At 44.7% G+C, this 72,089-nt stretch overlaps 1 protein-coding gene and 1 long non-coding RNA gene across 7 annotated transcripts; one reads left to right on the forward strand and one right to left on the reverse strand.

Moving 5' to 3' along the window:
* The first annotated feature begins 13,274 nt into the window (after positions 1 to 13,274).
* LOC123061379 (uncharacterized) lies at positions 13,275 to 19,103 on the forward strand. 4 transcript variants are annotated; one of them, XR_006428964.1, is made up of 9 exons: positions 13,275 to 13,692; positions 13,873 to 13,933; positions 14,483 to 14,534; positions 15,013 to 15,120; positions 15,264 to 15,421; positions 15,497 to 15,556; positions 15,746 to 15,866; positions 16,404 to 16,486; positions 16,644 to 19,103. It is a non-coding gene; the product is annotated as an uncharacterized lncRNA (long non-coding RNA). The 4 variants fall into 4 exon arrangements; XR_006428965.1 differs by having other exon boundaries at positions 15,013 to 15,190; positions 16,404 to 19,103; XR_006428963.1 differs by having other exon boundaries at positions 16,404 to 19,103.
* Positions 19,104 to 23,278: 4,175 nt separating this feature from the next.
* LOC123061380 (uncharacterized) lies at positions 23,279 to 25,726 on the reverse strand. 3 transcript variants are annotated; one of them, XM_044484464.1, is made up of 3 exons: positions 25,667 to 25,726; positions 24,313 to 24,942; positions 23,353 to 23,743 (listed from the first exon to the last, which is right to left on the reverse strand). In XM_044484464.1, exons 2-3 carry the CDS (start codon positions 24,858 to 24,860, stop codon positions 23,674 to 23,676), a joined length of 618 nt encoding a protein of 205 aa, XP_044340399.1. In that variant the 5' UTR covers positions 24,861 to 24,942; positions 25,667 to 25,726; the 3' UTR covers positions 23,353 to 23,673. The 3 variants fall into 3 exon arrangements, with proteins under 3 accessions (XP_044340400.1, XP_044340399.1, XP_044340398.1); XM_044484463.1 differs by having other exon boundaries at positions 25,552 to 25,699; XM_044484465.1 differs by lacking the exon at positions 25,667 to 25,726 and having other exon boundaries at positions 23,279 to 23,743; positions 24,313 to 24,866.
* Positions 25,727 to 72,089: the final 46,363 nt, after the last annotated feature.

Genomic DNA, 72,089 nt, shown 5'->3' on the forward strand with positions numbered 1-72,089 from the left:
GTTAAGCGAGCATGGTGGGTAAGTTGGTGCAGCCCTGCAGGGAAGAAAACATCTATCGATAGCCTGTCCTACAGTAATGGACACTTGGAGTTGTATCCCGATCGATACAACTAGAACTGGATACTGGATGCTGAGGCATGTAATGGATATGATGGCTCCGGGATTTTTTCCTCGCAGGGAGTCGAGGAAGTGATCTCTGGGCAATGTTACAACATACTTACTAATATTATAGTATGCCACTCTTATCTCTTCTGATGTTGCAAGATGCTTGGAGCTGCTTGAAGATGCTAGACTTTGATAGGCTAGGATTTCCCCTTCTCTTCTGGCATTCTGCAGTTTAGTCCACAAATACAACCCATTCCTTTGATACATATGCATATTTAGTTTAGATCTGATGTAAGTCTTGCGAGTACTTTGGATGAGTACTCACGGTTGCTTTGCTACCTCTTTTTCCCCCATACCCGATTGTTGCGACCAGATGACGGATCCCAGGAGCCATATGACACCACTGGTGACTACTACTACCTCGGGGGTGCCTACTACTACGTGACGGCCGCTGACGACCTGGAGTAGTTAGGAGGCTCCCAGGTAGGAGGCCTTGACTTTTCGATCAATGTTGCTTTTATGCTTGCCATCTTAAGGCAAACTTGTTCAACTTATGTTTGTGCTCAGATATTGTTGCTTCCGCTGACTCTTGTGTATTCGAGCTTATGTATTCGAGTCCTCCAGGCCCCTGGCTTGTAATATAAAGCTTGTATTATTTTAATTTGTGTCTAGAGTTGTGTTGTGATATCTTCTCGTGAGTCCTTGATCTTGATCGTACACATTTGCATGTATGATTAGTGTACGATTGAATCAGGGGCGTCACAACACCATATTTTACTCTAGAGGTTTCCTTGTCGGGATGGACTTGGCATACAGGCGCACGTACAAGCGCGAGCGCTCGCAGGCTACATCGCCATTCGTTCTGTGAAGTGCTCCTCTGTGGCCGAAGGCTTATATGACCACCGGTACAAGTGTGGTTGCTCGCATGATAGGGCATCTTTCACTCTGAAGTGTTTGTTGCTCGCGTCCATGAGCTCATACGAGTGCGCGTACGACCATGGCGGTCATATACTATGATGTCTTTTCTCTTGGAGCTACAGAACTGCATGATTTTTTTATGCTTCCTCCTCACGTTAGGCACATAACATATTTGCAATAAAAATAGAAGGAGTTATGCAACAAAATACAGGCTACCGACATGCTATAGTTGTTACTAATGAGAAGTATTGAAACCAACTCAAATAGCAACTATGCAAAATGAAAATAAAAAGTACCAATGCAATGTGGATGCAACTAGACTCAAGACACAAATTAAGAAGACACCTACAAACTATCGGATTACCTCCCTGGCAGTGCTTTCTTTATAGCTATATAGCTAGGTCTCGGTGCCCCATAAGGTCATCCACTCGTATCCCAAGGAATATCAACCCCGAGTTGGATACCTACCTCTGACTAGGGTTTGGAGCACCACATAGTAGAGCTCAATCGGAGGCGCACTCGCTTATGGTGCATCGGCATCATGTATGTAAACTCGTACTCGCTCTTGGGCGAGTACTGATGCACCGAGCTAAGTGGATATTCCTAAAATGTTAGTGACCGCAACTTCATAGTAATATGATAATCAAAAGGATGAGGAGCTACAGGTAGATCATAACCTTCATCATTTTCATCAAGTAGCACATTAATTATGTCAAAACTATTACCATTGGTGGGAGTTTCCGGACAGTGGCCATTCCATCCTTCATCTATGTGTTCCTCTGGCTCATCATTTTTAGAACTTTATTCTTCTTGTGGCTCGATGATATTCTCTTCATACTCCTGCATAGGGTTATGTTCCTGTGAAATATTGGATTGGGAGATGGTAGCCATCCGCTTCTCATAGTTCATGACCAAAGGATTCTTATCAGAATTATTTTCTAAACAAAAGTCATAAACTTTCTCCAACAATCCTTCATGCTTAGTCATCAAAGTATATTCTTTGGGAAACCCGTCGATCCACCTTAAAAGCTCATAAGACCTAAGCATTAAAAATCATCTCCTCGATGACTTCAACATCATCATAAGGGTATTCCTCATGGTTATATGATCTCACAACTAGATGTGGGTGGTCACTGCAATAAAATCTCATGTGGTGAAGGGATTTGCACTATGTGCAACCATTAGGGGTTAAATCATATACAATATCCAACACCATAAATTGCTCACCCATCTCAATAGCTTTCTTGGAGCGTTGGTATTCTTCGTATGCCCTTCCTCTTCCATGGTCTTGTTCAATCGCATTAGCTTTCATTCTTGACATCTCAAACAAAGACACTTTTTTTTATTTTTGGGCTAAGGGGAAAACAGTAAGATAAATAGAAATAAACAAAATGTGCAAGCGGGTAAGTAATAACCAAGCACTATGCTCCCCAGCAATAGTGCAGGAAAATTCTTGATGTCCTGCAAGTGCAGAGGGCTGTTGTAGCACTTTCGTGATAAGTAAAGTGTCGAACCCACAGGGAGCTGATAGGAAGGCACCACAAACCGCACAACCACGTTGTCACTTAACGTAGTCACGTACGCACTCAAACCGGAGTTTGGAAATAGTGTACTCTATAAGTTGCTAGGGAAACTGAATAAAGGGTCTTACTACACTACAAACAAGAAGGTAAAAACAGGAATAAAAAGAGACTAAGTTAGTAGGACGGTGCTTGAGCAGTAAAGTGTTATCTAGGACTCCTAAGTCATCACTACAAATATGACATGCGCAACAAATGTGGAGCAAACGCCTCTCTATCGTATCCTCTATCCACTCTTCATATGCATAAGTGGCGACTCCCAATATAGAACATGTTCTACTTCAACGTAGACTTCATGCCACATACACCACCAACCGTAGCCTCCCCATGCCGATTATCACATATAGTCAATTAAGGGTTTCCCCGTGGACACAACTAGGTATGGGTTTACCTGAACTCCCCTATCAGTTTGCAAAGACTGGGAATTGGCTTTTATTGTCACCTCGAATTACCTCAACATTCTAACCCATACAACAACAACAACACTTCGACCATGGCCAATCACAGAAATAGTGCGAGTGAGGCCTCTTCTCAACAGTCATGAGAATACTAACTCGAACATGAACAAGAGCATATTGGATCACATGGAAATAATTATTCTAATCATAAAAGAGTTCATCTGTATCCTTGAGCACAAATACAACTACTCAAACATAAAGGAGAGGGTTAAGTTACAAGCCGACATAGAGTCGGTGAAGGGAGAAGGCATGGCAGCGCCGGTGATGATGATGATGGTGGTGGTAGCGCCCATGGTGGTGATGACAGGGGCAACGATGGTGGAGGTGGAGGTGTCAACGCGGTGGAGATGGGGTTGGTGCTCGCAGTGGTGGAGCCCTCCCTTCTTCCCTTGGGCTTGTCCCTCTTCTATGGTGGATGGAGCAGTAATGGAGATGGAGATGGGTGTGTTGTTGATGAATGAGGATGATGTAGGCGGCGGACAGGGTTGAAGATGATATATAGGGTGCCTCCCTAGCCTCCTCCATTGATGGGTTGCATCCAAGGGCTCTAGATGAGCCAAGTCCTCTCCCAATCTCTTCTTTACGAGCCAAGGATCTCATGCGATCGTACGGTGACGAAATCGGTGAAGAATCCCGTCTAGAGAGGCAACTTTCAGGCCTGATTTCATTCCATAGAACTATAGCCATAATCGCATGGTACGTCAACATTTTCTCTGGCCCTTTTCGGTAAATTGGCCGCCATTTCTTCATACGAACTCGAAATTTGACATTCTTGGGCTCGTTTGAATCTCATGAATGACGCCGATCGATTTCCGATGTTAGATATTGGTTTTGAGCACTTTGAGAGAAAATTGAATATTTTTCACTCTTTGAAATGGCTAAGTCTGGTACTTTAGGTCCTCCGTATTGTGCCCATCCTTGGTACTTTCATCATGCTTTGTCCTAGGTCACTCCAAAATACTTGTAGACACAAGAAAACAAAGGAAACTAATAAAAACCAAATAAAATGCTGAATGTGCAATGCTCACAAGGAAAAGTGTAAACACCGGTAATCATGCATAATGAACAACTATTTTGTACAATGGGACATGATATATGAAGAGGACATGTAACAATTTAGCTCTAAAAATGCATAAAATATAGAGCCACCAATTGGTAGAGGGAAAAAATTCTCGAGCAATGGGGAGGGGGAAGCAACGCAAAGAGGGCTTGATCCACGAGTAAAACACTAAATCCATGGACCAGAAGCCTCCAAATCTCACTAGAACTAATAAACTACATGGAATTGGATGAACCTATTTTTGGTGGCTATTTAAAAATTTGAAAGAAGAAAACAAAACAAGATTATAAAGAGAGGGGCTCCAAATTGTGGCAACCTTGCTCATGCTACCTAATGGGGGCAAACTGTCGGCTGACCAGCTCTTCATGATTTGGAGATGGGTTTGAGGTGAAACACGATGAATATGAAGAATAAAGAGAAGGGAACATTTACATCGATGCCCCTAATTTGCGCCCACTCTTAGATTTACCCTTAATTTCAAAGCCTGCTCAAATTTGCCCCTTCGCCGTTAGGTGCACTTACAGAAATACCCTTCTGTGCCGTTATCGTCCGGTCAAAGCAGGTCAAAGCCGGTCAAAGGGCTTTGACCGTCCTGAAAAAAATAGCAAAAAAATTCTAAAAAATCTGAAAATTTGTGGGATCAAAGATACTCAGGTTCGCAAGGTGCATGCAAATTTCCGTGCTGTTTATACATTCCAGGAGCTCATGTCAGAGGAAAAACAATAAATATGTAAGCCTGTGAATAGTAAATTAAAAAAATAGCAAGAAAATTCAAAAAAAATATGAATTTTTTTGGCATCAAAGAGGCTCGGGTCTGCAAGCTGCGTGCAAATTTTTGTTGTGTTTGGACATTGGAGGGGCTTGTGGAGAAAAAAACAAAATTTGGCTCGGGAAAAAACTTTGGAAAAATGACTATTTTGTTTTTTCTTGCTAGAGCTCCTCGCATGTCATTTGATCACAAAAACTTGCAAGCACCTTGTGCACCCAAGCCATTTTGATGCCAAAACAATTCATATTTTTTAAAATTTTCTTGCTATTTTTTTTTCAAATTTATTGTTCACAAGCGTGCAGATTAACTGTTTTTCCTTGCCACGAGCTCCTGGAATGTCCAAATAGCATGAAAATTTGCACACACCTTGAGAACATGAGTATCTTTGATCTCACAAAATTTTAGATTTTTTAGATTTTTTTGCTATTTTTTTAGGACGGTCAAATCTGTTTGACCGGACGGTAACGACGCAGAAGGGCATTTCTATAAGGGCACCTAACGGCGGAGGGGCAAATTTGAGCAGGCTTTCGAATTAGGGGTATATCTGATTAGGTGGTTCGAGTTAGGGACAAAAATGCAAATGGCCCTAAAGAGAAACACTAAAGAGGAAAACACACACAAGAACAAGGTTCAACCCCAAGCTTGCCTAAATCAGAAGCCAAAGTAAGATACGTGAGATCCAACAAATATGGCTGCTCCTCCTCCTCTTCGTCTGACATTCCATCGTCTTTGTTTCATGTGTGCTCTGTGAGGATGAGCTCCAGCTGCTCCTATTGTTGTGTCCACTGATGCCAAGCACAAGGCACCAGGATGCGGTGCGATCCTCTGGTTGCTCCTCTAGGCGATGGCTCAGGGATGGGTCGGTGGCTTAGTCAGCAGCAGCAATGGCGCGGCGGGAACAAGGGCGACCAGTTGAAAAAGTGCGGCTATGGAGTGGGATGGTGCTATACGTCTTGCCCCATCTTGCCATCGTCGTCATTGTCACATCAATGGCTTGCAACCTATGGGCGACGACTTGACGCAAAGGACATGGTTGTGCGGCGACGGCGGTGCAATTCCTAGCCTAGCGCATGTAGCTGCTCGGGTCGTGAAAAAGTGGTGGCGATAACACATGATTGACTTTGATTTGGTGGTGTTTCTTGAGTACCCGGTCTCGAGCTAGCTATAGGGTGAAAACCCTAGGTCTGGCTCGAGTGGGTTATACCTGGCAATGTTGATGTTTTTGCATCGTTACATTGTTGAAGGCATTGCTCGGATATGTTCGGACTTGTTCTTGAGGGTGAAAACCAAGAATCTAGCCTTTGATGGTTGGATCCTGTGACGATGGCACTTGAGCGTCGATCCCTTCCCGAAGGTGTTGCTGTTGAGGAACATCATTATCGTTGTGGTGTCAAGAGATAGTCCATGCGGAGATGGTCGTTGCTGTAGTTTGTTGATCGTTGTCTTAGTCACTTTGGCGACTTTTCCTTTTCCTCGCTTAGGCATGGCTTTGGTCTTGTATGACTTTGTTTTTTGTCGATGCATCTCTCTCTCTCTCTCTCTCTCTCTCTCTCTCTCTCTCTGTGTGTGTGTGTGCGCGCGCGCGCACGCGTGCATCCTAACTATGCAAAGGCCGGGTGTGTGCTCATGATGTTTGTATTCACTTGATGCTTCATTTGAGTAAATAAAATCCACCATTTGTAGAGAAAGGAAAATTGATTGTTGGGGGTAGTTTTTGCTCAAATCCATAAGTAGAGAGGTGGCCTTGAGAGGATAATTCTTCCCTGGTCCACAAAAAGGAGGTCTTAAATTGAGAAGTCTTCTCCCAAAAGAGGTCTTGATCTCTAAGGGAAATGTAAGCAAAGTTATCTAAAGGTATTTGTCTCAACTTTGCTAACCTTAGATATGAGAAGGAGTATAGTGTATATATATAGTCTAGGAATGAAAGGGTACATGGGAGGAGAGATACATGGGCACTTGCCTAAAAACTGTGCGCGTACTAGCGGACATGGGGCAGACAGTCCGGTGGTGCAAACTTCCAGGGCGCCCAGGTGTCTGGTTGTTGGCGACAGCGCCCGACCGGACAGTCTGGTTCAGACAATATAATAGTGGATTTTGTGATGGTCTTGCATATGAAATGACCGGACAGTCTATTGGTCTGTCTAGTTGGAATATATACATTTAGAGTTTCATCCAGTGTTTTCTGGATTTTCTAGTGGGGTTCATTCGGTGGCATTTCTGCAGTGTCGGATTGTTCATTATAGGGGACGGACTGCCCGGTAGTTAATTTGGTGCCGCACTTTCGGACAAAACCACCAAACTATCAGCTCTTCTGTCAGGCCATAATAAAAATATTTTAGGGTCGGCTAATATTCATCGGACTGTCCGGTCAGCCGGTGGGACTGTTTGGTAGTGCAGTTTTTGCACATCTCTTCTTCCTTGATTTTTTCTCCGAGTCTCAACTCCTTGCTTGGGAGTTGAGCTTCCTTCGCTGCCTCTTTCCGGTATCCAAGCATGCATCGAGTGTCTGCTTGAGATAGAACCTATATCTCATTCAAATATAAGGATAGATCAAACATGAGTGAAGTTAGCATGGTTCGTATAGCTTATTCATAAGCTCTTATCAAGGTTCAGTTGGTCTTAGCGGCGAATCCATGGCGAAGTCGGTGGGATGCTCCACATCAATAGGTCAATGATATGTAAAGGAGGGAAAAAAATTGTGTGTCGTAATTTTTTTTCAAGAGTATGCCAATGGCATACCATATTTTTTATAGAAGAGAGAACACGATAATTACAAGAATCATGCGACGGATGCGAACATCGGTCGTCGGTATCACCCACACCTTACAAAACCTAAGGTCAACTCACAAATCTATCTAATCCTCCAACACCTACACATGCACGTTTCAACTCTCCCAACTCCTCGATAATCCAACTAGCTAACTCTCCTGGTCCCTTGGTTTGCTCCGGTCGGCGGAAAACTCTAGCGTTTCTCTGTTTCCAAAGTGACCAAGCCGCTTCGATGACGAACGTGTCAAAGCCCCTCCTGTCCTTGCCTTGAAAAGTGATTCTAACTATCAACCACCATTCAGCAAATGTGTCGCTCACGGACGGTGCGACCACATTCAGATGTAGCGTGTCAAAGCACGTATGCCAAACCTCTCGCACGTAGACGCACTAGACCAAAATGTGCTCCGCATTATCCTCTTCCCGCAGGCACATGTAACAAGGTGAAGGCGTGTCCTGCATGCCGTGCCACGCCCTCCTGTCCGAAGTCCACAATCTGTGTTGCACTGCCAACCAAGCGAATATTTTGCATTTTAGCGGTGCCCAGCTGCGCCAGATCCCATTGGCCATGGGGGAACGGATCTCACCCTGACAAAGCTGGGTGTAGGTGGATTTTGCCATATATGCACCCGAGCGATCATGTGGCCAAGTGAAGCGATCCTCAGCATGCTCATCTCTCGGCACCGAAGCTATCACATGCCTCAGGTGCATGATTTGAATTAGTGCTCCGAACGAGAACTGGAGCTGCACATCATGCGTCCAACTCTCCTCCTGTAGGGCCTGATCCACCGTCCTTGTGTTCCTTACTTTAGCGCTCACTCCTTGGTTCAGCGTGGGCGCGATGTCCTTAACTGCGAACCCGTGTATCCACCTATCTCTCCAGAACAAGACTTTGTCCCCTTTGCCAACCGTGATGCTCACCAAACTGTCAAACACCCGCCTCGCATCATCATCCACCAGCATGTGCAATCCTTGCCAGGGCCGGAGCTGATCCGTACGTCTTAGCAATTCCCATCTCACTCTGAGTGCGATTGCCTGAAGCTGAAGATTCTTCACACCGAGTCCACCATAAGACATGGGTCTGCAGATTGTGTTCCATGCTACTAAGCATTGACCCCCATGGACTCGATCTTTCCCTGCCCAGAAAAATGCTCTCATCCAGCTATCAATGTCCTCAAGGACCCAAGTCGGTGCCTTCATGACCAGTAGATGATGTACTGGCCTAGCCGCCACCACGGACTTCACAAGTACTAGCCTTCCCGAGCGTTGCATGAGGCCTCTCTGCCATGCAGGAATGAAATTCCTCACCTAATCTAACAACGGTTGCCATTGCACCTTTGTAAGTTTCTTCACCGCCAACTGCAAGCCGAGGTATTTGCAAGGGAATTCACCCATGGCACATTGCAGCAGGCTCTCCACTCTGACTCTGTCATCAGGGTCTTCGGTAATGAGGATAGCCTAAGATTTCCTGTAGTTAACCTTGAGTCCCGATGCTTCTCCAAAGATATCCAACGTTCTCCTAACAAACTCGAGCTCAAGTCTATATGGCCTCACGAAGAGGGCGACATCATCCGCATAAATAGACAATCTTTGCATCGCCGAAATGCCTGTATAGCTGCTCAACACACCCTCCTGCATGGCCTTAGCAACGACCGCCGTAAGCGCCTCCATAGCAATCACAAACAGTAGTGGGGAGACCGGATCCCCTTGCCTGAGCCCTTTGGCATGCCATATACTCCTCCCTGGAACTCCGTTAACCAGCACACGCGTGCTCGCGGTCATCAGGAGGGCTGCCACTCTCGAAAGACAAGGGGGGCCGAATCCTTTTGCCCAAAGCACTTCAAACAAGAACGTCCAGGAGAGGGAATCAAATGCTCGCATGATATCCAACTTGAGGAAAACTCCGTGATTCTTCCTGGAATGAATTTTCATCGCCACTTGCCTCACGAACAAGTAGTTATCGTGAAGGCTTCTTCCTCTAATGAACGCCGACTGGTTCACTCCCACCAGGTCGGGCATGCGCCGGCGAACTCTATTTGCCAGCAGCTTGAAAAAAAGCTTGGAGAAGCTGTGCGGCAAGCTGATCGGCCGGAAGTCCCCAACCTCCATCGCATTTGGTTTCTTAGGAATTAACACAATAAGCGCTCGGTTCAGTTTGGCAAAACCCCTACTATCACCCACTGCGAGCTTGATCAGAGCTGCCATGATGTCGTTCTTGATAATAGGCCATGCTTTCTGGTAAAACAATGCGCTGAAGCCGTCCGGGCCAGGTGCTCGATCCGGGTGCATCTCTTTGATGATGTTCCAAACTTCCTCTTCCGAGAAGATGCCTTCGAAATCAGACAAGTCTAATTCTTCCATCCCTAAAAACCTCAAGTCCAAAGTGTGCCTTCCCGCTTGATCTGTACCCAAGAGGTTTTGGAAGGCATCCGCAAATATTTCCTCATTGCGGCCCTGCTCTGTTGCTACCTCGCTGCCCACGCGCACTTGAGGAATAAAGTTCTTCGCACGCCTACCATTTTCCACCGCTTGGAAGAATTTGGTGTTCGCATCACCCTCTCGTATCCATGTATGCCTTGATCTCTGTCATTCGATGGTTCTCTCCAATGAGGCAAGCCCGAGCAGGGACATCTTGAGAGTGCGCCTCAGCCAGGTTTCTAGCTCTGTGAGCCCTCTTGACTCCATTGCTTGGTCCATCCAAAGGATGACCAGCGTCGCCACCGCCATCAGAAGTTTGACGTTACCCACTTTCTTCTGACCCCAGGCCTGAAGCGCTGCTCCCGCATTTCTGAATAGTGCGTCAAGCCTCTTGAAAGGGTCCACTATCGCTGGGTCACAAACCCAGGCATCCTTGACTGCTTGTTCGAAACCCTCAGTTTGGGCCAAAAAGCCTCAAAACGGAAGCGTTTCTTGGGCCAAAAAGCTACACTGGTGGTGATGTGCAAGGCCGCGTGGTCGGGGACACTCGTAGAAAGGGCTTGGAGTAAGCAATATGGCCATGCCAGCTCCCAATCAACCGAAACCAAGACCCTGTCTATTCTACTGAGAGTTGGGTTTTCTCTTTCACTCGACCAGGTGAACCGACGCCCATGCATGTAAAGCTCCTTCAACTCGGTACAATCGACAAAGCTCTGAAATTTGTTCATCATCGTGCGGTTTTGTTAATGTTGCTCTTCTCGTTTGCACGCAAGATCATGTTAAAGTCACCGAGCACCATCCATGGTCTAGGGCAGAAAGCGTGCCTGGCCGCCAAGTCCTCCAGGATCTGTGTTTTTGCCACGTTCCCTTGGGGGCCATAAACCACCGAAATCCACCGGTCCTCTCCTGTTCTATGGTGTACCAATCCCGTGAGGAAGTTAGTATCCCTCTGGATACGATCTACCTGCAGTACCGTGGTATCCCAAGCAAGTAGACCCCCCCCCCTCTCGTGTCATCTGACGGCAAGTAAGCAAAGCCGTCTAAGGACGGGCCACAACATTGCATTAGAAGAAGCTTGTCTACAACCTCCAATTTTGTTTCCTGTAGACACACAAGATTAGGCTTCACCGAAGCCAAGAACTCTTTCATCGCTTTCCTCTTTGCCGGATTGTTCAAGCCTCGAACGTTCTAGCAAGTTACCACTGGGTTGACATCCATGGAAACCGAAGTCTCTCCCTTCTCCTAACACTCACAACTAGTGTGCACCAATCCTCGAGACCCCTCCCGCTCCAGGCATCTGCCCTGGCATGGCCTTGCCAAACAGCGCCGCTATGACGCGCACATGCTGCTCTCGGAGTGGCGGGTCGAATAAGGTCTTAAGCTCTTGCACCGCCGAGTCGTCCACCTGGAGATCCTCCGGGACCAGGCCGAGCGTCCTGAGCAGCACGTTTTCTGTCGATGTGGCTGTCGAAGAGCCCAGCGTCACAGTTCTCTTGGTTGCCCTCGTCGTGCGCTTGGGTGTGAAAGGCTCCGCCTCCGGCCTTAGTGAGGAAGCCTGGATCTCCTTGAGTATCGGTGGCGCAAGTTTCTTCATGATGTGTGAACAAAAGGCCTTGAGTCTACCATAAGCCACTGCTTCCTGTGGCGTCATCCCCGAAGCCGTCAGCACGGCCACCACCACACTTCCATTGCTTTGCACGACAGCATCCTGCACAACAGCCATCTCCCTTGGATCGGCCGCCCCGGCCCTTGCCTCTCCTGAACCCGCCGGGTCCTGGATAGGCAGCTCCACGAGTGCAAGGTTGCATGGCACCGTTGCATGATTCCCATCAACGTGTGACCCACTAGTCACTGCTGCATGCACGGTTGCATGACTCCCATCGACGCGGGGCCCTCCACCAACCATTGCATGCCCCTCCTGGAATGCGGGCGGTTCCACTGCCAGCGTTGTCTCCTTTTCCTTAAACAATTCCTCCACGGGTACAGTCTGTTCCTGGGTCCCAGCTGTCTCCTTCTCGGGTTGAGCACGGTCCCGAGCCACGGCCTCGTCCACGCCACGGGGGATGGCAGCCTCGCTTGATTGGTCGGGAGCGCTGATCACCAATGCGGTCAGCGGAGGGGGCACAGCCCGGGTGACCGACCGCGGTGGCCCCTCCAAAAGTGACCCCCTGGCTGTATCTCCAACTTTCTCACTCCTTCGCGTATCACGGTCTCAACTATATTAATTACTGCCACAGTCGCACTGTTCTTTCTATTACGACACAGGACTATTCTTTCTATTACGACACACAGCACACAATCAATCCCAATCCCCACTTACAACACAGGAGAAGGCCCGACCCCCTTCCAAAAGTGGCCCGCGTCAGCTTGTCCTCACAGACGCACTTTTGTCATTTAATTGTGTGCATTTAGTTATACATAGGTCAAATGTTGCTCTTGTTGTTTTGTATCCCTTAATACTACACCCTCCGTCTCATAATATAAGAGCATTTTTGACACTGGTATAGTGTCAAAATCTATTGTGGAGCGGATTAGTACATTTTAAGTAACAGTTTTGCTAAAGCACATCTAGATATGCCATAAGTATTGCACATCTAAGTCCTATGTCATTGATCTTACGTTGAAATTCGTGTGGATATTTTTCCTTTTTCTTTTCCTCTTTATACTTGATTCACTCATTTAGATGTGCAATAACTAGAGCACATCTAAATATGCCCTAAACACACCCACTTAAATAAAATCGTCCACTTAAAAGAAGCGCCATTTGTATGGGGAAAAAGGACGCGCTCTTGTCCGGGTAGGATTACTATAAATAGGGATACAACGGATTAATGATCCGAGTCGGAGTTGCTCTCCTTGTAATTACAGTATATGTAGCGCTCCAGCAGTACTATTAACGCCAAGAATCTAAAACAATAAGGTGTACATCAGGCTGGTCACAGTGGGGTGGAACTTAGGAGTAACATCACACACTCCAATACAACTTTGCTTATGTGGCACGTATTTAATGAAGAGAGAGGTGCTTGTGGTAACTAGCTAAGTTACCGGAACATCACACACTCCAAGAAACAATGAGTCTATAACCTAATAAATACATCGTTGCATGACACTACATGGATGTTCCTACCCACTATGGAGGTAGTAACATAGTCTAGGGAAGTGTGAAGTTACTAGCTTATGTTCTTGCCCATTGTGACCAGCCTCAAGGGCAATCTCTCGCGTGGTCCACGTCAGATTTACTACGAGACAAAACGTTTGCTTCGTTGAGAAGAAAAGAGAAAATAACAGAGAAAGGGATTGACCAGTGGCCCAGCGGCCCAGCTCCCAATCAGCCAGTCCCCATCGCCGGATTCCTCTCCCTTTTCCCTCATCTGCCGCCGCCACTGGCGACCTCGCCGCGGCCGCCGCGACCACCCACGCCCTCCCCAACGCCCACCCCTTCTCTCCTCCCCTTACCTTCTCCTTACCATCAGCGAGCTCCTCCCCTCTCCCTCGCACCAGATCGAGCAGCAGGCCGAATCCGAAGCAGCCTCAGATCCGGCACACCCAAAGCGATGGTTTCCGTTGAGAACGCCATGGACAAGTTGCTCTGGCCCTGTTGCTGCAGCCATGGACAAGGTGCCCTCCCCATCTCTCTCTTCTCTCTTTGTTGGATTCGTATTGGAAGCAGGGTACTCCATGTGGTTCTTTACCCCATGTATGCTTTATTGATCTATATTTATTGAGTACATGTTCTTCTTTTTTGACCGATGGTCAGTGATATTAAGGATTTCTCTTATTTGAGTTTTTTTGAACAAGATGTGTGCGGATCGGATGAAGAAGAGAAGAGGAAGGATCTTGAGGAAGAGTGAAGAACAAGGTGATCTCTCTCTGTCTCTCTGATTTGCCTAGGTTATTTTCATGTGTTGCACTGGTCATCTCTCCATGGGATTGAGCTGACATGGTCATGGCACTGATGCAATTACTCGGTGCAAACCTCTTCTGGTTGCTTGCAAAGGCAGATCTCACGACCTCACAGAAGTTATTAGTCCTCACCTGCATTTTCTTTTGGCTTAAAAACATCATTCAACTTCTGCATTCCTTGTTCATGATTGCACAGATCATGTGAATATTCTGTCCACGTGGGGATAGTTGTGAGCTACAGCTCAACCTTGTAGTATTCTGTGAATACTATGCCCAGTTGTTTCTAATTTTAGCATTCACTTGTTGAATCTGGGACACCATCTAATATAGTTATTTTTTAGGAAGGAGCTTGAAACAAGTCTACAATATATATTATTGTTATAATCATGCCATGTGAAATTATAGTTATTCTTTTTTGGTCTTATTGTTGATCCCTGTTTACGCTGGAGCTGCTCCATATTCATTTTTCATAGATGCTAATCACTAATTAGCTATCAAATGGCAGGTCTTCCAGGAGAAATTTGGCGCCTCAAATCTTGAAGATTAGTTCTGATTAGGTACATTGTCCAACTTTTTGTCTACTACATACGTGCTAATTTTAGAAATTGCAAATTAAACCATATCAATGGTAGATTGAAAAATGGATTTCCTCTTAGATTGGTGAGCTATTATGAACTTTAGAAGTCAAATGTTGTAGATGTTTCTAACAGGAAGATGCTTGGACTAACTTAGTGTCACAACCTATTCAGTATTGGGTTCTACCATCGATTATAATAAGAGGTTCTTTATTCATGAAATCTTCTTGAAGCCATATATTTTTATTTCGGCTGTTATTCTCAATGAACCTACTAGACAAAGGTGTGTCTCACAAGCACATGACAACAAAAGAATTACTATTTGTTAGCACCTTAACTGTATGTGATAAGCAAGCTAGCACAAGATTGTATGGTTTTATTTTCTGGATGAAAAGTTTGATTTATGTAGTACATCCTTTAATTCTCGATACATCCATACGAAATAGTCATTTTCCTTCAGATTCAATTGACCAGGCATACGTCGGCCTGCCCCTTGTGCCTCATCTCCATCCCCATCTTCGGCACTCCTACCACTGCTCAAGTCCGCGTCCGTGATGCAGCTGGCGAAGTATTATTTTTTCTGTGTTTTCTCCATGTGGATTTAACCTTACATCTCCAGCGACAAACCTTTTGATGGAGTAAACATCTACAACACTGTTGTGCCTTTTGATTTTCTTATCTGGCTCTTTTCATTGTTTGTTCTTTTTACAGGCCGCATAATGCAGAGTTGTGCCTGACTGACTAGGCCAGTTCCCAACAAATTCAAGCAGCTAAGCTTGCAGGCATGTGTACTATAAAGGGAACCAAGTTCTGTATATATTGTATTTGCAGAAAGCGTTTTTGGCATGTACGGTTCTAACAAATTTGAGGTAATCATGTACTTTTTGTGCTGATTCAGTAGGACTGTTTTACTTGAACTAATGCCTTAGTATCTAAATTGGCAGATCTTCTTTCTGATTCTCGAAGAAATAAAGTTACTATCCGTTAGTACAATGAGGAAAAAAGTACGCCCATTACCTAATCAGCATACTTTGTTTGTTCATATGCTATCAGGAATGCTTAATGCTTGGCCAGATAAAAACATGTTAGAAATGCTTATGCTGTAAAAACTGTTTTCTTCTATGAATATTTGTCAGTATTGCTTGTCTGAACGTCTCTTACCTGTTACACATCTCACATGAGTGGACCTATAGATGATATGGTGTTGAAGCTATGATGATGGAAGCTCTAGAGAAAGTTGAAGATGTTTCTAAGGAGTGACAAGACAGAGTATAGCTCTCCTTTGGCCAGTTTGAGAAGATAGACAAAAATCTTGTAAGTATTTGTTATATGCGAGGCTGGCTCTTCAAACATAAATGTTTGGCTCTTTGTGTGTGCATCTATATTTATTCCATAAAGTATCGTTTGAACCAGTGTAATTAAATAAACACCGAAGAGCTTTGTTTTTTGTCTTTCTGATGCCTCTTGCAAAGAACAGATGATTGATAGTGACAACATTATTACATATGATTAAGCTGTAGCACTAAGGTGTCCCTATGATTTGTATATCTGCAATCTGGTGAATGAGTCCTCACATTATTTTTGTACCCAGTCGAGATTAATCATTGTAGTAGTTACCATGGCATCATCACATTCAGCAGCGTGAGCAAAATCTTGCATTATCTTGCTCATATTTTTCTTATTGAGCTGGACAAGACCAAATAGACAGTAGTCAGTTCAGTTTCTTATTTTCCGAAACTTAATTCTATTTGGTAGATATCTATAGCTCATCACAGGTTGATATTAATACATGGAAATTTTTGAAAAGAACACAATGTCATGATCTTTGACAGAATATAATTTTGCCGACAGGGAGTTTGAGGCTATCATTGATGAGGTATCCTGGAGAGTTGCAAGCTGCTTGTCTTGTTCCGAATCATGTTCTCCGAGGCTATGTATAGACTTGCAGCACTGTCTTCCTTGTATTTTAATGAAGTTTGGCGCCAGGCTCTTTGAGATAACTTATTAGTTGCTACTGATTGTTCGGGCGGCGGCGGCGGCTGCGGTTGGCGGCGGCCGGCTCGGCTGCGGTGGCGTGCATGCTGTCTTCAGATCGGCGACGGCGGCGTGGAGGGCCTGGTGGTCTCGTAGGTGGCACCTCCGATCAGATCTGTTCTGACCAGTGCAGCCGGCGGTGGTGGTCATCTCTTCCGTCAGAGGTGGTCGGCCTGAGGCTGGGTGTTCGGATCTCGGGATCCGTCATCTGGCACCAGTTGCGAGTCGGGGAGACGTAGTTGCCGGTGAAAACCGAGCCGACGGCGGGCGATGGCGGCGTTCCACGTCGTTACCTTGATGAAGGCATCGTCATGTGACTTCCGTCGACCCACTCGTATTGCTCCGGGGGAAACCCTAGGATCTGGTGTTCCAGACCGGACGATGGCGGCACTGCGGTGTCGTTTCTCTCTTGGAAGTCAGAGGCAGGAGGTGGAGCGGCTTCGTCTTGCACGGAGCTTCGGTGGAGATGTCAAGTCATGTCTGACCGACAGGTGCTACGCTTGGTCATGCCTGGTCGGCAGGTGCTACGCACGACAGATCCTCCAAGGGCTTCAAGCTGTGTCGGCTGGTAGTACGTGGCAGCATGGCGCTGAGGTGTGTCAGTGGCGATCGTGACGTGTACAGCTGTTTGCGCGCAGGGAGGAGGTGCTGTTGGGCGCCGTGGTGGCGTCGACGATAGCTGGACCGAGCAAGGTTGATGCATCAATACAGTTCTGAAGATAGAGCGGTGGCAGTTGGCGGCGGCGGCCTCTGAGAGCACGCCGGACCAGTGTGAGTCCCAGACCCGGCAAGTGGCTAGGTTGGGGTCTCAGGTCTTAGATGTTAAGCTTGGCTGTGATGTCTGTTTGGTATTAGGCCCAGGCTATCTGCGCCCCTTCATCAACTGGATAGGTGTAGCGACAGTTTGTTGCTTAGACGGTGGCTTTAGTCTTACTGTTGTATGACTTTGTAAGGTCTTGTGAGAACAATTAATAAAGTGGCCGTATGCATCGCCTAGATGCAGAGGCCGGGGGTCATCCTCCTTTTCTAAAAAAAACTAAAAAAGAAACTAAAATGGGTGCCACCTACCTGGCACCGCAAAGCTTCCGCTCAGGAGGCGCACCAAGGGTATTATCATCAAACTGGTGTTTATGCCCTCAACTATTAGGATGAATATTTGTTATATGTCCAAAAGCCCTCACTCTTGGTATGTGGCAATGCAACATGTCTGCAACAGGATCAGAGACGAGGATCGAGAGAAATATTATACTCGGTCATCCTTTTGTATCAACTGTAAAGGTGAGATCCCACTTTCACGGAAAGCTTTCTCTTATCCTTTTGTATAAACCTATTCCCAGGTTGCCAAATCCTTATTTTAATTGTAGATATTACAGTCGTCTAACTATTTTCGGCTCATCTAATATGTTGTCTTCAGACTGTAGCATTTATGGGCGAGCAATAGCGGTGACAAGCACAATCACTGATAGGTAAAAACATAAGGTCGCCGGCCACATGGAACTCCCTGTTTCATGTTGTTTCTTATGTGATAAGTAGATAACCCGCAATGAAGGATTATGAGAATAATTTGCTTGCTATACTAAAAATCATCTTTGTAATTATCTTTTAGCGTAAAATTATGTCTGGTTGGTCTAACCAGATGGTGAAAGTGCATGCAATCTCTTTCACTACCTATATCTATATAGAAATTCTGCTCCGAGGCTCAATAATGGTGCTTCTGTGCTTAATTTGTTGCCACCTATTGCATAACGAAATTGTTAGGTGTTTCACATGTGTTCTTGAGCATAAAGTAAGATGCATTACCAACATTATTTCAAATGCAAATATATCATCTTCTACTCTGTACATGTTTGTTGGAATTCATGAGGGTGCAAGATTTAAGAAATTTACAAGACCAATTCTTTTGTACTAATGGTGCGCTTATGCTACTATGCTACTATGCAGGTATATGCTCATGTTTTAGTTGCATGGATATGGTCTTCTTAAGTAAGTTTTGCCTTTCAAGTTAGATACATACCTCCATGTTGTCAAGGCAGACAAAATGTTAATGGTCTGAGATTAAGACATGTTTTATATTGAATAATTTAATCAATTGCTGCTAAACCCTGACTGCCAACTATGTAGCATTTTCTGCTTGCACAAATTAAGAAAGACTCGGGTTATTTTCCCTAATTTATTGTTCAGTTTAAATGCACAGATCTAGGAGTCTTCCTTTTGCCCTTTTGGTATAGACTATGGGTGCTTAAGTCACTCCTAAGTTTTGTTGCTACATTTCAGTGCTTTCTACTATCTGCTTCGAGTTACAGGGTAAATCCAGATGTTTCCACTCATGCATGTGTACTGTGGAGAGGGAGATGCAGTTCATACACAAATGTAGTTTTATATGCACTTAACCTGTTTAGCTACGAGTATGGAGATTTTGTCTAAATCCACGAATACTTATATGTTGCATCTATTGATGAACAAATATGTAAAAACTTTTGTTTGCATCTCTCGATGAACAAGGGGCTTACTCTTGAATCACCTGAACTATCTGTGATCATATAGGTTATCAATCTACTATGCGTTTATATGGGCTTATTACTGCGGTTACATCTTTCCTTCTACTGTCACTTCCGTTATACTTAGGCCTACTACACACGCGTGATATAACAGCCGACTCGGCAGAAGCACCCAGCTGGACTGGATAACCACGGCGTGCGCGTGCTGGAGGCCTAGCAGAAGGAGCTGCACACGCGGTGTCTGCATCTTCGGCCTCGCTGCACCCCAGAATCGAGTCACATCGTTGTGGGTTGCGCTTTCTTAACACTATTTGTCTCAGGGTGTATTCCATGGTTCAGAATACATGTACTTTATAATTTACAATGCCTGGTTTGGATAAAAACTGTTCCTTAAGCCTGTCAGAGGTTATTTGATAGCACTATCCCCAGCTGCTAATTTATGCCTACATACCTGTATCCATTACCATTATTGAATTCTGCACAAAAACTGGTTTGTTGGCTTGTTCACTGTTGTCATAATGCTTCTGATGTTTTATGTTCAGTTAAATAAAACATACTCCCTCTGTAAACAAATACAAGACGTTTAGTGACCTAAAATGTTTTACATTTATTTACAGAGATAGTATACATTGCTTATTCATTCCCTTTAAATTTGGATTACTTATTACCCTCAACTAATGAATTGGTTCACTGAATTATGCTCTAGATTATATGTACTACTACATATAACGCATCTGAGGTCCTATAATGTACTCTGGCTGTTTCTTTCGTTATCAATTGTAAATTCTATTGCAAGTTCCTTACCTATATGTACATGTTTGCAAGCAATTAGAGAAGAAAGAGGGTGGAAGGGTCGCATGTCAATCTAGCACCGCACAAACTTCCTCTCAAGTGGCGCCCCAACCCCTAGTCAGTCAATCAACCAGCAGCAGAAACGCAGGCGAAGAAATTGCCCGAGGTAGATAGTGTCTCTCTCGCCTGTACGAAACCATGGCCGCGCTGCTCACCTCCTTTTCACCGGCGTTTTCCTGCCCCGCATCCTCGAGCAAGAGGCCAGTTATCACCACCTCGTCCTTCATCTTGCCGGTCGGTCGTGAGCACAACTTCCCGGCCCTGAAGACGGCTGCTGCCCGCCCGCGCCTTGCGCTCGCCCGGGCTCAGAACGGCGACGCGCGGCCGCGGGCCAGACAGCCACCGCTCGCCGGCGACCACTTCCACGACGAGATGGAGCGAATCACGCAGCACTACCTCGACATCATCTCCAGCGACAGCGACTTCCTCTACGCCGAGGCTACGGCGAAGTCGGCGCGGGTCTGCCTCTCTGCCAACAAGGCCCTCATCATGGCGTCCCGCGTGGTGGACAGCGCGCGACTCAACCTCAGCGCGCCCAGCGAGATCTCCGCCGAGACCATCCACGGGACCGTCCGCACGTATGCGGCCGTCTTCTCCGCCGCCGCTGACGACTCTTACAAGAAGACGGTCAACAGGAACACGGTGGCCTCGTTCCTCGGCGCCCTGAGAGGTCTGGCCGCCGTGAGCCACATCCTGCTCCAGGGCGCCCTCGAGTCCCTCTGCCACGGGCACCCGAGGGTCGCCGTGTCCGAGTACGCTTTCAACTCCGACGTGGAGAACATGTACCGCGAGTTCGTGCAGGGGATGCGCGATGTGGAGGATGAGATACGGAGCGCTAGCGCTGTGAAGACGTGCAGGCTGGTGGTGCCGGTGATCCTTGCCAGCACGGAGCTCACGGGGTCCTTCGTGGGACTTATGCTGGATCGGCGTAGGAGGGCGCTGGAGAAGGCGCGTAGCGAATCGGCGGTAGTATGACTTTTGTGAGTCGTTTCGCTCTAATGTACTAGTAGCTGTAGGCTGTAGCCGTTCCAAGAGAAAAAAAGTGTTGTTTTTTATTAAGCACCTTGTCGAAATAGGTTCCTAAGAATTAAAACCATTTCACTATTCAGTGTTGCCTAGCAATAGAGTGACACTTGCATAGCAATCCTATTCAAATTGCAGAAGGTAACACCTGGTTTTTCTTTTCATATTTGGTGGGGAACAAAGATCAAATTCAGATGCAATATAATTCCAACGAAAGACAGTTTTTGCCCGGGTTTCCGCTAACTAAACGGAGCCCTATGAAACACGACTTAAAAAAATCGATCATTCTTTTCAGTTTCTTTTAATAAAGGAAGCTTTTATTGAAATCAGATCATTATCAAGATGATACAATATCATGTTGAGATCACTCCCGGACTCTATATAATTAGGATGCACATGACCCACCCACACACACACACCAGAGTTTTATAACAAGTGGAATAACATGAAAATGCTATGGATCGTCAATCCTTAGACTAGGCCGCCACCCATGCTTCTGGGTAAAACACGACTACCCGCTCCAAATGTTTGACAAGCTGCTGCAAACCTGCAACCAACTCTTGAGAACCCGAATTCTGAAGAATAGTCCGGGTACCGAGTGAGCGAGTAACTGAATAAATAACCTGTAGAGGAGATAAAAAATTCTTGTCAAAAAATCACATCATTTATGCATAACCAAAGCGACCAACAAGTAGCAGTCGCCACTAACAAGACCTCTCGTTTTAGGTCCTTCCTAGTGCCCCATAGCAAACCACTAAACACATGTGACATACTTTGAGATGGGAACTACCCTGCAGCCGCTTGTATAATAGACCATACGGCCTGTGCAAAGCGACGTCCAAAAAGAAGGTGCTGAATAGTCTCATCTTTGTGACAAAAGCAACAATTTTTATCGCCTCGCCAGTTTCGTTTAGCCAAGTTATCCCTGTTAGAACAACTCTGCGTCGTAAGTACCAAAGGGATATCTTAACTTTGTGGCACCCTAATTTTCCATAGTCCTTTGTTGATACGGGAACATCACAATGCACAAGAGCAAGATAATGAGACTTCACTGAGCCCCCCCCCCCCCCCCCCCCCCCCCCCCCCAAAATCAGGAGTTAAGTTCCAGCGAAAAGCATCTTATCATGTGTGAGGACAATATTGGCAAGTCTAGGAAGTAAATATTCCATGCTACTACCAATTTTGGCCCACAAGATCTCTCCTCCATTGTAGTTTGTTTAGAGGAAGTCTAGGACAATATTGGCAAGTCTAGGAAGTCTAGGGGAGTTTGGAGGATGTCTGCCACAGTAGTTTGTGTGTGCCTTACAATGTAGTAAAGATTTGGATACAGTTCCCACAACGGTATATTACCCAACCACTTGTCATTCCAAAACCTGATTTGGGTGCCATCCTTTATCGTGAAAGTACCAAAGCAGAAAAAATCTCGCTTCACTTTCACCAGGCTGTCCTAAAAGTGTGAATCTCCAGCCCTCCACTGGACTTGGACAATGGCTTACTACATAAGTACTTGCTTATTTGCATATCAACTATTGCCACACTCCATCAGTTGTCAATAGCTTAAATAGCCACTTGCTAGGTAAGGCAGCAGTCTTCATGACCAAATCATGAATTCCTAGACCCCCTTGCTCTCTAGGGCAGCACAAAATGCTCCATTTAACCACTCTGCTAGTAAGATCTAGAGCGAAGATAATCAATTTTTTTAAGGATAACCCTTGGTATAGTGATAAAGGACACCATATACTCCCTCTGTAAACTAATATAAAAGCATTTAGATTACTAAAGTAGTAATCTAAACACTCTTATATTAGTTTACGGAGGGAGTACAAGGGAAGGCTGCTAAGCACCGAGTTAATCAGTCTAAGGCGACCTCCTGAAGAAAGATGTTTTCCTTTCTAACTACAAAGTCTTTTCTCGGACCGTTCTAACACCCTTTTCCATTCAGCATTTGTAAGTTTTGAAAAGGAATACCAAAATCGTAAATAGAAATTCATCAGTGGCACAACCAAAAATCTCGGTGTATTGATTCTCCATAGCTTGGGCATGTCCAAAACAGAATAACTCTCATGCAAATTAATCTTATCGTCAGCATACTTTGGCTTTAGCAATTAGAACGGCCAACATGTCATATATGATGTTGAAGAGCCTAATGAATAGGGGATCGTCCTGTCGAAGACCCTTCTTCGTTTGAACATAAGGTCTTACATCATCGTTTGCCTTTATAGCTACACTTCCTCCTCGGACAAAAGACTTCATCCAAGATATCCACTTGGGCGAGAAACCTTTCATACGAAGAGTTAACAATAATAGCCATCATCAACAAATGATAATAGCATCTTGACAGGAAAAGAGTTAACAGGGCATCACTTAACATGTGAGGAGCAAAGCAAAGCAAAGATGGCAGGAATCAACATCCCTGGAACTGAAAACACTTACTAGCAGCCTTATATGTTACAACCTGGAGCATGTGAACACAGAGGAAGGAAAAGAAGGCGAAAATAAATAAATGGGTCAAATCTTGATATGATACAGCGGGCATCAAAACTGCAACCCTACCGTGCAAGCTAGCCAACAGGAAAGCAGACATATAGGATCATCCTTTGCTTGTTTAACTTCAAGCCACAGGTATCACCCAGATTGTTGAGAAGTTGCCAGTATAAGCATATCCTAGCAGAAAAGCTGCAGCTATCCATCGTTTCAATTGGCAGATGAAAAATCTACTGAATCACACACTCACATTTCCTGAAACCCTCATTTTCCAGTTCATCATCTGACAAACTTCCATCACTGTTGAAAGAAACATAATCATTCAGTACTTACAAAATATTATGGCTATAACAAGTAACAACCAGTGGGTACAAGACTTGTAAGGCAACAAAACAATAAAGCACGTGTCTGGACTCATGCTCAATACAGATTGCAGTTAGAGAATCAATAAACTTGAAAAGGTTGCAATTAACAATTAAAGTAGTAAACTGACCTTCACATTAATTCAAACAAACACACATAAATACCTATCAGCTCTATCAACATGGAGGAGGTGCATCATATGAATAAATGAGTGTAAATCAGAACAAAGGTGGAAGCACTTTTGAGATAGTTGATGTACGATACTTGATACTCCCTCCGATCCATATTTTTGACACAACTTTAAAGTTGTACTAAAGCTGCGCCAATTAATATGGATCAGAGGGAGTAGCAAAGTTCAACTCCACCAAAGCAGACAACTTATAGCACTAATAGTGAACTGCTTCTAGAAATGTGCTAAAATTTATAATCTACAAATAGACGAACGACAATATACTATTTCTGTGCTGGTAATGATGAAAGAAGGGAATATAATTTTCAGATTGTACCTGGCTTCGAATTCCCTTATCTCAAAAAGCTCCTTTCCACATGTATCAGTCCATTGAACTTTTCTCCGTTCCATACCAGATTTCAAGGTTTGCACCTCTTCCAGTGACTCACGTGGTTCTTCACCTTCACTCACCACTATACAGTGCTCTGACGAATCCCTTTTTGAGTTGCTCTTAAGACAACCTTTTCTCTCATCTCCAGTTATGGAACCATTAGTGGTAACCTTCTTCTTTGTTGAACGGGATGGCTCCTCCAAAGAGTCCAAAGTGTTGCTTGAACTCAGTTTCGGAGGAGACGCCCCTTCGAGCTCCAAAGCAGTGCTACCGAAGCAGATGAAGGGAGCACATTTACGGGGAGCTTGGTTTTTCGTGGAAGCCAGATGACAAACATGCTCAGCTTCCCCATCGACTAGTCGGTACTGACTCCATGGTGATACCTTGACAGGCTTCTCTTCTTCTTTCCGTCCAAGCAGCAAAAGAGCGAGGCCATGACTGTATCCTGAAGCTGACGATGAGAAAAAACCTCCTCCTTCCACAGCCAGTAGCATTTCCACTTCTCATCCAGGAACCATTAACTATATTCTTCTGCTCTGCTTAATAAACCTCCCCTTCATTGACTAGTCTATTGTTCTGCAAGGGAAAGCAAAATCAGATTCAATGCTCACTATACTTGCAATGGAGATATACACTGCCGTCTCATGAATGTAAATCAGTAGCAGAATATGAGCCGCACATCGCTTTGTCTAGTAGTCAATGACATAAATTCTACCATGTCAGTCAACAGGGCATGGATATCTCTACTGCCGCAGGCATTCTTGTCTTGGCCCTTCGTTGGTTACTATGCAATCAAGAAACAGATAAGGTTCCCAATTATATCCAACCGCTCCAGTTTTAGCTGAGCAAATAATTGAAGAGTTCACCTAAACATGATCACATGCCTAATGTACTCCCAAACTGCATCGAAGCCTAAAGGGCTCTTGATTCACTCGTACCACACATATGCCATACCTAATCCGCCAATCCCATGCGAAAAATGCAGTGAACCGGAGCGCACACTCTAACATACTTCTAAAGAGATTAAAAAAAACATAAAGAAAAACATAAAGAAACTGCAAATACAGATTGACAACAAGTTCATAATGAGCTAATCCCAACAAGATATGTTCCCGCTTCCTGACTGAGTTTGTCCTCATAGAATACAAAAGAAAGAAAATCCGCAGCACCGAGCTAAGATCCCACCTAACGCATACACTGAAGAACCAAACTAAGGACCGGCACGACTCGGATCCAAAAAAGAAGTCTGGAAAGTTTAAATCAGTGGGCGAATAAAATGCTCCGGCTGAACGGATCGGACCTGGGGAAGAGCTATTGGCGCAGCGGGGTTTGGGGGGGGGGGGGGGGGGGGGGGGGGGGTATCGGATCTGAGCCTGATTGTAGGGAAAAAATTAAGAGGGGAGGAGGTTGGAGTAGGAAAAGAGACGGGACCTCAGCGGCAGTTGGTGCTGTCCTAGTTGAGACTTGCGCTGGAGACGATCGTTTTAGGTTCGGGCCCTCGTCCAAAGTTTTTTTTTTTCAAAAAACTTCCAATCTATTCATCTTCAGTCATAGCAGTACAACGAACATCAGAAATAAAAATTACATCCAGATCCATAAACAATCTAGCGACGACTACAAGCACTAAAGCAAGTCGAAGGCGCTCTGCCGTCATCACCCCTCCATCATCGGAGTCGGGCACAACTTGTTGTAGTAGACAGTCGAGAAGTCGTCGTGCTAAGGCCCCATAGGACTAGCGCACCAGAACAGCAACCGCCGCCGATGAAGAATAACGCAGGTTGGAAGGATTCAACACAAAGACACACGAACATAGACGAACGACGACGAGATCCGAGCAAATCCACCAAAGATAGATCCGCCGGAGACACACCTCCACACGCCCACCAACGATGCTAGATGCACCGCCGGAACGGGGGCTATGCGGGGAGACCTTTATTCCATCTTCAGAAAGCCGCTGCCATCTCACCTTCCTGAGTATGACACAAACCCTAACAAGACAGAAAAAAACGACCGAAAACGAAGCCCTTCCGCCGACCCTTGGCAGGATCCACCACGTCCCCATGGACTTAGGGCCACCAGAGACGAGGCGGACCTGCGGCGGCGCCGGCGAGTGGCAGAAACTCTAGCTTTCTTTTTTGGAGAAGAAGGAGCGACTTGGCAGTTGTGGGGGGCGGGGGGGGTGCTATCGGATCTGAGCCTGATTGGAGGATGCGAGGTGAGGAGAGAAGTGGAAACTGATTGTAGGGAAAAAATTAAGAGGGGAGGAGGTTGGAGTAGGAAAAGAGACGGGACCTCAGCAGAATTTGGTGCTGTTCTGTCCTAGTGAGACTTGCACTGGAGACGATCGTTTAGGTTCGGGCCCTCGTCCAAAGTTTTTTCTTTCAAAAAACTTTCAATCTATTCATCTTCAATCATGGCAGTACAACGAACACCAGAAATAAAAATTACATTCAGATCCGTAGACCATCTAGCGACGACTACAAGCACTAAAGCAAGCCGAAGGCGCTCTGCCGTCATCACCCCTCCATCACCGGAGTCGGGCACAACTTGTTGTAGTAGACAATCGAGAAGTCGTCGTACTAAGGCCCCATAGGACCAGCGCACCAGAACAGCAACCGCCGTCAATGAAGAATAACGCAGGTTAGAAGGATTCAACACGAAGACACACGAACATAAACGAACAATGACGAGATCCGAGCAAATCCACCAAAGATAGATCCGCCGAAGACACACCTCCACACGCCCACCAACGATGCTAGATGCACCGCCGGAACGGGGGCTAGGCGGGGAGACCTTTATTCCATCTTCAGAAAGCCGCCGCCGTCTCGCCTTCCTGAGCATGACACAAACCCTAACAAGACAGGAAAAAACGACTGAAAACGGAGCCCTCCCGCCGACCCTTGGCAGGATCCACCACGTCCCCATGGCCCTAGGGCCACCGGAGACGAGGCGGACCTGCGGCGGCGCCGGCGAGAGGCAGAAACTCTAGCTTTCTTTTTTGGAGAAGGAGGAGCAACTTGGCGGCTATGGAGGGGCGGGGGGGCTATCGGATCTGAGCCTGATTGGAGGATGCGAGGTGACGAGAGAAGTGGAAACCGATTGTAGGGAAAAAAATAAGAGGGGAGGAGGTTGGAGTAGGAAAAGAGACGGGACCTCAGCGGCACTTGGTGCTGTTTTGTCCTAGTGAGACTTGCACTGGAGACGATCGTTTAGGTTCGGGCCCTCGTCCAAAGTTTTTTCTTTCGAAAAACTTCCAATCTATTCATCTTCAATCATGGCAGTACAACGAACACCAGAAATAAAAATTACATCCAGATCCGTAGACCATCTAGCGACGACTACAAGCACTAAAGCAAGTCGAAGGCGCTCTGCCGTCATCACCCCTCCATCACCGGAGTCGGGCACAACTTGTTGTAGTAGACAGTCGAGAAGTCGTCGTGCTAAGGCCCCATAGGACCAGCGCACCAGAACAACAACCGCCGCCGATGAAGAATAACGCAGGTTGGAAGGATTCAACACGAAGACACACGAACATAGACGAACAACGACGAGATCCGAGCAAATCCACCAAAAATAGATCCGCCGGAGACACACCTCCACACGCCCACCAACGATGCTAGATGCACCGCAGGAACGGGGGCTAGGCGGGGAGACCTTTATTCCATCTTCAGAAAGCCGCCGCCGTCTCGCCTTCCTGAGCATGACACAAACCCTAACAAGACAGGAAAAAAACGACTGAAAACGGAGCCCTCCCGCCGACCCTTGGCAGGATCCACTGCGTCCCCATGGCCCTAGGGCCACCGAACACGAGTGTAACGCCCCGTGACCGATGTGCCAGGTGTCGTGCAGTTATTCGATGTTGTTGCGTTGTCATTGCTTGCGTGTCATGCATTTCATATCATGTCATCATGTGCATTTCATTTGCATACATGTTCGTCTCTTGCATTCGAGCATTTTTCCCGTTGTCCGTTTTGCATTCCGGCGCTTCGTTCTCCTCCGGTGGTCATTTCTAGATTTCTTTCGTGTGTGGGGATTAAACATTTCCTGATTGGACCGAGACTTGCCAAGCGGCCTTGGTTTACTACCAGTAGACCGTCTGTCAAGTTTCGTACCATTTGGACTTCGTTTGATACTCCAACGGTTAACCGAGGGACCGAGAAGGCCTCGTGTGTGTTGCAGCCCAACACCCTTTCAATTTGGCCCAAAACCCACCAAAACCCTCTCCATCACCTTGGTCATTCGATCACGATCGCGTGGCCGAAAATCGCACCTCATTTGGACTTCCCTAGCTCCCTCTACCTATAAATATGTGGTCATCCCCGAAATTTTCGCGGATGAACCCTAAAACTCCTCCTCTCGCGCCGCCAGACGCGTCCACGCCACGCCGGACGTGTCCACCGCGCCCCTCCACGTCGCTCCGACCTATGGCGTCGCGCCACGTCGGCCTCAGACGCCTCCGCAGCCAACCACCACTCGCCATGTGGCGCCGTCTCTCTCTCTCTCTCCTCGCCCGCGTGCCACCGAGGCCCGCCGCGGCCCGCGCTCGGCCCTCCCGGCCCGGCGCCCCATGCCGCCGTCCGCGCCTGCCTCGCGCGTCCGAGACCGCACGCCTCCCGCCGGCCGCCTGCGCCGCCGCCCCGCCGATGCACCGCCGCCGCCGCCTTGCGCCTCCCCGCGCCGCCGCACTTGCTTCGCCGCCGCCGCACTTGCTCCGCCGCCGCCGCGCCCGGCTCTCCTCCGGCACCACCGCCGTTCGCCGAGCCACGACCCCGTCGCCTCGACCGGCCTCGCCCCGCCGCCTCTCCGTCCGTCTCCCCCGTCTCCGGCGAACTTCTTCGGCGAGATCCGTGAAGCGGGATCAGATCCACCTGCGTGTCCATCCAAACACCGCGCCCGTTCCGTACCGCTCCGTCCCGCTCCACTTCGTCCTGGTTTGACTTTTTCCGGAGGTATATTTTCACTAAGTCCCGAGATTCCCAAATCCATGTGCTCATGTTCGTGGCCCCGTAACTTTGCATCGGTAGCTCCGATTCATGCATATAGCATATCAAAATGTTCATCTCAGAGAATACATCATTTCATTCCATTGCATCATTTTCATTTGAGTTCATCTTGATGCCCGAAATGCTGTTAGAATATGGCTACTTGAGATAATTGTCAGATCTGCTAATCCGTTTAGGTTTTTGTCATTTTTGCCATCATTAATGTGTGCATGCTATGCCCATGAGTTCTACATATGTTTTGTTAAGGGTTTTGTCATCTTTCCAGAGGTGCAACCCACGTATTTTTGTGATGTGTGTGGTGACTTGTGCAAGCTTGCAAAGTGGTGCACTTGCTAATTCTGTTTTCAGGGACTTAGTAATTCCATTAAGTCCTTGAGCTGTTTATCTCATGATGCCATATGTTCATGTTGTTTCCTAGTGATCCGTGTCTCTTTTGAGGATGATCAGTAAGGATGTTTTGTTAATCTTGTAGTGCTCTATCCATCTATTTCCTTGTTTGCAATTATGGAGCACCCTAGCTTGAGTCAATCAAGCTCTATTTTTGCTACTTCGTGAATCTGTCAACTTGTTTGCAATTTTGCCGATGATGTTGTAGTTGATCCGTGCATGCTATGCTATTGTTCTTGCCATGTATAGCTTGAATTTTGTGCCTTCTTGATGGATGTATGCTTGTCTTGCCATGACTTGCACCATAGTGAGTGCATCGAGCTTGTAAACATGCCTACTTGAGTATATTTCAGCATGTGTCAGTTTTTCACTAAGTCTGAAAACTGATTATGTTTTTGCTATGTTCACATGCTTGCAATTGTATTTTCTGATCCCTTTTGGCTCAAAGTCACTAAGGGACTTTTGTTAAGCTCTTTGAGTAGCTCCATGCCATGCTTTACTTTGCCATGTTCAGGTCCTGTAGCATGTAGTTTTGTGCTCCGAAGAGTGCTACCTGATCTGAAATTCCAGACAGTGTTAATTTCACTAAGTCTGAGATCTGTTTGTCATATGCATTTTTGCCATGCTTGTTTGAACCTGTTAATGGATGAATTGGCCGTAGCTCAGTGCTAGACTTTTGTTAAGCATCTTGAATGCATCCCTGCCATGTATTTTGTTGTCATGTTTGGGTGCTGTAGCATGTTCATCTCATTGCATTTAGATGGCTACTTGCTGTAAATCGCAAAACGTGGCCATATTTGCATCGCTTGCCATTTCCAAACCGTAACTCCGATTCCGGCGTTCTTTATATCGTTTTCAAGCGATTTCATCTCATCTTTCCAGTGGCACACTTGGATTTCCAAGTTGAGGCCAGGTTCCTTCATCTCTTGTCAAATCATGCATATGCATCGCATACCGCATCTCGCATATCATACCATGTTCATGTGTTGGTTGTTTACTATGTTGTGTGATTCTTTTCCGGTGTTTGCTTCTTCGGGTTGGTTCTGTTAACGTCGTGTTTGTGAGGACCCATTCGTCTACGTCCGTTTGTCTTCTTCATGGACTCGTTCTTCTTCCTTGCGGGATTTCAGGCAAGATGATCATACCCTCGAAATCACTTCTATCTTTGCTTGCTTAGTTGCTCGCTCTTTTGCTATGCCTATGCTGCGATACCTACCACTTGCTTATCATGCCTCCTATATTGTTGAACCAAGCATCTAACCCACCTTGTCCTAGCAAACCGTTGATTGGCTATGTTACCGCTTTGCTCAGCCCCTCTTATAGCGTTGTTAGTTGCAGGTGAAGATTGAAGTTTGTTCCTTGTTGGAACATGGAGTTGTTGTTCCTTGTTGGAACATGTTTACTTGTTGGGATATCACAATATCTCTTATTTAATTAATGCATCTATATACTTGGTAAAGGGTGGAAGGCTCGGCCTTATGCCTGGTGTTTTGTTCCACTCTTGCCGCCCTAGTTTCCGTCATATCGGTGTTATGTTCCCGGATTTTGCGTTCCTTACGTGGTTGGGTGATAATGGGAACCCCTTGACAGTTCGCCTTGAATAAAACTCCTCCAGCAATGCCCAACCTTGGTTTTACCATTTGCACTAACAACCTACCACCTTCCCTTGGGTTCTGCAGACTCAAGGGTCATCTTATTTTAACCCCCCCGGGCCAGTGCTTGTCTAAGTGTTGGTCCGAAATGGGCAGCCTGCGGGGCCACCTCGGGGAAACTTGAGGGCTGGTTTTACTCGTAGCTTGACCTATCTGGTGTTGCCCTGAGAACGAGATATGTGCAGCTCCCATCAGGATGTCGGCGCATCGGGCGGTGTTGCTGGTTTAGTTTTACCCTGTCGAAATGTCTTGTTGTACCGGGATACCGAGTCTGATCGGAATGTCTCGGGAGGAGGTCTATTCCTTCGTTGACCGTGAGAGCTTGTGATGGGCTAAGTTGGAACACCCTGCAGGGATTTGAACTTTCGAAAGTCGTGCCCGCAGTCATGGGTAGATGGGAATTTGTTAACGTTCGGTTGTAGAAAACCTGAACTTGACCTTAATTAAAATGAATCAACAGCGTGTGTAACCGTGATGGTCTCTTTCCGGCAGAGTCCGGGAAGTGAACACGGTTGTTGGAGTTATGCTTGACGTAGGTTGGTTTAGGATCACTTCTTGATCATACTTTTATCGACCGTGCTTTGCCTTCTCTTCTCGCTCTCTTCTGCGTATGTTAGCCACCATATATGCTAGTCGCTTGCTGCAGCTCCACCTCATACTTTTACCTTACCCATAAGCTTAAATAGTCTTGATCGCGAGGGTGCGAGATTGCTGAGTCTCCGTGACTCACAGATACTTCCAAAACCAGTTTGCAGGTGCCGATGAGTCCGTGCAGATGACGCAACTGAGCTCAGGAGGAGCTCGATGAAGATCTTGTCTTTTGTGTTGTTTTCATTCTAGTTGATCAGTAGTGGAGCCCAGTTGGGGTCGATCGGGGACCTTTGTCGCATTTGGGGTTCTTCTTTTATTTTGGTTCCGTAGTCGGACCTTGATTGTATTTGGATGATGTAATGCTTTATTCATGAATTGTGTGAAGTGGCGATTGTAAGCCAACTATGTATCTTTTTCCCCTATTGTATTACTTGGGTTGTGTGAAGATTACCTCACTTGCGACACTGCTTTCAATGCGGTTATGCCTCTAAGTCGTGCTTTGACACGTGGGAGATATAGCCGCATCGAGGGCGTTACAAGTTGGTAATCAGAGCCTTCCCCGACCTTAGGAGCCCCATTGCTTGATCGTTTTTAGCGGCCGAGTTGTGTCTAGAAAAATGTATTGAGTCTTTTAGGAATTATATATCAGAGAGTTTAGAAATTCTTTTTACTTCCCAGTCTCCTCATCGCTCTGGTAAGGCATCCTGACATAGAGTTTTGACTCTTCTCTTCTCAAATTTCACTAAAAAAAATTTAGGATCACGCGGGTATCTTGGAATCGTCCCGATGGTTTTATGATGAGAACATTGTCTTGGTGCCTCCTGTCAGGGGTTTAGTGGAAGTGTCCCGGGGAGTTGAGCTCTGAGGTGTTGTCATCATAATTTTATCGTTGCAATTCTGGAATACCTGAGTTTAGTACGCCGACATCGAAAATCTCTTTTATGTAGTTCGTTGGTGAGATAACCTCGACGCCACCCAGTACTGGGGCGGGAGTTCGGGAGTATCGCCATAACTTGTATAACAGATGCTTTTCGAAGGTTGAGGTAGACGATTTTCCGAAGGTTTCTCGGTTATGTGTTGAAGGATGGATACAGCTGGATGTAGGTTTTGCTAGAATTGGGTGAGATATTATGCTTCCCCTGTATCCCCAACACCTGATTGCATAACCGGAAAGGTTCAGGAGTTTCATAGGTGGGAATTCAAGTAGCTCATAGGATATCTTTCCGACAGATGTATGATATGAAATTGGGGTTCGACGTCTAGTGGTCCGCCTGTTCACGGTTGGTTTTACAGTGGTCTCGTTGTGTCTTAAAGAGTCCTTGGCTATGCCGACTCGGGGACGCTTCGTATGTCATGTGCACTGCCTTGTACATGATGGTGCTGTACGATCGAGCCCGTGTAGGCCCCACCACGAAAACTTCGGACGAAATCTCTATCATATGTTTGTTCCGGCTTATTCTGCAAGCCAATCCTTTGTTTTTGTTTTGAGTTGTGGTATTCGAGTTGCTTCGAAGTCAAATGTTGATTCTATACCTTTTCCAAGTGGTGTTCTCATATTCCTATGTGAATACTAATCCTTCTCGATCATTGAGTTTGTCATGTCAATTCTTTTCAACCGGTGTGTTCCTCTTCTAGTGGATCCGAACATTTCAACATCCGCAAGATCCAATCTCAGCTTTCTCAACGGGGTCGTTTTCTTCCATCCCAAGTTGCCTTTGTTTTCCCACCCACCCACCCTTTTTCTTCGAGGACTCGGATTTCTTTATCAAATATCCATTTTATTATGGAAGTCTCTCCATTCTTCTCCCTTCATGTTCTTATCCGGTGATTCTCATGAAGATTCTAATGGAGCTTCAAGCTCATCATTCTCTGTTTTTTTTCTTTCTTCTCCGGTGGAACCAATTCAAGCTTTTGGTGTTGATCATACCCTTTTTCCTCGTTTCAATGTTTTCTCATGCCGGTGCAATTCTTAATCGTTCACCTCTCGCTATTCTATTGTTCCGGAGTGCTAAAGATATCTCAGAAGATTCATGTTCCCACTCTTAATCCGTTCAAACTATTTTGAGGATGTTATCTCATTCAAGCCTTTTAATTCAACCGGTGCAATCTCTCTTTTAACCATTTCTACGGTGTTTCTTTTGAGTGGGCCCTAACCCACAGGTCTTTTCCTAGGATCTTACCTGACTCTTCTTATTTTCCCGGAGCTATCCTAAATTCTTTTCGAAGTTTGACGTAAGAATGAGTTATCATCAGTCAAATGTTTTCTCCAGGATCTGTCAAATTCCTTTCATCGTTAATTCAACCTTTCCATTCTTCATTCTGGAGTGTCTAAATAATTCTTGGTGGTGTTTCTCGTCGTCATTCTCGGATTTTGAAGACTGAAGAAGAGTTTCTCTTTAATCTTGCTCCATTCTCTTCAAGATCCATGATTCTAGTATTTGTTTTGATCGTGAGAATTCTTTTCACCTATCCAGAGTAATTCAAGAGTCTTCTCAGTTTGTTATCCGGAGTCCATCAATTCAGGTTTATTCATTCTCAGCTTTCAGTTATCATTCTCCAATCTTACCGGTGGTTCATTCAAGATTTCTTTTCCTCATCAATTTATTTGATATTTCTATCCTACCAGTGGTTCGTTGAAGACCTTCTCAAGTAGGCGCCATATCTTTCTTCATCCTTTCCATGAGAATAAGTAGTATGCCAAATCCGTTGTTTGTCATCAATTTAAATTGGTGAAGGATACGCATAACGTAATTCTTACTCTTGTTTTCACTCAAATGATTAATTCTTTATTCCGGAGGCTCATCAAATTATCGGTTCGAGATGTTTTATCTATTCTTTTCCCGGAGTTCCAACCTTTACAATTATTTCACCACGGAGATTCATCTAAATCGGTACAAGGATTCACCTTGTGTTTTCAACTTCTCTTTCTTTCCGTTTGATCATTCTTTTGTTTTACCGGAGTTCTTTATGGAGGTTCTACATGATGGTTCATAAAGGATTTAATTCCTTCTCGAAGTTTTCATCCAGATTCTTTTCTAAGAAGCTCAAGCTTTCTTCATATTGTAATCCGGAGTGCAATTCTGTCATCTGTATCATTGGAGGTGGTATTATGTCATTCTTGATAATTTGAGTTCATGTTTTCATGATTCACATGTTGTCAAGATTGGGATATTTTAAATCCATCAATCTCGTCATTAGAGCTATCTTGGGTTATATTTCACCTAAAGCCTTCCCTAAGGATTGTTGTTAATTATGGTGCTTATAAATGATCCAAGTTCTTCTTTATCCTCCCGGTGAAATAGTTTCTCCTCTCTTTGTTCTTATCCAATCTTGTTCCCGTTAGTGGCGAGTTGTCACCTCATAATTTTGAGATGTCTTCTATATGTCCATGTCAAGCTTTTCCTTTCATTGTTGGTTTTCCAACAACTCCGCTCGACCCTTCTCCTAAAGATGCCTTTTCAAGCTCTTTTGTGGTAGAAGTTGGCATTTTCTTCTCCATTCTCCTATTTCAATTATCTATCTTCTATTTCTTTCATTCCGGAAGCTTGGTGATGTTTCTCTTCTCAACCCATCATCCCATTCGCCAAAGATCATGCTTTTTTTCATGCCTATCCATTTAACCGAAGTATCGTGTCCTCTGATCAAGTTCTTTTCACCGTATCAAGTCTTGCATAACTTCTTAACAGGAGTGCTTTCAATATATATCTTGCCCTTCAACCTCGAGGTTTTTTGCAATGTTCTTTGTCCCTCCTTGCTAACGGAGTGTTTTCGACTTTGTTCACCTTCGTTGTATTCTTTTCTTGAATTTGTTCAACCTCGCAAGGTTCTTTGGTTTCACTCGTTTGTCAAAGGAGCAACTTAGTTTTACCTCTTCTCTTTCTCTTCCGTTTTTCCCTCCGGTGCCATTCTAGATCTCGGGACGAGATCCTCTCGTAGTGGTGGAGTGTTGTAACGCCCCGTGACCGATGTGCCAGGTGTCGTGCAGTTATTCGATGTTGTTGCGTTGTCATTGCTTGCGTGTCATGCATTGCATATCATGTCATCATGTGCATTTCATTTGCATACATGTTCGTCTCTTGCATTCGAGCATTTTCCCCGTTGTCCGTTTTGCATTCCGGCGCTTCGTTCTCCTCCGGTGGTCATTTCGAGCTTTCTTTCGTGTGTGGGGATTAAACATTTCCAGATTGGACACCGAGACTTGCCAAGCGGCCTTGGTTTACTACCAGTAGACCGCCTGTCAAGTTTCCTAACATTTGGACTTCGTTTGATACTCCAACAGTTAACCGAGGGACCAAAAAGGCCTCGTGTGTGTTGCAGCCCAACACCCTTCCAATTTGGCCCAAAACCCTCTCCATCACCTCGGTCGTTCGATCACGATCGCGTGGCCGAAAACCGCACCTCATTTGGACTCCCCTAGTTCCCTCTACCTATAAATATGTGGCCATCCCCGAAATTTTCGCGGATGAACCCTAAAACTCCTCCTCTCGCGCCACCGGACGCGTCCACGCCGCACCGGACGTGTCCACCGCGCCCCTCCACGTCGCTCCGACCTATGGCGTCGCGCCACGTCGGCCTCAGCCGCCTCCGCAGCCAACCACCGCTCGCCATGTGGCGCCGTCTCTCTCTCTCTCTCTCCTCGCCCGCGTGCCACCGAGGCCCGCCGCGGCCCGCGCTCGGCCCTCCCGGCCCGGCGCCCCGCGCCGCCGTCCACGCGCCTGCCTCGCGCGCCCGAGACCGCGCGCCTCCCGCCGGCCGCCTGCGCCGCCGCCCGCCGATGCGCCGCCGCCGCCGCGCATCCCGCTGCCGCCTTGCGCCTTCCCGCGCTGCCGCACTTGCTTCGCCGCCGCCGCGCCCGGCTCTCCTCCGGCACCGCCGCCGTTCGCCGAGCCGCGACCCCGCCGCCTCGACCGGCCTCGCCCCGCCGCCTCTCCGGCCATCTCCCCCGTCTCCGGCGAACTTCTTCGGCGAGATCCGTGAAGCGGGATCAAATCCACCCGCGCGTCCATCCAAACACCGCGCCCGTTCCGTACCGCTCCGTCCCGCTCCACTTCGTCCCGGTTTGACTTTTTCTGGAGGTATATTTTCACTAAGTCCCGAGATTCCCAGATCCATGTGCTCATGTTCGCGGCCCCGTAACTTTGCATCCGTAGCTCCGATTCATGCATATAGCATATCAAAATGTTCATCTCAGAGAGTACATCATTTCATCCCATTGCATAATTTTCATTTGAGTTCATCTTGATGCCCGAAATGCTGTTAGAATAGGGCTACTTGAGATAATTGTCAGATCTGCTAATCCGTTTAGGTTTTTGTCATTTTTGCCATGATTAATGTGTGCATGCTATGCCCATGAGTTCTACATATGTTTTGTTAAGGGTTTTGTCATCTTTCCAGAGGTGCAACCCATGTATTTTTGTGATGTGTGTGGTGACTTGTGCAAGCTTGCAAAGTGGTGCACTTGCTAATTCTGTTTTCAGGGACTTAGTAATTCCACTAAGTCCTTGAGCTGTTTATCTCATGATGCCATATGTTCATGTTGTTTCCTAGTGATCCGTGCCTCTTTTGAGGATGATCAGTAAGGATGTTTTGTTAATCTTGTAGTGCTCTATCCATCCATGTCCTTGTTTGCAATTATGGAGCACCCTAGCTTGAGTCAATCGAGCTCTACTTTTGCTACTTTGTGAATCTGGGCAGATTGTCAACTTGTTTGCAATTTTGCCGATGATGTTGTAGTTGATCCGTGCATGCTATGCTATTGTTCTTGCCATGTCTAGCTTGAATTTTGTGCCTTCTTGATGGATGTATGCTTGTCTTGCCATGACTTGCACCGTAGTGAGTGCATCGAGCTCGTAAACATGCCTACTTGAGTTATATTTCAGCATGTGTCCAGTTTTCACTAAGTCTGAAACTGATTATGTTTTTGCTATGTTCACATGCTTGCAATTGTATTTTCTGATCCCTTTTGGCTCAAGGTCACTAAGGGACTTTTGTTAAGCTCTTTGAGTAGCTCCATGCCATGCTTTACTTTGCCATGTTCAGTCATGTAGCATGTAGTTTTGTGCTCCGAAGAGTGCTACCTGATCTGAAATTCCAGACAAGTGTTAATTTCACTAAGTCTGAGATCTGTTTGTCATATGCATTTTTGCCATGCTTGTTTGAACCTGTTAATGGATGAATTGGCCGTAGCTCAGTGCTAGACTTTTGTTAAGCATCTTGAATGCATCCCTGCCATGTATTTTGTTGTCATGTTTGGGTGCTGTAGCATGTTCATCTCATTGCATTTAGATGGCTACTTGCTGTAAATCGCAGAACGTGGCCATATTTGCATCGCTTGCCATTTCCAACAGTAACTCCGATTCTGGCGTTCTTTATATCGTTTTCAAGCGATTTCATCTCATCTTTCCAGTGGCACACTTGGATTTCCAAGTTGAGGCCAGATTCCTTCATCTCTTGTCAAATCATGCATATGCATCGCATACCGCATCTCGCATATCATACCATGTTCATGTGTTGGTTGTTTACTATGTTGTGTGCTTCTTTTCCGGTGTTTGCTTCTTCGGGTTGGTTCCTTTAATGTCGTGTTTGTGAGGACCCGTTCGTCTACGTCCATTTGTCTTCTTCATGGACTCGTTCTTCTTCGTTGCGGGATTTCAGGAAGATGATCATACCCTCGAAATCACTTCTATGTTTGCTTGCTTAGTTGCTCGCTTTTTTGCTATGCCTATGCTGCGATACCTACCACTTGCTTATCATGCCTCCTATATTGTTGAACCAAGCCTCTAACCCACCTTGTCCTAGCAAACCGTTGATTGGCTATGTTACCACTTTGCTCAGCCCCTCTTATAGCGTTGTTAGTTGCAGGTGAAGATTGAAGTTTGTTCCTTGTTGGAACATGGAGTTGTTGTTCCTTGTTGGAACATGTTTACTTGTTGGGATATCACAATATCTCTTATTTAATTAATGCATCTATATACTTGGTAAAGGGTGGAAGGCTCGGCCTTATGCATGGTGTTTTGTTCCACTCTTGCCGCCCTAGTTTCCGTCATATCGGTGTTATGTTCCCGGATTTTGCGTTCCTTACGTGGTTGGGTGATAATGGGAACCCCTTGACAGTTCGCCTTGAATAAAACTCCTCCAGCAATGCCCAACCTTGGTTTTACCATTTGCACTAACAACCTACCACCTTCCCTTGGGTTCTGCAGACTCAAGGGTCATCTTATTTTAACCCCCCCCCCCGGGCCAGTGCTTGTCTAAGTGTTGGTCCGAAATGGGCAGCCTGCGGGGCCACCTCGGGGAAACTTGAGGGCTGGTTTTACTCGTAGCTTGACCTATCCGGTGTTGCCCTGAGAACGAGATATGTGCAGCTCCCATCAGGATGTCGGCGCATCAGGCGGTGTTGCTGGTTTAGTTTTACCCTGTCAAAATGTCTTGTTGTACCGGGATATCGAGTCTGATCGGAATGTCTCGGGAGGAGGTCTATTCCTTCGTTGACCGTGAGAGCTTGTGATGGGCTAAGTTGGAACACCCTGCAGGGATTTGAACTTTTGAAAGCCGTGCCCGTGGTTATGGGCAGATGGGAATTTGTTAACGTCCGGTTGTAGAAAACCTGAACTTGACCTTAATTAAAATGAATCAACAGCGTGTGTAACCGTGATGGTCTCTTTCCGGCAGAGTCCGGGAAGTGACCATGGTTGTTGGAGTTATGCTTGATGTAGGTTGGTTTAGGATCACTTCTTGATCATACTTTTATCGACCGTGCTTTGCCTTCTCTTCTCGCTCTCTTCTGCGTATGTTAGCCACCATATATGCTAGTCGCTTGCTGCAGCTCCACCTCATACTTTTACCTTACCCATAAGCTTAAATAGTCTTGATCGCGAGGGTGCAAGATTGCTGAGTCCCCATGACTCACAGATACTTCCAAAACCAGTTTGCAGGTGCCGATGAGTCCATGCAGATGACGCAACTGAGCTCAGGAGGAGCTCTATGAAGGTCTTGTCCTTTGTGTTGTTTTCATTCTAGTTGATCAGTAGTGGAGCCCAGTTGGGGTCGATCGGGGACCTTTGTCGCATTTGGGGTTCTTCTTTTATTTTGGTTCCGTAGTCGGACCTTGATTGTATTTGGATGATGTAATGCTTTATTCATGAATTGTGTGAAGTGGCGATTGTAAGCCAACTATGTATCTTTTTCCCCTATTGTATTACTTGGGTTGTGTGAAGATTACCTCACTTGCGACACTGCTTTCAATGCGGTTATGCCTCTAAGTCGTGCTTCGACACGTGGGAGATATAGCCGCATCGAGGGTGTTACAACGAGGCGGACCTGCGGCGGCGCCGGCGAGAGGCAGAAACTCTAGCTTTCTTTTTTGGAGAAGGAGGAGCGACTTGGCCGCTGTGGGTCGGCCCTCGTCCAAGTTGACCTTGTGGGTCCGGATTGTATTTCCTTTTCTTTTTTGATTTTGAGAACGATGGATCCGGAGGGTAAGTAGGCATTCTTTTGTTGCATAGAGCATCCAAACCTGGGCATGTGTGGCCCGGCCCAAAGCCCAACGTCCAGGCCGGGCTCGAGTCTCACTTTCCAGCCTGCAGCTCGACCCGAAGCCCGAAAAAACCCGGCAAAACATGATTTTCCAATTTTTTTAATATAAATATAGGCACGGTATTATAGTGTTATAATCCCTCCAAATAGATATTTTATTGTTTAAAATACGAAAAATAGGCATTTTCTTGGACCACAGGCTGGGCCCGGGCTATGGGATTTTGGGGGTTGGGCTTTTTGAAAGCCATCCCGGCCCAGAAAATGCCCAGGTCTAAGAGCACCTACTGCGCGTACCAAAAGAATGACACGCCCCCAACCGTGGAGAGAGCTCGGTCACCCCTTATTTTTCGTCTGTTACAACCACATACCTCAAATATCACACGTAAATTCATCTTATCATGCAACACAAAAGCTATGTACTAGGAATACTAAGTTACGTACTACTAGCTAGAAACTAACCTACCGCTCGTCATCAGAGATGTCGACGACCTTCGTGCCGGCAGTACCGGATGGGCCAGCCTCCTGGTCATTGATTGCCGCCCCTAGCTCCGGCTCCTTGTCGGATTCCATATCCACGACGAGTTCAGCACACTTCGCTTGCCCTCACGGAGGAAGCGACAGTTGCCCTCCACCTCCGTCTCCGAGTAGATGGAGTCGGGGATGGCTTGGTGCTCGGCGACATCCTCCTCTTGCGTGACTTCAAACTCGGCCAGAGAATCGCACATGCCAAATCTGGCAGCCAAAGGCTGCAGATCCGCCTCCTCCTCCTGCTCCGGAGAGTCCGGAGGTAGGCCAGCTGCAATCCGAGAGCCACATCGGCCGGATCTCCGCTAGGAGCTCCAAACTAGCGCTTCGGAGTGAGCATAGCGTAGGTAGTGATCCGCTGGAGGGGGCCATTGTTGGAAATATGCCCTAGAGGCAATAATAAATTGATTATTATTATATTTCCTTGTTCATGATAATCGTTTATTATCCATGCTAGAATTGTATTGATAGGAAACTCAGATACATGTGTGGATACATAGACAACACCATGTCCCTAGTAAGCCTCTAGTTGACTAGCTCGTTGATCAATAGATGGTTACGTTTTCCTGACCATGGACATTGGATGTCGTTTATAATGGGATCACATCATTAGGAGAATGATGTGATGGACAAGACCCAATCCTAAGCCTAGCACAAAGATCGTGTAGTTCGTATGCTAAAGCTTTTCTAATGTCAAGTATCATTTCCTTAGACCATGAGATTGTGCAACTCCCGGATACCGTAGGAATACTTTGGGTGTGCCAAACGTCACAACGTAACTGGGTGGCTATAAAGGTACACTACAGGTATATCCGAAAGTGTCTGTTGGGTTGGCACGAATCGAGACTGGGATTTGTCACTCCGTGTAAATGGAGAGGTATCTCTGGGCCCACTCGGTAGGACATCATCATAATGTGCACAATGTGACCAAGGAGTTGATCACGGGATGATGTGTTACGGAACGAGTAAAGAGACTTGCCGGTAACGAGATTGAACAAGGTATCGGGATACCGACGATCGAATCTCGGGCAAGTATCGTACCACTAGACAAAGGGAATTGTATACGGGATTGATTGAATCCTCGACTTCGTGGTTCATCCGATGAGATCATCGTGGAACATGTGGGAGCCAACATGGGTATCCAGATCCCGTTGTTGGTTATTGGCCGAAGAGTTATCTCGGCCATGTCTGCATGACTCCCGAACCCGTAGGGTCTACACACTTAAGGTTCGATGACGCTAGGGTTATAGGGAATAGATATACGTGGTTACCGAATGTTGTTCAGAGTCCCGAATGAGATCCGGACGTCACGAGGAGTTCCGGAATGGTCCGGAGGTAAAGATTAATATATAGGAAGTATGGTTTTGGCCACCGGAAGTGTTCCGGGCATCACCGATAGTGTACCGGGACCACCGGAGGGGTCCGGGGGTCCACCAGATGGGGCCACCAGCCCCGGAGGCCTACATGGGCCAATAGTGGGAAGGGACCAGCCCCTAAGTGGGCTGGGGTGCCTCCCCACCAAGGCCCATGCGCCTAAGGGGAAGAGGGGGCAAACCCTAAGGGCAGATGGGCCTTAAGGCCCATGCCTGGTGCGCCTCCCTCTCCCCCTCCACTTGGCCGTCACCCTAGATGGGATTGGGGCTGGCCGCCGCCCCTAGGGTGGAACCCTAGGTGGGGCGCACCCCTCCCTCTCCCCTATATATACTTGAGGATTTGGGGCTACCAACAGATGAGTTCCTCTCCTTCTTGGCGCAGCCCTACCCCTCTCCCTCCTCGTCTCTTGTGGTGCTTGGCGAAGGCGTAGGAGACGTCACTGGGTTGTACGTGTGTTGAACACGGAGGTGCCGTCCGTTCGGCACTAGGATCATCGGTGATTTGGATCACGACGAGTACGACTCCATCAACCCCGTTCACTTGAACGCTTCCACGTAGCGATCTACAAGGGTATGTAGATGCACTCTCCTTCCCTCGTTGGTAGACTTCTCCATAGATTGATCTTGGTGATGTGTAGAAAATTTTGAATTTCTGCTACGTTCCCCAACAGCCATGGCTACCAGCGGTCGGCAAGCTCCGAGTGGATGAGAGTGGCGACGCGGAGGAGAGGGAGAGGGTGAAAATGGGACTGCTAGGGTTCAAGGGTCGTCGTTCGACTTAAATAGCTGGATTTGGCCCCTTGGGCGGCGCACCAGAGCGACATCCTCACTGGACCGCTGGGTAGTGACCGGTGTCTGCGTGGGTCCCATATGTCAGTCTGACATGGCGCGTCCGGGGCTCCTCATATCTGCCTCAGATATGGGCTGATTATGAGGGATGTCAGTCCAACCGGATGTATAGGGCCACTTTGAGGAGCCTGACCGGGTCACGATTTTGACTGGTTGCTGACCGGGCCATCCGCCCAGACGTATAGCCATATAGGGGGAGTTTGAGAAGCCGAGTTGTAGATGCTCAAATGAGTGGTAGGTTGTTGTTCGTCGGATGATGGGTACCAAACAAACAAGGCTAATGATTCATGTCGGGCGAGTGGCTAGGAATTGACCCCTCCTTCCTTCCTCCCTCCCTCCCTCCCTCCCTCCCTCTCTCTCTCTATCTCTCTCGTTTTTCCTCACCTCACATGGGAGAGTTCCTCCACTATCCCTACTTGCACCCAACCTCCTCCCTGTCCTGGCCAGCGCAGACATCTCCCATCTCTCCTCCCCCCTCTTTGTCGCGTCATGTTACTACGAGGTGATGCTAGTGGGGGCTGGAGATGGCAGTCAAATGTGTTGCGACGAGTTCACGAGGCAACCCACTAGGACCACTTGAAACCTTCCAGAAGGTTTTGAAATTTTCTGAAACCTTCCAGGGCTTTCAATGGTACCTCTGAGATGCTCCCGGTTTCACTAGAACATTTACGTGACCTCTCTGGAACACTTCTGGTATAACAGGAACATTCCGATGCATTTCTCTTATACTCCTAATATCCTGCGTGTCATTGAACAACGCCATGTAATTACTTTACTTTATTGCTAACCGATAGCCATAGTAGTAGAAGTAATAAGTTGGCGAGACAACTTCATGGAGACACAATGATGGAGATCATGATGATGGAGATCATGGTGTCATGCCGGTGACGATGATGATCATGGAGCCCCGAAGATGGAGATCAAAAGGAGCAATATGATATTGGCCATATCATGTCACTATTTGATTGCATGTGATGTTTATCATGTTTATACATCTTATTTGCTTAGAACGACAGTAGCTTAAATAAGATGATCCCTCACTAAAATTTCAAGAGAAGTGTTCTCCCTGACTGTGCACCATTGTGAAAGTTTGTCGTTTTGAAGCACCACATGATGATCGGGTGTGATAGATTCTTACGTTCGAATACAACGGGTGTTGACGAGCCTAGCATGTACAGACATGGCCTCGGAACACATGCGAAACACTTAGGTTAACTTGACGAGCCTAGCATGTACAGACATGGCCTCAGAACATGGAGGACCGAAAGGTCGAACATGAGTCGTATAGAAGATGTGATCAACATGAGATGTTCACCGATGATGACTAGTCCGTCTCACGTGATGATCGGACACGGCCTAGTTGATTCGGATCATGTATCACTTAGATGACTAGAGGGATGTCTATCTGAGTGGGAGTTCATAAGATGAACTTAATTATCCTGAACATAGTCAAAAGGTCTTCGCAAATTATGTCGTAGCTCGCGCTTCAGTTCTACTGTTTAGATATGTTCCTAGAGAAAAAATTAGTTGAAAGTTGATAGTAGCAATTATGCAGACAGTAGAAGGCTTATGTCCTTAATGCACCGCTCAGTGTGCTAAACCTCGAACATCGTCTGTGGATGTTGCGAACATCTGACATACACGTTTTGATGACTACATGATAGTTCAGTGCGTAATGCTAAATGGTTTAGAATTGAGGCACCAAAGACGTTTTTGAAACATCGCAAAACATATGAGATGTTCCAAGGACTGAAATTGGGATTTCAGGCTCGTGCCCACGTCAAGAGGTATAAGACCTCCGACGATTTTCTTAGCCGAAATAATAAGGGAGAAAAGCTCAATCTTGAGCTTGTGCTCAGATTGTCTGAGTACAACAATCGCTTGAATCGAGTGGGAGTTGATCTTCCAGATGAAATAGTGATGGTTCTCCAAAGTCACTGCCACCAAGCTACTAGAGCTTCGTGATGAACTATAACATATCAGGGATAGATATGATCCTTGAGCTATTCGCGACACCGCGAAAGTAGAAATCAAAAGGGAGCATCAATCGTTGATGGTTAGTAAAACCACTAGTTTCAAGAAGGGCAAGGGCAAGAAAGGGATACTTCATGGAGCAACAAATCAGTTGTTGTTCTTGTGAAGAAACCCAAAGTTGAACCCAAGCCCGAGACTAAGTGCTTCTGTAATAAGGGGAACAGTCACTGCAGCAGAACCACCCTAGATACTTGGTAGATGAGAAGGCTGGCAAGGTCGACAGAAGTATATTGGATATGCATTATAATGTGTACTTTACTAGTACTCCTAGTAGCACCAGGGTATTAGATACCGGTTCGGCTGCTAAGTGTTAGTAACTCGAAACAAAAGGCTATGGAATAAATGGAGACTAGCTAAAAGGTGAGATGACGATATGTGTTGGAAGTATTTCCAAGGTTGATCAAATATCGTATGCTCCCTCTACCATCGAGATTGGTATTAAAACCTAAATAATTGTTATTTGGTGTTTGCGTTGAGCATAGACATGATTGGATTATGTCTATCGCGATACGGTTATTCATTTAAGGAGAATAATGGTTACTCTATTTATTTGAATAATACCATCCCGATCGTAGTGATACACATTTTCATGCCAAAGGTATAAGATAGTAATGATAGTACCACACAAATGTGGCACTGCAATTTGAGTCATATTGGTATAAAACGCATGAAGAAGCTCCATGTTGATGGATCTTTGGACTCACTCATTTTTGAAAGGATTGAGACATGCGAACCATGTTTGTTGGTAGATATGCATGAAGAAACTCTATACAGATGGATCGTTTGGACTCACTTGATTTTGAATCACTTGAGACATGCAAATCATACCACATGGGCAAGATGACTGAAAAGCCTCGTTTCAGTAAGATGGAACAAGAAAGCAACTTGTTGGAAGTAATACATCTTGATGTGTGCAGTCCAATGAGTGCTGAGGCATGTAGTGGATATTGTTATGTTCTTACTTCACAGATGATTTGAGTAGATACTGAGTATATTTACTTGATGAAACATAAGTCTGAATTATTGAAAGGTTCAAATAATTTCAGAGTGAAGTTGAACATCGTCGTGACAAGAGGATAAAATGTCTATGATATGATCGTAGAGACGAATATCTGAATTACGAGTTTGGCACAGAATTAAGACATTGTGGAAATTGTTTCACAACTAATACAGCCTGGAACACCATAGTGTGATGGTGTGTCCGAACATCATAACTGCACCCTATTGGATATGATGCATACCATGATGTCTCTTATCGAATTACCACGATAGTTTGTGGGTTAGGCATTAGAGACAACCACATTCACTTTAAATAGGGCACCACGTAATTCCGATGAGATGACACCGTATGAACTATGGTTTAGAGAAACCTAAGCTGTCATTTCTTAAAAGTTTGGGGCTGCAACGCTTATGTGAAAAAGTTTCAGGCTGATAAGCTCGAACCCAAAGCAGATAAATGTATCTTCATAGGACACCCAAAACAGTTGGGTATACCTCCTGTCTCAGATCCGAAAGCAATAGGGATTGTTTCTGAAATCGGGTCCTTTCTCGAGAAAAAGGTTTCTCTCGAAAGAATTGAGTGGGAGGATGGTAGAGACTTGATGAGGTTATTGAACCGTCACTTCAACTAGTGTGTAGCAGGGCACAGGGAGTTGTTCCTGTGGCACCTACACCAATTGAAGTGGAAGCTTATGATAGTGATCATGAAACTTCGGATCAAGTCACTACCAAACCTCGTAGGATGACAAGGATGCGTACTACTTCAGAGTGGTACGTAGTCCTGTCTTGGAAGTCATGTTGCTAAACAACAATGAACCTATGAGCTATGGAGAAGCGATGGTGGGCCCGGATTCCAATAAGAAGATGGCTCGAGGCCATAAAATCCGAGAGAGGATCCATGTATGAAAACAAAGTGTAGACTTTGGAAGAACTACTTGATAGTCGTAAGGCTGTTGGGTGCATATGGATTTTAAAAGGAAGACAGACAATGATGGTAAGTGTCACCATTGAGAATGCTCGACTTGTCGTTAAGATGTTTCCCGACAAGTTCAAGGAATTGACTACGATGAGACTTTCTCACACGTAGCGATGCTAAAAATCTGTTGGAATTATGTTAGCAGTTACTGCATTATTTATGAAATCATGCAGATAGGATGTCAAAACATTGTTTCCTCGACGATTTTCTTAAGGAAAGGTTGTATGAGATACAACTAGAAGGTTTTGTCAATCCTGGAAAAATGCTAACAAGTATGCAAAGCTCCAGCAATCCTTCTAAGGACTGGAGTAAGCATCTCGGAGTTGGAATGTACGCTTTGATGAGATGATCAAAGATTTTGGGTTTATACATAGTTTATGAGAAACTTGTATTTCCAAAGAAGTGAGTGGGAGCACTATAAAATTTCTGATGAGTATATGTTGTTGACATATTGTTGATCGGAAATGATGTAGAATTTCTGGAAAGCATATAGGGTTATTTGAAAAGTATTTTTCAATAGAAAACCTGGATTAAGCCACTTGAACATTGAGCATCAAGATCTATAAGGATAGATCAAAACGCTTAATGGTACTTTCAAATGAGCACATACCTTGACATGATCTTGAAGGTGTTCAAGATGGATCAGTCAAAGAAGGAGTTCTTGCCTGAGTTGTAAGGTATGGAGTTAAGACTTAAAGCTCGACCACGGCAAAATAGAGAGAAAGGACGAAGGTCGTCCCCTATGCTTAGACATAGGCTCCATAGTATACTATGTTGTGTACCACACCTGATGTGTGCCTTGCCACATGTCTGGCAAGAGGGTACAAAGGTGATCAAGGAGTGGATCACCAGACAGCGGTCAAAATTGTCCTTGGAGAAAATAAGGACATGTTTCTCGATTATGGAGGTGATAAAGAGTTCGGCGTAAAGGGTTACGTCGATGCAAGCCTTAACACCTATCCGAATGACTCTAAATAGCAAACCGGATACGTATAGTGGAGCAACCATTTGGAATAGCTCCAAGTGGAACATGGTAGCAGCATCTACGATATGACATAAAGTTTTGCGAAATACATAGGGATCTGAATGTTGCAGACCCGTTGACTACAACCTCTCTCACAAGCATAACGTGATCAAACCCAGAACTCATTGAGTGTTAATCACATAGTGATGTGAACTAGATTATTGACTCTAGTAAACTCTTTGGATGTTAGACACATGGCGATGTGACCTGTGATCACATGGCAATGTGAACTAGATTATTGACTCTAGTGCAAGTGGGAGACTGTTGGAAATATGCCCTAGAGGCAATAATAAATTGATTATTATTATATTTCCTTGTTCATGATAATCGTTTATTATCCATGCTAGAATTGTATTGATAGGAAACTTAGATACATGTGTGGATACATAGACAACACCATGTCCCTAGTAAGCCTCTAGTTGACTAGCTCATTGATCAATAGATGGTTATGGTTTCCTGACCATGGACATTGGATGTCATTGATAACGGGATCACATCATTAGGAGAATGATGTGATGGACAAGACCCAATCCTAAGCCTAGCACAAAGATCGTGTAGTTCGTATGCTAAAGCTTTTCTAATGTCAAGTATCATTTCCTTAGACCATGAGATTGTGCAACTCCCGGATACCGTAGGAATACTTTGGGTGTGCCAAACATCACAACATAACTGGGTGGCTATAAAGGTACACTACAGGTATATCCGAAAGTGTCTGTTGGGTTGGCACGAATCGAGACTGGGATTTGTCACTCCGTGTAAATGGAGAGGTATCTTTGGGCCCACTCGGTAGGACATCATCATAATGTGCACAATGTGACCAAGGAGTTGATCACGGGATGATGTGTTACGGAACGAGTAAAGAGACTTGCCGGTAACGAGATTGAACAAGGTATCGGGATACCGACGATCGAATCTCGGGCAAGTATCGTACCACTAGACAAAGGGAATTGTATACGGGATTGATTGAATCCTCGACATCGTGGTTCATCCGATGAGATCATCGTGGAACATGTGGGATCCAACATGGGTATCCAGATCCCGCTGTTGGTTATTGGCCGGAGAGTTATCTCGGCCATGTCTGCATGACTCCCGAACCCGTAGGGTCTACACACTTAAGGTTCGATGACGCTAGGGTTATAGGGAATAGATATACGTGGTTACCGAATGTTGTTCGGGGTCCCGGATGAGATCCCGGACGTCACGAGGAGTTCCGGAATGGTTCGGAGGTAAAGCTTAATATATAGGAAGTATGGTTTTGGCCACCGGAAGTGTTCCGGGCATCACCGGTAGTGTACCGGGACCACCGGAGGGGTCCGGGGGTCCACCAGGTGGGGCCACCAGCCCCGGAGGCCTACATGGGCCAATAGTGGGAAGGGACCATCCCCTAAGTGGGCTGGGGCGCCTCCCCACCAAGGCCCATGTGCCTAAGGGGAAGAGGGGGCAAACCCTAAGGGCAGATGGACCTTAAGGCCCATGCCTGGTGCGCCTCCCTCTCCCCCTCCACTTGGCCGCCACCCTAGATGGGATTGGGGCTGGCCGCCGCCCCTAGGGTGGAACCCTAGGTGGGGCTCACCCCTCCCTCTCCCCTATATATACTTGAGGATTTGGGGCTGCCAACAGATGAGTTCCTCTCCTTCTTGGCACAGCCCTACCCCTCTCCCTCCTCGTCTCTTGCGGTGCTTGGCGAAGGCGTAGGAGACGTCACCGGGCTGTACGTGTGTTGAACACGGAGGTGCCGTCCGTTCGGCACTAGGATCATCGGTGATTTGGATCACGACGAGTACGACTCCATCAACCCCGTTCACTTGAACGCTTCCGCGTAGCGATCTACAAGGGTATGTAGATGCACTCTCCTTCCCTCGTTGGTAGACTTCTCCATAGATTGATCTTGGTGATGCGTAGAAAATTTTGAATTTCTGCTACGTTCCCCAACAGCCATGGCTACTGGCGGTCGGCAAGCTCCGAGTGGATGAGAGTGGCGACGCAGAGGAGAGGGAAAGGGTGAAAATGGGACTGCTAGGGTTCGGGGGTCGTCGTCTAACTTAAATAGCTGGATTTGGCCCCTTGGGCGGCGCACCAGAGCGACATCCTCACTGGACCGCTGGGTAGTGACCGGTGTCTGCGTGGGTCCCATATGTCAGTCTGACGTGGCGCGTCCGGGGCTCCTCATATCTGCCTCTGATATGGGCTGATTATGAGGGATGTCAGTCCAACCGGATGTATAGGGCCAGTTTGAGGAGCCCGACCGGGTCACGATTTTGACTAGTTGCTGACCGGGCCATCCGCCCACACATATAGCCGTATAGGGGGAGTTTGAGAAGCCGAGTTGTAGATGCTCTAATGAGTGGTAGGTTGTTGTTCGTCGGATGATGGGTACCAAACAAACAAGGCTAATGATTCATGTCGGGCGAGTGGCTAGGAATTGATCCCTGCTTCCTTCCTCCCTCCCTCCCTCCCTCGCTCTCTCTCTCTCTCTCTCTCGTTTTTCCTCACCTCACATGGGAGAGTTCCTCCACTATCCCTACTCGCACCCAACCTCCTCCCTGTCCTGGCCAGCGCACACGTTTCCCATCTCTCCTCCCCCCTCTTTGTCGCATCGTGTTACTACGAGGTGATGCTAGTGGGGGCTGGAGATGGTAGTCAAATGTGTTGCGACGAGTTCACGGGGCAACCCACTAGGACCACTTGAAACCTTCCAGAAGGTTTTGAAATTTTCTGAAACCTTCCAGGGCTTTCAATGGTACCTCTGAGATGCTCCCGGTTTCACCAGAACATTTACGTGACCTCTCCGGAACACTTCTGGTATAACAGGAACATTCCGATGCATTTCTCTTGTACTCCTAATATCCTATAGTAGTCTATCAAACCATTGTCATTAAGCATGTGACTCTCCAGGTTTGGTAATATGTGGACATGACCCAGAACATCTTCCGACCGATAATAAATAGCGGGGTCTGACACCCATATTGATTCCCACATACACACAAAGATATTTATCGAGCGAACCTTTTGTTTGCGTACACAATTACTTTCGCTTCACGATAGTTAACAAAACCTGAGGCGAGACTTTTATCTATATCCTTGTGAAGCAACTATGTGATCACAATACCCAAGTAATCCTCATAACCAGTTTTGTCCACTTTTCTTGTTTTCGTATTCCAGTATCCCCGTGATCATATCATGTTATGTCTATCCAGATGACGTTGGATACCTTAATATCGAGTGGGCCCAGAGACTATTTCTCCATCCCTGGAGGAGCATATCTCAGTCTTGAACTATCGAGTCCCTTGACATACTTTTTTGATGTACCCGAAAGTTCCCGTTGTAATCACCCAATTACGGAAAATGATTGGCAACCCAAAAGTAACCGTCTGATATGATGGTCCACAATATTCTCATGGTCTAAGGATGTGAGTATACGTTAACACATGACATGGTAATATTGAAAACATCATGACGACGCAATCATGTAGTATATTAACAATGGGTATGTCTAGCTCCATTGGTCTGCTAACAATGTGCTCTCATTGTCGCCGACATCTTTGTTACTTTAACAATGCCCTAAGATTGGAAAAATACGATCATCATGGAATACATGAGCTAGTCTTGGAGGTGATACTAGGGAACTACTTGGTGTTTATGTTTCTACACATGCAATTGAGTTTTCCTATGAATTATTGCCTCTAGGGCATATTTCCAACACTTATGTGTGCGCTTATGAGCGTACTGCATTTTCTGTCATTAAAAATTCCTCACGGGTTCAGGTACAATGTTATATGTTGGTAACAGAAAGAAAAGTCCCTATTGTGAAGAATTTGTCTCTGAAGAAACCTAGTTCTAGAACTACTAGTTCTGAACAACCCAAGCACAAAGGAGGTAGGCAATGAGAACCATATACTTCCGAAGGAATTCGAGAAGAACTTGGTCTTCAAAGCCTCCACACGTGAAACTCTTGGTCAGAGGAAGAATCGTCTGCAAAGCACTCGCAGACATTGGGCAAGCAAATTGTATGGATTCAAGTTTGTTATCGAAAAGTATGAGATCGCAATTTCTCTTTGACCTCCGTGGAACAATCTACATGATGCTCCTACCGATCAATGGATATAGTGGTGTAACAGCCAAGGGTAGCACCCCAAGTTAGAATGTTGCAACATAAGAAACTTTCTTGAAATAAACTTGTAGCATGCATTAGTTCCTTGAGACATGTTGAAATTAATTACCAAAATCCACCTTGGGGAGTAGATGCACTTTGACGCCTCCAACGGTCATACCAGTTTATAGGCTTGCTTCGCCAGCTATAAATAGCCCCATTCATCAACCTTAAATGGTTGGCTACTCCGTGATAATATGACAAGAGTTTGTCTAAACAACACATCCCCTGAAGAAGTTCAGAGAATCCTAGGTGAGGAAAAATCCCCAAAGCCTAAAGTTTAAGGTGATTGAGTATCCCCAAAGAACTTGATCGAAGTTGAACTTAACATGTTACTCTTCAGGACTGAGCATCCTTTAGACGTTTAGGTGTCTGTTTAGGAGCATCCAGAGTGTGGACTACCAAAGAACAAATTTGTGAAGTGATAACCCACAAGTATAGGGGATCGTTTGTAGCCTTCTTCGATAAATAAGAGTGTCGAACCCAATGAAGAGCTAAAGGTAGAATGAATATTCCCTCAAGTTCTATGACCACCGATACAACTCTATGCACACTTGACGTTTGCTTTACCTAAAACAAGTATGAAACTATTTTCCAAGAATAAAACTATGAGTACTTTGCGAGAATAAAACTACGAGTAAATTGCAAGGTAATAAAAGTGGATAGCTTTTGTCAACAACAAAGTCATTTGTCCCTAGGCAATTGATAACTAGACCGGTAATCATTGATGCAATTTTACATGATGGAGAGGCATGAGCTAACATACTTTCTCTACTTGGATCATATGCACTTATGATTGGACCCCTAGCAAGCATCCGCAACTACTAAAGATCATTAAGGTCGCAAAACCCAACCATAGCAGTAAGTATCAAGTCCTCTTTACTCCCATACACCATAACCCACTTACTCGGGTATGTGCTTCTGTCACTCACCCCACCCACCATAAGCGAATCATGAACATATTGCAACACCCTATAGTGGGTATCCCTCCGTTTGCGCGACACGGAGGGCACCGTAGGACAGCACCATAAATAAAATATACACTCATACCAACCAAGATCACGATTAATCCATAGGACAAAACGGATCTACTCAAACATCATAGGATAGCCAAATACCATTGGAAAATAATATATGGAGTTGAGCACCATGTTTAAGTAGAGATTACAGTGGGGAGAAGGGAGGTTACACCGTTGCATAGAGGGGGGAGAGTTGGTGTTGATGGTAGTAAGATTGTTGATGTAGATTGCCATCATGATCCTTGCCCCGGTGGCACTCCGGCGCCACCGAGAGAGAGGGGGAGAGAGCCCCCTCCTTATTCTTCTTCCTTGGACTCCCCCCTAGATGGGAGGAGAGTTCCCCCTCTGGTCCATGGTTTCCATGGCGGCGGAGGGGCGAGAGCCCCTCCAAGATTGGATCTCCCTCTCTGTTCTCTTCTATTTCGCGCTCTCCAGATCTGTCCCTTCACTGTTTCCTAAATTCCCGGAGATCCGTAACTCTGATTGCACTAAAAAATTTACATGATTTGTTTTCATAATTATCTTTCTTTCGCCCGAAGAAGGACCCCAACCGACTTATGAGGAGGGCATAAGACACCTGGGCGCGCTAGGGGGTGCCTGGCGCGCCCAGGTGGGTTGGGGTCACTGTGGGCCCCCATTTGCATTGATTCCAAGTCCCAAAAATCACATATATTCCAAAATAATTCTCCGTAAATTTTTATCGCGTTTGGACTTCGTTTGATATGGATTTTTTGTGAAACAAAAACATGCAACAAACAAGAACTGGCACTGGGCACTAAATCAATAGGTTAGTCCAATAAATCATACAAAATGTTGCCAATGGTAGGTGAAAGTTGTATAATATTGGCATGAAACAATAAAAAATTATAGATACGGCGGAGACATATCAGCATCCCCAAGCTTAATTCCTACTCGTCCTCGAGTAGGTAAATGATGAAAAAATAATTTTTCATGTGGAATGCTACCTAGCATAATCTTGATCATATGTCTAATCATGGCATGAATATTAAGACACGAGTGATTCAAAGCAATAGTCTATAATTTGACATAAAGACATCAATACTCAGGCATCCCAACAAACAATCGTGTCTTTCAAAATATCAACGCTAAAGAAAGCTATCCCTACAAAATCATATAGTCTTGTCATGCTCTGTTTTCTTAACACAAAATATTTATCATGCATAACACTGATGACAAGCCGAGCAATTGGTTCATACTTTTTAACGCGCTTCAGCTTTTTCAACCCCCATGCAATACATGAGCGTGAGCCATGGATATAGCACTATGGGTGGAATAGAGTATGATGATATGGGTAAATATAGAGAAGTCAAAAAAGTAAGAAATTCTCACATCAACGCGGCTAACCAATGGGGTATGGAGATGCCCATCAATTGATATCAACATGAGGAGTAGGGATTGCCATGCAACGGATGCACTAAGAGTTATAAGTGTATGAAAGCTCAATATGAAAACTAAGTGGGTGTGCATCCAACTTGCTTGCTCATAAAGACCTCGGGCATTTGAGGAAGCCCATCATAGGAATATACAAGCCAAGTTCTATAATGAAAAAATCCCACTAGTATATAAAAGTGACTAAATAGGAGACTCTCTATATGAAAAACATGGTGCTACTTTGAAGCACAAGTGTGGTAAAGCATAGTAACAATGCCCCTTCTCTCTTTGTTTGTTTTTTTCTTTTTTCTTTCCCTTCTTTATTTTTATTCTTCTTTTTTCTTTTTTTCTCTCTCATTGTCCAGAGTCTCATCCTGACTTGTGGGGGAATCATAGTCTCCATCATCCTTCCATCACTGGGCAATGCTCTAATAATGAATAATGATGGTCATCACACTACTATTTACTTATTACAACTCAAAAGAAATAAAAATTGCAACTCGATACCTAGAACAAAGTATGACTCCATATGAATGCCTATGACAGTGTACGAGGATGTCCAATGATTTAGCATAACAACGATATCAAAAAACGGACAAGCCATGGAAATATCATGCTAGCTATATTACGATCATGCAAAGCAATATGACAATGAATTCTCAAGTCATCAAAACGGATGCGGTGGAAGTTGCATGGCAATATATCTAGGAATGGCTATGGAAAGGCCATAATAGGTAGGTATGGTGGCTGTTTTGAGGAAGATATAATAAGGCTTATGTGTGATAGAGTGTATCATATCACGGGGTTTGGATGTACCTGCGAATTTTACACCACATCTCAAGGTGAGAAAGGGCAATGCACGGTACCATAGAGGCTAGCAAATTGCGGAAAGGTAAGAGTGCGTATAATCCATGGACTCACATTAGTCATAAAGAACTCATATACTTATTGCAAAATTTTATCAGCCCTCGAAGCAAAGTACTACTACCCATGTGATACGTCCATTTTGCATCATGCTTTTATATCAATATTTATTGCATTATGGGCTGTTATTACACATTATGTCACAATACTTATGCCTATTCTCTCTTATTTTACAAGGTTTACATAAAGAGCGAGAATGCCGGCAGCTGGGATTCTGGCTGGAAAAGGAGCAAATATTAGAGACCTATTCTACATAGCTCCAAAAGTCTTGAAACTTCACGGATGATGTTTTCCAAATATATAAAAAACATTGAGCGCAAGAACTTCACCAGGGGGCCCACACCCTGCCCACGAAGGTGTGGGCGCGCCCCCTACCTCATGGGCCCCCTGGTGGCCCTCCGGTGACCATCTTCTGCTATATGGACTCTTTCGATGGGAAAAAATCATAAGCCATCTTCTCGGACAAAACTACGCCGCCACGAAGCGGAACCTTGGTGGAGCCAATCTAGGGTTCTGGCGAGGCTGTTCTGTCGGGGAAACTTCCCTCCCGGAGGGGGAAATCATCGCCATTGTCATCACCAACACTCCTCTCATCGGGAGAGGGCAATCTCCATCAACATCTTCATCAGCACCATCTCATCTCAAAACCCTAGTTCATCTCTTGTATCCAATTCTTGTCTCCAAATCCGGGATTGGTGCTAGTAGGTTGCTAGTAGTGTTAATTACTCCTTGTAGTTAATGCTAGTTGGTTTAATTGGTGGAAGATCATATGTTCAGATCCTATATGCATATTAATACCCCTCTGATTATGAACATGTTTATGCTTTGTGAGTAGTTACTTTTGTTCCTGGGGACATGGGAGAAGTCTTGCTATTAGTAGTCATGTGAATTTGGTATTCGTTCGATATTTTGATGAGATGTATGTTGTCTCTCCTCTAGTGGTGTTATGTGAACGTCGACTACATGACACTTCACCATTGTTTGGGCCCAGAGGAAGGCATTGGGAAGTAATAAGTAGATGATGTGTTGCTAGAGTGACAGAAGCTTAAACCCTAGTTTATGCGTTGCTTTGTAAGGGGCTGAATTGGATCCATATGTTTCATGCTATGGTTAGGTTTACCTTAATACTTTTGTTGTATTTGCAGATGCTTGCAATAGAGGTTAATCATAAGTGGGATGTTTGTCCAAGTAAGGGCAGCACCCAAGAACCGGTCCACCCACATACCAAATTATCAAAGTACCGAACGCGAATCATATGAACGTGATGAAAACTAGCTTGACGATATTCCCATGTGTCCTCGGGAGCGCTTTACATCATATAAGAGTTTGTCCAGGCTTGTCCTTTGCTACAAAAGGATTGGGCCACTTTGCTGCACTTTATTTACTTTTGTTACTTGTTGCTCGTTACAAATTATCTTATCACAAAACTATCTGTTACCACTTATTTCAGTACTTGCAGAGAATACCTTGCTGGAAACCGCTTATGATTTCCTTCTCCTCCTTGTTGGGTTCGACACTCTTACTTATTGAAAGGACTACGATAGATCCCCTATACTTGTGCGTCATCACCATGCCCCTAGGGGGATAGATTGGTAGTAAAAGACCATCACTCGTCCCCGATCGCCACTCGTAAGGAAGACAATCAATAATAAATCATGCTCCAACTTCATAGCATAACAAGAGACTATATGTGCATGCTTCGAGAATCACAAACCTTAACACCAATATTCCTACTAACCACAACCATTTACTAGTACCTCCCACATATTCCATCTCTATATCGCAAAACTATTGTAAGGAATCAAACATATCATATTCAGTGATCCATAAGTTTTATGTAGGATTTCATGACTAACCATGCAAATGGTCAATTCCTGTTGACTCTCTAAATAGATATAAGTGAAGCAAGAGAGTTTAATTCTCTCTAGAAAAGACCATGCTTTAATAAATGTAAGTGAAGCAAAAGAGCATTCTACAAACAACGGTTTTCTATGTGAAGAGAAACAGACAATCCAAACTTCAAATGATATAAGTGAAGCACATGAAGCATTCTATAAAGCCATACTCAAAAGATATAAGTGAAGTGCAATGAGCATTCTATAAGTCAACTATGGACTATCTCATACCAGCATGGTGCATAAAAGAAAAATGAAAACTAAGCACAAAAGATGCTCCAAGATTTAAACATATCACATGAACAAAACGAAGACGAAAACATACCGGTACTTGTTGAAGAAAGATGGATGCCTTCCGGGGCATCCCCAAGCTTAGATGCTTGAGTCTCCTTGAATATTTACTTGGGGTGCCTTGGGCATCCCCAAGCTTGAGCTCTTGCCTCTCCTCCTTCTCCTCATATCGAGACCTCCTCGATCTTTGATCACTTCATCCACACAAAACTCAACAGAAAACTGGTGAGATCCGTTAGTATAATAATGCAAATCACTACTCTAAGTACTATTGCAAACCAATTAATATTTTATTTTTGCATTGTAGCTACTGTTGGAAATATGCCCTAGAGGCAATAATAAATTAGTTATTATTATATTTCCTTGTTCATGATAATCGTTTATTATCCATGCTAGAATTGTATTGATAGGAAACTCAGATACATGTGTGGATACATAGACAACACCATGTCCCTAGTAAGCCTCTAGTTGACTGGCTCGTTGATCAATAGATGGTTACGGTTTCCTGACCATGGACATTGGATGTCGTTGATAATGGGATCACATCATTAGGAGAATGATGTGATGGACAAGACCCAATCCTAAGCCTAGCACAAGATCATGTAGTTCGTATGCTAAAGCTTTTCTAATGTCAAGTATCATTTCCTTAGACCATGAGATTGTGCAACTCCCGGATACTGTAGGAGTGCTTTGGGTGTGCCAAACGTCACAACGTAACTGGGTGGCTATAAAGGTACACTACAGGTATCTCCGAAAGTGTCTGTTGGGTTGGCACGAATCGAGACTGGGATTTGTCACTCCGTGTAAACGGAGAGGTATCTCTGGGCCCACTCGGTAGGACATCATCATAATGTGCACAATGTGAGCAAGGAGTTGATCACGGGATGATGTGTTATGGAACGAGTAAAGAGACTTGCCGGTAACGAGATTGAACAAGGTATCGGGATACCGACGATCGAATCTCGGGCAAGTATCGTACCGCTAGACAAAGGGAATTGTATACGGGATTGATTAAGTCCTTGACATTGTGGTTCATCCGATGAGATCATCGTGGAACATGTGGGAGCCAACATGGGTATCCAGATCCCGCTGTTGGTTATTGACCGGAGAGTCATCTCGGTCATGTCTGCATGTCTCTCGAACCCGTAGGGTCTACACACTTAAGGTTCGATGACGCTAGGGTTATAGGGAAAGTATGTACGCGGTTACCGAATGTTGTTCGGAGTCCCGGATGAGATCCCGGACGTCATGAGGAGTTCCAGAATGGTCCGGAGGTAAAGATTTATATATGGGAAGTCCTGTTTTGGTCACCGGAAAAGTTTCGGGTTTTATCAGTAACGTACCGGGACCACCGGGAGGATCCCGGGGGTCCACCAAGTGGGGCCACAAGCCCCGGAGGGCTGCATGGGCCAAGTGTGGGAGGGGACCAGCCCCAGGTGGGCTGGTGTGCCCCCCCACAAGGGCCCAAGGCGCCTAAAGGGGAGGAGGGGGGGAAACCCTAAGGGCAGATGGGCCTTAGGGCCCATGCCTGGTGCGCCTCCCTCTCCCCCTCCCCTTGGCCGCCCCCTAGATGGGATCTAGGGGCTGTCGCCACCCCTAGGGAGGGAACCCTAGGTGGGGGCGCAGCCCCTCCCCTCCCCCTATATATACTTGAGGTTTGGGGCTGCCCAACACATGTGAATTCTCTCCCAGTTGGCGCAGTCCTACCCCTCTCCCTCCTCGTCTCTCGTAGTGCTTAGCGAAGCCCTGCTGGAGTCCCGCGCTCCTCCACCACCACGACGCCATCGTGCTGCTGCTGGATGGAGTCTTCCCCAACCTCTCCTTCCCCCCTTGCTGGATCAAGGCGTAGGAGACGTCACCGGGCTGTACGTGTGTTGAACACGGAGGTGCCGTCCATTCGGCACTAGGATCATCAATGATTTGGATCACGACGAGTACGACTCCATCAACCCCGTTCACTTGAACGCTTCCGTGTAGCGATCTACAAGGGTATGTAGATGCACTCTCCTTCCCTCGTTGGTAGACTTCTCCATAGATTGATCTTGGTGATGCGTAGAAAATTTTGAATTTCTGCTACGTTCCCCAACAGTGGCATCATGAGCTAGGTCTATGCGTAGTTTCTATGCACAAGTAGAACACAAAGTAGTTGTGGGCATTGATTTTGTTCAATATGCTTACCGTTACTAGTCCAATCTTGATTCGGCGGCATTGTGGGATGAAGCGGCCCGGACCGACCTTACACGTACTCTTACATGAGACTGGTTCCACCGACTGACATGCACTAGTTGCATAAGGTGGCTAGCGGGTGTCTGTCTCTCCCACTTTAGTCGGATCGGATTCGATGAAAAGGGTCCTTATGAGGGGTAAATAGCAATTGGCATATCACGTTGTGGTTTTTGCGTAGGTAAGAAACGTTCTTGCTAGAAACACATAGCAGCCACGTAAAACATGCAAACAACAATTAGAGGACGTCTAACTTGTTTTTGCACGGTATGCTATGTGATGTGATATGGCCAAGAAGAATGTGATGAATGATATGTGATGTATGAGATTGATCATGTTCTTGTAATAGGAATCACGACTTGCATGTCGATGAGTATGACAACCGGCAGGAGCCATAGGAGTTGTCTTTATTTATTGTATGACCTGCGTGTCATTGAACAACGCCATGTAATTACTTTACTTTATTGCTAACCGGTAGCCATAGTAGTAGAAGTAATAAGTTGGCGAGAAAAATTCATGGAGACACAGTGATGGAGATCATGATGGTGGAGATCATGGTGTCATGCCGGTGACGATGATGATCATGGAGCCCCGAAGATGGAGATCAAAAGGAGCAATATGATATTGGCCATATCATGTCACTATTTGATTGCATGTGATGTTTATCATGTTTATACATCTTATTTGCTTAGAACGACGGTAGCTTAAATAAGATGATCCCTCACTAAAATTTCAAGAGAAGTGTTCTCCCTAACTGTGCACCGTTGCGAAAGTTCGTCGTTTCGAAGCACCACGTGATGATCGGGTGTGATAGATTCTTACGTTCGAATACAACGGGTGTTGACGAGCCTAGCATGTACAGACATGGCCTCAGAACACATGCAAAACACTTAGGTTGACTTGACGAGCCTAGCATGTACAGACATGGCCTCGGAACACAAGAGACCGAAAGGTCGAGCATGAGTCGCATGGTAGATACGATCAACATGAAGATGTTCACCGATGTTGACTAGTCCGTCTCACGTGATGATCGGACACGGCCTAGTTGACTCGGATCATGTAATCACTTAGATGACTAGAGGGATGTCTATCTGAGTGGGAGTTCATAAGATGAACTTAATTATCCTAAACATAGTCAAAAGATCTTCGCAAATTATGTCGTAGCTCGCGCTTCAGTTCTACTGTTTAGATATGTTCCTAGAGAAAATTTAGTTGAAAGTTGATAGTAGCAATTATGCGGACTAGGTCCGTAAACTGAGGATTGTCCTCATTGCTTCATAGAAGGCTTATGTCCTTAATGCACCGCTCAGTGTGCTGAACCTCGAACGTCGTCTGTGGATGTTGCGAACATCTGACATACACGTTTTGATAACTATGTGATAGTTCAGTTAAACGGTTTAGAGTTGAGGCACCGAAGACGTTTTGAAACATCGCGAAACATATGAGATGTTTTGAGGGCTGAAATTGGGATTTCAGGCTCGTGCCCACGTCAAGAGGTATAAGACCTCCAACGATTTTCTTAGCCTGCAAACTAAGGGAGAAAAGCTCAATTGTTGAGCTTGTGCTCAGATTGTCTGAGTACAACAATCATTTGAATCGAGTGGGAGTTGATCTTCCAGATGAGATAGTGATGTTTCTCCGAACTCATTACCACCAAGCTGCTAGAGCTTTGTGATGAACTATAATATATCAGGGACATATATGATGATCCTTGAGATATTTGCGATGTTTGACACCACAAAAGTAGAAATCAAGAAGGAGCATCAATTTTTGATGGTTGGTGAAACCACTAGTTTCAAGAAGGGCAAGGGCAAGAAGGGATACTTCATGAAACGGCAAATCAGCTGCTGCTCTAGTGAAGAAACCCAAGGTTGAACCCAAACCCAAGACTAAGTGCTTCTGTAATAAGGGGAACAGCCACTGGAGCAGAATTACCCTAGATACTTGGTAGATGAGAAGGCTGGCAAGGTCGATAGAAGTATATTGGATATACATTGTGTACTTTACTAGTACTCCTAGTAGCACCATGGTATTGGATACCGGTTCGGTTGCTAAGTATTAGTAAACTCGAAATAAAAGGCTGCGGAGTAAATGGAGACTAGCTAAAGGTGAGCTGGCGATATGTGTTGGAAGTTTTTCCCAAGGTTGATGTGATCAAGCATCGCACGCTCCCTCTACCATCGAGATTGGTGTTTGCGTTGAGCATAGACATGATTGGATTATGTCTATCGCGATACGGTTACTCATTTAAGGAAAATAATGGTTACTCTGTTTATTTGAATAATACCATCCCGATTGTAGTGATACACATTTTCATGCCAAAGGTATAAGATAGTAATGATAGTACCACACAAATGTGGCACTGCAATTTTAGTCATATTGGTATAAAACGCATGAAGAAGCTCCATGTTGATGGATCTTTGGACTCACTCATTTTTGAAAGGATTGAGACATGCGAACCATGTTTGTTGGTAGATATGCATGAAGAAACTCTATACAGATGGATCGTTTGGACTCACTTGATTTTGAATCACTTGAGACATGCAAATCATACCACATGGGCAAGATGACTAAAAGCCTCGTTTTCAGTAAAATGGAACTAGAAAGCAACTTGTTGGAAATAATACATTTTGATGTGTGCAGTCCAATGAGTGCTGAGGCGTGTAGTAGATATCATTATGTTCTTACTTCACAGATGATTTGAGTAGATGTTGAGTATATTTACTTGATGAATCACAAGTCTGAATTATTGAAAGGTTCAAGTAATTTCAGGGTGAAGTTGAAAGATCGTTGTGACAAGAGGATAAAATATCTATGATATGATCATAGAGATGAATATCTGAATTACGAGTTTGGCACAGAATTAAGACATTGTGGAAATCGTTTCACAACTAATACAGCCTAGAACACCATAGTGTGATGATGTGTCCGAACATCATAACTGCACCCTATTGGATATGATGCATACCATGATGTCTCTTATCGAATTACCACGATAGTTTATGGGTTAGGCATTAGAGACAACCACATTCACTTTAAATAGGGCACCACGTAATTCCGATGAGATGACACCGTATGAACTATGGTTTAGAGAAACCTAAGCTGTCATTTCTTAAAAGTTTGGGGCTGCGACGCTTATGTGGAAAAGTTTCAGGCTCGAACCCAAAGCGGATAAATGCATCTTCATAGGACACCCAAAACAGTTGGGTATACCTCCTGTCTCAGATCCAAAAGCAATAAGGGATTGTTTCTAGAATCGGGTCCTTTCTCGAGGAAAAGTTTCTCTCGAAAGAATTGAGTGGGAGGATGGTGGAGACTTGATGACGTTATTGAACCGTCTCTTCAACTAGTGTGTGGCAGGGCACAGGGAGTTGTTCCTGTGGCACCTACACCAATTGAAGTGGAAGCTTATGATAGTGATCATGAAACTTCAGATCAAGTCACTACCAAACCTCGTGGGATGACAAGGATGCATACTACTTTAGAGTGGTACGTAATCCTGTCTCGGAAGTCATGTTGCTAGACAACAATGAACCTACAAGCTATGGAGAAGCGATGGTGGGCCTGGATTCCAAAATGGCTCGAGGCCATATAATCCGAGAGAGGATCCATGTATGAAAACAAAGTGTAGACTTTGGAAGAGCTACTTGATGGTCGAAAGGCTGTTAGGTACATATGGATTTTAAAAGGAAGACAGACAATGATGGTAAGTGTCACCATTGAGAAAGCTCGACTTGTCGTTAAGATGTTTCCCGACAAGTTCAAGGAGTTGACTACGATGAGACTTTCTCACACGTAGCGATGCTAAAAGTCTATTGGAATTATGTTAGCAGTTACTGCATTATTTATGAAATCATGCAGATAGGATGTCAAAACATTGTTTCCTCGACGATTTTCTTGAGGAAAGTTTGTATAAGATACAACCAGAAGGTTTTGTCAATCCTGGAAAAATGCTAACAAGTATGCAAAGCTCCAGCAATCCTTCTGAGGACTGGAGTAAGCATCTCGGAGTTGGAATGTATGCTTTGATGAGATGATCAAAGATTTTGGGTTTATACATAGTTTATGAGAAACTTGTATTTCCAAAGAAGTGAGTGGGAGCACTATAAAATTTCTGATGAGTATATGTTGTTGACATATTGTTGATCGGAAATGATGTAGAATTTCTGGAAAGCATATAGGGTTATTTGAAAAGTGTTTTTCAATGGAAAACCTGGATTAAGCCACTTGAACATTGAGCATCATGATCTATAAGGATAGATCAAAACGCTTAATGGTACTTTCAAATGAGCACATACCTTGACATGATCTTGAAGGTGTTCAAGATGGATCAGTCAAAGAAGGAGTTCTTGCCTGAGTTGTAAGGTATGAAGTTAAGACTTAAAGCTCGACCACGGCAGAAGAAAGAGGAAGGACGAAGGTCGTCCCCTATGCTTTTGTCATAGGCTCTATACGGTATGCCATGCTGAGTACCGCACCTGATGTGTGCCTTGCCACATATCTGGCAAGAGGGTACAAAGGTAATCTAGGAGTAGATCACCAGATAGCGGTCTAAATTATCCTTAGAGGAATAAGGATATGTTTCTCGGTTATGGAGGTGATAAAGAGTTCGACGTAAAGAGTTACGTCGATGCAAGCTTAACACCTATCCGGAGGGCTCTGAGTAGAGATACCGGATACGTATAATGGAGCAATTTAGAATAGCTCCAAGTAGAATAGTTATTTGAAATGGCTCCAAATGTAGCGTAGTAGTTGCATCCACAAGATGACATAGAAATTTGTGAAGTACATACGGATCTGAATGCTGCAGACCCGTTGACTGAAACCTCTCTCACAAGCATAACATGATCAAACCCAGAACTCTTGGGTGTTAGTCACATGGGGATGTGACCTTGAGTGTTAATCACATATTGATGTGAACTGGATTATTGACTCTAGTGCAAGTGGGAGACTGTTGGAAATATGCCCTAGAGGCAATAATAAATTGGTTATTATTATATTTCCTTGTTCATGATAATCGTTTATTATCCATGCTAGAATTGTATTGATAGGAAACTCAGATACATGTATGGATACATAGACAACACCATGTCCCTAGTAAGCCTCTAGTTGACTAGCTCGTTGATCAATAGATGGTTACGGTTTCCTGACCATGGACATTGGATGTCGTTGATAACGGGATCACATCATTAGGAGAATGATGTGATGGACAAGACCCAATCCTAAGCCTAGCACAAGATCATGTAGTTCGTATGCTAAAGCTTTTCTAATGTCAAGTATCATTTCCTTAGACCATGAGATTGTGCAACTCCCGGATACCGTAGGAGTGCTTTGGGTGTGCCAAACGTCACAACGTAACTGGGTGGCTATAAAGGTACATTACAGGTATCTCCGAAAGTGTCTGTTGGGTTGGCACGAATCGAGACTGGGATTTGTCACTCCGTGTAAACGGAGAGGTATCTCTGGGCCCACTCGGTAGGACATCATCATAATGTGCACAATGTGATCAAGGAGTTGATCACGGGATGATGTGTTATGGAACGAGTAAAGAGACTTGCCGGTAACGAGATTGAACAAGGTATCGGGATACCGACGATCGAATCTCGGGCAAGTATCGTACCGCTAGACAAAGGGAATTGTATACGTGATTGATTAAGTCCTTGACATCGTGGTTCATCCGATGAGATCATCGTGGAACATGTGGGAGCCAACATGGGTATCCAGATCCCGCTGTTGGTTATTGACCGGAGAGTCATCTCGGTCATGTCTGCATGTCTCCCGAACCCGTAGGGTCTACACACTTAAGGTTCGATGATGCTAGGGTTATAGGGAAAGTATGTACGCAGTTACCGAATGTTGTTCGGAGTCCCGGATGAGATCCCGGACGTCACGAGGAGTTCTGGAATGGTCCGGAGGTAAAGTTATATATGGGAAGTCCTGTTTTGGTCACCGGAAAAGTTTCGGGTTTTATCGGTAACGTACCGGGACCACCGGGAGGGTCCCGGGGGTCCACCAAGTGGGGCCACAAGCCCCGGAGGGCTGCATGGGCCAAGTGTGGGAGGGGACTAGCCCCAGGTGGGCTTGTGCGCCCCCCCACAAAGGCCCAAGGCGCCTAAAGGGGAGGAGGGGGGCAAACCCTAAGGGTAGATGGGCCTTAGGGCCCATGCCTGGTGCGCCTCCCTCTCCCCCTCCCCTTGGCCGCCCCCTAGATGGGATCTATGGGCTGCCGCCACCCCTAGGGAGGGAACCCTAGGTGGGGGCGCAGCCCCTCCCCTCCCCCTATATATACTTGAGGTTTGGGGCTGCCCAACACATGTGAATTCTCTCCCAGTTGGCGCAGTCCTACCCCTCTCCCTCCTCGTCTCTCGTAGTGCTTAGCGAAGCCCTGCTGGAGTCCCGTGCTCCTCCACCACCACCACGCTGTCGTGCTGCTGCTGGATGGAGTCTTCCCCAACCTCTCCTTCTCCCCTTGCTGGATCAAGGCGTAGGAGACATCACTGGGCTGTACGTGTGTTGAACACGGAGGTGCCGTCCGTTCGGCACTAGGATCATCGGTGATTTGGATCACGACGAGTACGACTCCATCAACCCCGTTCACTTGAACGCTTCCGCGTAGCGATCTACAAGGGTATGTAGATGCACTCTCCTTCCCTCGTTGGTAGACTTCTCCATAGATTGATATTGGTGATGCGTAGAAAATTTTGAATTTCTGCTATGTTCCCCAACAGCTACTGTAATATAACTTTCCCATGGCTCATACCACCAATAGAATCAATAGTTTCATCAAAACAAGCAAAACAATGCATCAAAAACAGAATTTGTCTTAAACAGGACACTCTGTAATGATCTGAACATTCACCATACTTATGGCACTCCAAAAATTCTGAAAATTAAGGCCAAAATAAAAAAATTGTGTAGAAATAATGTGCAGAAAGTTTCAGAAACTTTTGATGTTCCAGTAAAAAAATGTAAAATCGCGCACTACAGCCAAAGTTTCTGTTTTTGCGCCGCACATACCAAGAAGCAATCTACTCATCCTAAAGGCAAATATTGGCACAATAATTTTACAATACAAATGGTTTGTACAAGGGGATAATTATTTTTGCGATAAATTTCATGAAAAATTCTACATTGTTTCCATGAGCATGAACACAAGTGTTCAAGGTCGACCCTCACTTCTCCAATGCATCACCTTTCAATCGCTTCTCTTTAAAAAAAGGTTTTTAGGTTCCCCTCTATATTTTTTTTGTTTTTAAACTTATAAAAGCACTCAACATAAATAAATGACTCTCTTACACTAAAAGCACGTCACATTATATTGCCCCTTATGATAGCAATCTTTATTATGCAGTCTGTCGCTTTTATTCTTTGCCATCACAAGTTCATACAATGCTCAATTTTCTTTTACACTAAATGATCTAACACTTTTAGAAGCAATTTTTATTTCCTTATTGCACCGGTGACAACTTACTTGAAGGATCTTGCTCAATCCTTAGGTAGGTATGGTGGACTCTTGAAGATAAAATTTGGGTTTAAGGGTTTTTTGGATGCACAAGGCATACCTCTACTTGGTGCGGAATTTTTGGCTAGCAAAGATGGGGTGCAAGCACGACATGTTGAAGGATCTATGACAATATAACTTCTATGTGAATATGAATAAACATAAACCATGATGTTGTCTTCCTTGTCCAATGTCAACAATCTTGGCATATAATATTTTGATTGGGGCTCACAATCACAAAAGATTTCCAAGATAGTGTATTTGCATGTGAAAGTTCTCTTCCTTATAGTAATCATTTAGAAATTGCTTGTATGACCAATATTGTGATTGTCAAGCTTCAAAATATTTAACTTTCTAAACCCAATGTGAAGCTACTACTAGGCATGATATGAACATATAATTTCAACTTCATGATATTCAATTCATTCACAATTTACTCATAGGGTATAAGTGAAGCACAAGAGTAAATGACAAGCTACTCCAAAAAGATATAAGTGAAGATCAAGCGAATAGTTCTGCAAATGGGTAGCTATTTGAGGACTCACTCTTATTTAGAAGTTTCATATCTAAGTATTTTATTAAAACAGAAAGCAAAACAAAATAAGATGACATTCCAAGAATAGCACACAACATGTGAAGAAGCAAAAACTTAGGCTCAACCGATACTAACTGATAATTGTTGAAGAAGAAAGGTGGGATGCCTACCGGGGCATCCCCAAGCTTAGATGCTTGATACTTCTTGGAATATTATCTTGGGGTGTCTTGGGCATCCCCAAGCTTGAGCTTTTGTGTCTCCTTAATTCCTCTCATATCATGGTTTTCCTAAATCTCAAAAACTTCATCCACACAAAACTCAACAAGAACTCGTGAGATAAGTTAGTACAAATCAATGCAAAACCTTATCATTCTATACTGTAGAAAATCACCAAAATTATTATTCAACATTGCATACTAAATGCCTCTGCACATTTAATACTCCTATCCTCAAATAGAATCATTAAACAAGCAAACATATGCAAACAATGTAAGCATAACAGCAATCTGCGAAAACAGTATAGTATGTAAAGAATGCAAGATTATCAATACTTACCTAACTCCAAAAGTTATGAAAATTTACCAAACTGTAGAAAATTTATCAGAGCTTATTTTGCAAAAAGTTTCAACATTTTATCACAATATGGCTTTTCTAGGGAATTTTTGCAACATCGATAAACTTTCCGTTTTCAAACAGCAACATGTATACTTGCAAAATAAGCATGGCAAAGGCTATCATTGCCACTTTTATTGAAATAAAGGATGCAAAATATTATTATGAATAACATCAAGCAAATCTTAACAAAATAAATCTATGCTCCAAGCAAAACACATATCATGTGACGAATGAAAACATAGCTCCAAGTGTGGTTACCGATAATGTTGGAGACGAAAGAGGGGATGCCTTTCGGGTCATCCCCAAGATTAGTTGCTTCGATCTTCCTTGAATATTGCCTTGGGGTGCCTTGGGCATCCCCAAGCTTAGGGTCTTGTCACTCCTTATTCTCCTCATATCAACATCTCACCCAAACCTTGAAAACTTCAATCACACATAACTTAACGGAACTTTGTGAGATGGGTTAGTATGATAAAGAGCAAACCATTTCACTTTTGGTACTGTCAAAGACAAGATTCATAATTGTTCTCACACAATATACTGTAGAATATCATATCCACAATTTATATTGAGCAATATAAGCCATAGAAACTAAAAAAAACAAGCAAACTATGCATTGAAAACAAAATCTGTAAAAAACAGAACAACCTGTAGTAATCTGTACTCCAACCATACCTCTGCTACTCCAAAAATTCTGAAAAATAGGAAAACCTGGGTAATTTGTCTATTAATCTTCTTCAAAAGTAATCAGCTTATCATGCTTCTGTTAAAAATGAGAATTGTTTTCCTGAGCGCACAAGTTTCTGTTTTTCAGCAAGATCAAATCAACTATCACCGTAAGCCATCCCAAAGGTCTTACTTGGCACTTTATTGAAACAAAAGCAATAAAACATGATTACTACAGTAGCCTAATCACGCGAACACACAAAAACAATAGATAAAAGTGTTGGGTTGTCTCCCAACAAGCGTTTTTCTTTAACGCCTTTTAAGCTAGGCATGAAGATTTCAATGATGCTCGCATAAAAGATAAGGATTGAAACATAACAAGAGCATCATGAATCACAAGTTACTCTCTCATGATAATTTTCAGTAGCATCATGAATAGATTCATCAATATAACCATCACAAAAAACATTCTTTTCATGACCCACAAGCAAATAAAATTTATTACTCTCCACATAAGCAATTTTATTCTCATTCACAATAGTGGGAGTATCATATGAAACTTGAATACTAAAAATTGTTACCACATTAAGAGAGTAATGTTCAGTAAAAGGATAATCAAAATTATGACAATAATTATCACTACTTTTTATAACATAAGTATCATCACAATAATCATCATAAGTAGGAGGCATGCAATCATCATAACAAATTTGATCATTCAAAGGGGACTAAAAAGATCTTCTCCATTAAGCATAGCACCCCCAAGCTTGGGACAAACATTAATTGCAGCAAATAAATTCTCAAACATGTCATTCTCATCAAACATAGCATCCCCAACCTTGTGGCTTGGCATATCATAAGCATAATCATTCTCATCATTAATAGTATGAATTGCACCAATGGTATAGTAATTGCCATCATCATAATTTCCCAAGTTGGCGCCAAAACTATTTCCAAGATTATAAGTATAATTATCTTCCCAATCATAATCATCACAACAAGCAATGGGCATAACAAAATCATCATCAATAGTGCTCTCGGACATTGTGCCATAAGACACAAAAGCAATATCATCATCAAGTGCATCATCCACCACAATTATTTTTGATTCATTTTCATGAGGTGCAACAATAATAGGAGCAACACTATTTGGGAGAGATACCTTTTACCCCTATTCTTTCTTCTTCTTTTCTTCTTCTTCACCACATCATGTGTGGGTTTAATTAATTTTTTCAAGCTTCTTCTTGAAGAGATTGATTGGATAGGAAGCTCCTCCTCGTTACCTAGTTCATCATGAGAGACAATAGGATGGAAAGTGGAAATCTTTACCCTTTCATTAGTATTCCTTTTATATTCTATTGGTTTTGCCATCTTTCTATAGTTGGCAATATAAGCATTCTCATTGCAATTTACCATGCAAAACATATAGATATTCTTTATTTTAGTTTCAATGTCACCCATGAGAATGAATACTTGAAACCAACTATTTTTATGTGTCAATTCTTCCCTCCCAAAAAATAGACAAAGCTCATTATAAAGTTCAAGGGTGATCAAGTTATTGCAATATTTGGACACGATTTGATCATGAAAAAGCATGCATTGGAAATTAAGATGACCAACCTTATTGCAAAGTTCACCAGTAATAGGACAAAGAGAACATAATTTAGTAGCAAATTCATCTATCACTTTGAGCAAAGAATTGGTTCTATCATGTTTATGCTTCTTGCAAAATCTATCTTCCCTTTAAGGCACGTCTTCACAAACTTTATGCACTCCACAAAATTGACATGCTAATAAGAAACATTTTTGTCATGACTTGTGCAATCATCATTAGAATTTTGGATATTCAAAGAATTCATACTAACAACATTGCAATCATGCTCATCATTCAAATAATTAGTGCCAAACATTTTATTGACTTCTTCTTCTAACAATTGAGCACAATTTTCTGATCCATCATTGTCAATAAAGATATTATGAAGATGATCAATAATATGATGCAACCTCAATTCCATTTTTATGTAGTTTTCTTTTATAAACCAAACTAGTGATAAAACAAGAAACTAAAAAGATTCGATTGCAAGATCTAAAGATATACCTTCATGCACTCACCTCCCTGACAATAGCGCTAGAAAAGAGCTTGATGTCTACTACGCAACTTTATTCTTGTAGACACGTGTTGGGCCTCCAAGCGCAGAGTTTTATAGGACAGTAGCAATTTTCCCTTAAGTGGATGACCTAAGGTTTATCAACCCGTGGGAGGCCTAGGGTGAAGATGGTCTCTCTCAAACAACCCTACAACCAAATAATAAAAAGACTCTTGTGTCCCCAACACACCCAATACAATGGAAAATTGTATAGGTGCACTAGTTCGGTGAAGAGATGGTGATAAAAGTGTAATATGTATGGTAGGAATATATTTTTATAATCTAAATAAATAAAAACAGCAAGGTAGCAAATAGTAAACGGGCACAACAATGTTGTGGAACGTAGCATGCAATTTCAAAAAAATTCCAATGATCATGCAAGATCTATCTAGGACATGCATAGCAACGAGAGGGGGA

The sequence above is a fragment of the Triticum aestivum genome, chromosome 3A (assembly GCF_018294505.1).
Source record: "Triticum aestivum cultivar Chinese Spring chromosome 3A, IWGSC CS RefSeq v2.1, whole genome shotgun sequence".
In the NCBI taxonomy this organism is placed as follows: Eukaryota; Viridiplantae; Streptophyta; class Magnoliopsida; order Poales; family Poaceae; genus Triticum; species Triticum aestivum.

Coding starts and splice junctions, on each gene's coding strand:
- LOC123061380 (XM_044484465.1), bottom strand. CDS start 24,860: ATGCTACTGGCTGTGGAAGGAGGAGGTTTTTTCTCATCGTCAGCTTCA. Junction 23,744..24,312: donor ATAAGGGAATTCGAAGCCAG/GTACAATCTGAA, acceptor TTCTTTCAACAG/TGATGGAAGTTTGTCAGATG.